A 72,089-nucleotide genomic window follows, 5' to 3' on the forward strand; every position below is an offset into this window, starting at 1 on the left:
CTGTGGGATGGGAATAATGTTTCCACCGGGACCATTGCTTCACAACCGTACGCCATCGAGAACGACGAGTGACCGGTTGTGGTTCTGGGGGTCGTCCGGTAGGCCCACAATACCCTTGGCAATTCTTCGAGCCGCTATTTTTACAGGCCAGCAGCTTCTTTTTCAAGGTGACCTTTAGGATTTTATTGACTGCTTCCGCCTGGCCGTTTGTCTGAGGCCGGGCTACCGCGGAGAAGCTTTTTACCACTCCGTGTTGGTTGCAAAAGTCAGTAAATTCCTCGCAATCAAATTGCTTTCCATTGTCTGAGACTATCTTGTGAGGCAAGCCGTATCGACACACTATGTTTTTGATAACAAAGTCCAATGCCTTCTTAGCAGTTATTGTCTTCATAGGCTCAGCCTCTGTCCACTTGGTGAAGTAGTCCACTGCTACTATTGCATACTTTACCCCTCCTTTTCCCGTAGGTAGAGACCCGATGAGATCTATGCCCCAGACCGCGAAGGGCCAGGGGCTGGTCATCAGAGTGATCTCATTTGGAGGAGCTCTCGGTATGTTCGCGTACCTTTGGCACGAGTCACACTTTTGGACATAGTCTATACAATCTTTTTTCATTGTTGGCCAGAAGTATCCCTGCCTCAATATTTTCTTTGAGAGGCTGGGTCCTCCCGTATGATCTCCACAGAACCCTTCATGGACCTCCAGCATGATTTGTCTAGCTTCAGGGTCCGATACACACCTTAAATAAGGCATGCTGAGTCCTCTCCGGTAGAGAATTTGATCCATCATTACATAACGATGAGCCTGATACTGAATCTTTCGAGACAGTGCCCTCTCTTGGGGCAACTCACCCGTGGTTATGTATTTTATGATGGGGACCATCCAGCTGGGTTCTTGCCCAACCGTTTGTGTGGTCTCTTTTATTTTGATGCTTGGCTCTGCCAAGCGTTCCACTGGTACTACCCCCAGCTCTTCGATTTCGCTGTCCGAGGCTAACTTAGCCAGACAGTCTGCGTGAGCGTTCTTTTCTCGGGGGATTCTTTCTATTTTATAGTCCGTAAACTCGTGGAGCAGTTCTCGGACTATTGTTACGTACGCGGCCATCCTTTCGCCGCGAGTTTGGTATTCTCCGGAAACTTGGTTTACGACCAGCTGAGAATCGCTGTAGACTTCCACCCTCTTGGCTCCTACAGCTTTAGCCAATTTTAGCCCTGCTATCAGGGCCTCATATTCGGCTTCATTATTCGAAGCTGTGAAGTTGAATCGGAGTGCTGCCTGGAGCCGCAACCCGCAGGTGATATCATAGCCACTCCGGCTCCCGAACCGTTTTCATTAGAATCTCCATCCACAAATACTCTCCAAGTGGGGATGGGTGGCTCCGTGTATTGGCCGTTGCCTCGGCTTCATTACATTCGGTGATGAAGTCCGCCAAGGCTTGGCCTTTTATGGAAATCCGGGCACGTAATGTAAGTCGAACCGACTCGGCTCCATTGCCCACTTGAGGAGTCTTCCGGATGCTTCGGGCTTGGAGAACTTGCCGGAGTGGATGATTGGTCAAAATTCTGATCGGATGGGCTTGGAAGTATGGTCTCAACTTCCGTGATGCCATCAGGAGGCAGAATACTAACTTTTCAATAACCGGGTACCTTGTCTCGGCCCTTACCATGCGTTTACTAACATAGTACACGGGGTGTTGAATTTTTTCTTCCTCCCGGACTAGTGCAGCACTGACCGCATGCTCGGAGACGGCCAAGTAAAGGAACAAGTCTTCTCCAAGGACGGGTTTTGATAGGATAGGAGGTTTGGCCATGTGGTCTTTTAACCTTTTGAATGCCTCCTCGCATTCATCTGTCCATTCGAACTTTTGGCATTTCTTCAGTATGTTGAAGAAGGGTATGCACTTGTCCGTGGACCGTGAGATAAAGCGGCTCAGTGCGGCTACCTTTCCGGTCAAACTTTGCACGTCCTTATGTTTCTTGGGGGATGGCATGTCCAGAGAGCTTGGATTTTCTCCGGTTCGCCTCGATCCCCCTTTGGCTGACTATGAAGCCCAGGAATTTTCCCGACTTGACCCCGAAGGTGCATTTTTTCGGGTTGAGTTTCATGCCGTATCTCCGGACGACTTCGAAATATTCCTCTAAGTCGCTTGCATGGCTGTTGCATGCTTTGGATTTAACGAGCATGTCGTCTACATATACTTCCATGTTTCGTCCCAGGAGGCTTTTAAACATCCGGTTAACCATTCTTTGATAGGTTGCTCCGGCGTTTTTCAGTCCGAAAGGCATGACTAGGTAACAGTATACCCCCTTATCGGTCCTGAAGCTAGTGCACTCCTAGTCTGCCGTATGCATTTTTATTTGGTTGTACCCAGCATAGGCATCCATGAAAGACAAGAAATTAAATCCGGACGTGGCGTCCACCATCCGGTCGATCTGGGCGGCGGAAAGCGATCCTTTGGGCGTGCTTTGTTTAGATCTGTGAAATCTATACAAACCCGCCAAGTCCCGTTTGGCTTGGGCACCAGGACCGGATTGGCCAGCCATTCCGGATAGTATACGTCGCGGATCATGCTATTGGACAAAAGTTTATCCACCTCTTTCTCTAAGGCCTCGGCTTTCACCGAGTCGAGCGGGCGTCTCTTTTGCTGTACAGGGGGCATGTCCGGGTTGACATTGAGTACATGGGTGATGACATGAGGGCTGATGCCGGTCATGTCTTCTTGGTGCCATGCAAAAATGTCGATGGCGCCCTTCAGTGTTTTTATTATTTTATCTTTTTCCTCCGGATCTAGGCTTCTCCCTATCCGGAGTACTTTGGTGGAGTCGTCATCGCACACTGGTATTTCTTCGACGTCCTCCATTGGTTCTACGACCCTTTCGGATCCTATGCGAGGATCCAGCTCGTCTTCTTCAGCCTTCTCTATTTCAGGGGGCCCCCGGACCATGAGTACTGGCAAGTGGGTGGCAACATTGTAACATTGCCTGGCCTCTCCTTGATTTCCTCTCACCGTTCCGACTCCGGCTTCCTGGGTAGGGAATTTTAGGCATAGGTGTCGGATTGAAGTGATTGCACCAAAGTCGACGAGGGCCGGTCGGCCTAAGATTGCGTTGTAGGCTGTTGGACAGTCTACCACCACGAAGGTGCAATACTTGAATGTGCTTTGGGGGGTATCCGGGCACAGGGTAACTGGGAGCCTGACTTTTCCCATCGGGATTAGCGTTGTCCCGTTAAACCCTGTGAGCTGCGATCCACTAGGAGAGAGGTCCCGGTCAGTCAACCCTATCGCAGTGAAGGCTTCTTTGAAGAGCAAGTTCACGGAACTTCCATTGTCAATCAGGACCCTAGCCACCACTTTATTTGCGATGGGGGTCTCTATGACCAGCGGGTCGTGATGAGGAAAACGCACCGTCTTGGCGTCTTCTTCCGTGAACGTTATGGGTTGGTCCATTAGTCGAGGCCTTTGAGCTGGGAGTTGAGTGACCTCCCACACCTCACTGTGTCTTGCGGCCTCGGCATATCTCTTTCGCTCCTTTCGAGTGTTTCCTCCGATATGGGGACCTCCGGAGATCATGGCTACCCGTCCATTAGGCCGGGGCGGTAGTCCGGGTATATGCTGGGTGTCACTGCGGAGCAGCGGAGGCAATACTCCCGCCGTACCCCCGGTGTTCCCGAAGGCATACCCCCGCCACCTGCCCCCGGTTAAGGTGGGGCAACCTATTTTTGATCCACTCATGAGGTGGCCCAAACGGATCGGATTCTCAATCTCAGCTTTGAGATTTTTACACTCATTGGTGCTGTGGCCAATGTCGTTGTGGTACTCGCACCTTTTACTCGGATCTCTCCGGAGCCGTCTCGTACAATGGCTGGGGTCTCCGGTAGTGCGTATTCTGCCTTGTGGCAAAATATACACGTTCCTGAGAGTCCGTGAGCTCTGTGTACTGGGTGTATTGGGGTGTGTACCCCTTCTTTTGGCGCTTCTCTCCCGTTCGGGTGCTGCCCTTGGAAGACCGTTTGCTTCTCGACCCCTGGGTAGGGCCTGTTAAGCTAGCAGTCGGGGCAGCCTGTGAAGGAGCCCGTCCATTCACCCCGGACGGGTTGCCGTAATGGGAAGATGCCGGGGGCAAAGCTTGGCCCTGGCTGTATCCGGGAGTGGCAGAAAACTGTATGCCACTTATCGGAGGGGTCGCGGTCGGGATAGTACCCGAGGGCGATACTCCTGGCATGTATCCTGCTATCCCGGTGGGATAATAGCCTCCGTAAGCCACGATCTGGGCTTCTTCGAGGTTAATATATTTTTGGACTCGCTTCTGGAAGTCCTGAAGGCTAGCAGCGCCTTCTTGCTGTAATTCGTTCCAGAAGGGAGTCCCGGTGCGGATTCCTGCTTGGAGAAGCGCAAGCTGTTGTCCGTCGTCGACCTTCTTGGTCTTCGAGGCTTCCTCTCGGAACCTCTTGATGTAATTCTTTAAGGTCTCGGTGGGCAGTTGCTTGATGTTGGTCAAGGCACTAACCTCCAAGTTGACCTTCCTGGCGGCGACAAATTGTCTCCGGAAGTTGGTTTGGAGTTTGTTCCAACATCCCACCGATCCTGGTTCCAATTTCTTGAACCATTCCTCTGCCGATCCGCTCAGAGTGAGGGGGAAGCATAGGCATTTGGCGTCATTGCTGACCCGCATGACTGTCATGACTCGGTTGAATCGTGACAAGTGATCACTGGGGTCGGAGTTCCCAGTATATGCCGCCATCTCGGGCATCTTGAAGTTTTTAGGGAGCTCCGCCTCCAGGATATGTTTGGCACAAGGCTCCCGATCCTCACTGTCCGAGTCGGAGTCATCTCCCTTCTGCCTCCGGGAGACTCGGGCAATATCTTTTCGAAGTATGGCAAGCTCTGCCATAATCCCTTCGTTTACAATACCCGAGGAGACTACGGGTCTGTATCTTTTTTGGTCAAGGTGATCCCGGAGGTCACCTTGATTCCCATTGATTTGATTTCTCAGATCAATGGGTGGACATCTCTGTCCTCCTCTTCCTCTGCCCCCTGGTTCCTGGTGCACGGAAACGCTTTTCCGTTCCCCTCGATCCTGAGGGCCAAGACTCCCTCTTTGGGGCTTGCCCCTCTGCGGACCTTTCCCTTTAGGGAAATCCGAGCGGACCTTTCGCGGATCCTGCGCCCTTTTCTTTCGACCAGGGGCAGAAGTAGGGTTTTTTGTTTGGTTTTCCTCAGCAGGGTGCCTTATAGGGCTAGGTTCCCTAGGCCTTTGCTGCTGGGAATTAGGCGAAGACGTCGCTGGCTCCCCATCGAGTCCAGCGACCATCGCCTTGGGATGCACGTGAATACCAGCTGCCTCCATGGCTTTCTGCATGGCTAGCATCACTTCATGCATTTTTTGATTTTGCACTTTCTGAGCTTCGATCTCAGCTTCATGATCGATAGCTTTTTGTCTGAGGAGCACCAGCTCTTGGTAGCTTCCATCATCATAAGCATACTCGTCGAGGTGTTCCTCGTGGTTTTCATCGGGAACTATTCCTTCTTCTTCTTCCTCGGACTCCTCTGCTGCCCTTGAGGCTACATCTTCCTCATTGGGATCTTGAGCGTCTTCTAGAGGGCGAGGATGACGTGTAGCTCTTGTCTCCACCATTATCGTGAAGTTAAATGCTTGTTGTGAAGCAGCTTTCCTCAGCTCTCAATGAAAGCACCAAAATGTTGACCGAGGTTTTCGGCAACTATTAAAATATAATTATAATAATGAGCTGTAAGAAAATGAGATGAAGACTTTTTACGTGGTTGGGGCGTTAATGAGCCTTAGTCCACGAGCCACTGCTATTAATGGATGTATTTAATACAGATTCTACACTTGAGAGAATGTTTTTCTCTTAAATACAGAGAATGTTCTTGGTGAGTTTTTTCTCTTCTTGCTCTTTTGCAACCAAGATTCTCCGACCCCATTAAATGAGCTTTGAGGGGGTATTTATACTGTTTTGGTGGGGTAATCCCTAGAATTGTTCTTACACATGTGTCTGTAAGTATCCATAAAGTTGGGCATTTCCGATGAATATACCATGGGTGATGCATGGTCAAATCCCTAGGTGCTGTAGGGTTTTTATGGAGAATGTCCTTTTTGTCTTATGATTGACGTGACTCTTCGCAGAGTAGCCGTCGCTAGACTTAAATGATCATTACTGTAGCGCCGTCGTTCTCGGGGGTTGTGCCGTCAGACTTTATTGCGTGTTACAGTCCCAACACGCTTCCTCCCATGCAGCATTAAATGCGACTTGATCTCTCGGGAGAGACCTGACACATCCCGGAGGGCCTTTACGCTATACTAGCTTCCAAGAGTAACTTGTACTCCGGATGTCTCCTCCGGGACCCATGCTAATAGCGCTTCCTGGTGGCATAAAAAGACTTGGCAGATCTTTCCAAGTTATCTGATCCACGTGTCCCCTCTTGACTGGTCCACGTATTTTGGGCAAATTTTGGAGCAACAATACCAAAAATACCAAACTAATAAATTAATATTAAAATTAAGCAAAATAAATAAAACAAACAAAACATAACAAAATAAATCTAAAGATTCTAAACTAACACAAATCTAAAAGATTAATGATAAAAAAATAATAAAAAAATGTAAATATATGTCTATTGTCAAAAGAATAATTTAAAAAAAAAAAATAGAAAACAAACATTTTGATGTTCTCTATTTTTTGTTTTAACTTAATTTTTAGAAATTCGTATTTAAAATATACGTGGTCAAACACAGTTTTCAAAAAAACAATTTTTCGTTTTGAAATTGTGAAAATAATTTTTAAGTTATAAAAACAAATACCCCTATGACACCTACTTATTAATTTTAACATATTTAGCACATTTTTCATGTTATGTATTTGAGATTGATATAAACACTCAAAATAAAATATGAAAAAAATAATATTATACTTAGTAACATAATGCTTCTTTTAAAAATAAAAAATGCCCATTTAAATAAATATAATTCGGTTTTCGAAATGCAAAGGAAAGAGATTTCTCCATGTGAATCTCAAATCTCTTTCGAAGTTAATCAATCCTGAATTGAGATTCTTTCAAAATAAATAAATATAATTATCTATCTATCGTAATTTTCTTTTTTTGATAAAAGCATTTTTATATTATATTTTAGAATTATATAACTCATATTCGATCACATGACTCGACACACACCTCCTAATACACGCTATAATCACTTGAACAAGTTGTTACATTCTTGTATAATTCCTTTTATACATATTTTTGAGCATTGTTATTGGGCACCAATAGTGTCCAGTACTTTTTATAAGTAGTGCCTTACGATTAGCTAGCGATATTATTTAAAAATTATTTTCTTAAGTTATATTGAAACCAATACATAATTATACCAATAACAATGTAAAAACCAATAATACTTTTTAGCCATTCTTTTTTTTTTTTTCTATCATTTTATAGGTTTATATGACAACCTCCAAGAGTAACACGAACCAAAACTGACATATTTTTTTTTCCTTTCTATAGGTAGGCTTTTTTTTTTTTTTTTTTTCTTTTTAAACATGAAAAGTGAAGTGCAAATAATAAGGGAAACTATGAAAATATTAGAATTTGGGTTAATTTTTACAAAAATACTGTTACACGGAAATCTTTTCAAAAATACTATGTTTTTATAAAACACCAATAAAACACATAGCAGAACAACTTAAAACAACAGTAGAACAACTAAAAAATACTAGTAGAACACCAGTGAAAATTTAACATAATATATGCAGTATGAAATTTATAAAAAAAATACAGTAAAAAAGTAAATAAAAAACCAACAAAAGTTAATATACCATGTAAATTTTCCAATAATATAATGGGTTTTTTTTCAATTTTATACTTAAAATTAATTTTATTTATAAAAATACCTTCAACAAAATTATTTATACAAATACTGACGTGCCACATCAGCATAAATACCGAAATTTAAAAAAAATACCTAAAATGAAAAAAAAATTGAAAAATCCGCTTCCAGAAATTTCAGTATTTTGCAAGTTTTAAAAAAAGTAACCTTTTGGTTTCTTTTGATGTAAATAATATATCAATTCGTTACTTTATATTAAAAAAAATTATTTCAAGATAATTTTTTTCTCATACACATTTGATTGTTTATTTTGATCAATCAATTTTAAAATTAATATATATAAAAATATATAATAATAATTTTTATAATGTAACTAATTCTATTATGTTTAAGATACTATTCGGTAACTTTATAAAGTTTCATATTAATATATTAAAATTTCTTTATCAAATAAATTTGTTATTAGTATACTATATTGTAACTTTTAAATACAACATAACAAAAGAATTTATAGTAATTTATGATGTTACGTGATATGTTAAAGTTTATTAAGTTTAAGACTTTTTTTACTTTCTTTACAAAATATAAAAAAGAAAAAAAATTTACTTTTAATACTGGTAGTTCTTTTCTGGAGACAGTGAAAAATATATATTTTTCATATATTATAAAATTTATTTTATTATTTATATATTTTTTTAAGATAATTTTATCTTAAACATAGTTATTTATTTTATGGTTAATGTTTAATTTTAGAATTTTATTTTTTAGATTTTTAAGTTAAATTATGTTAATTAAATGGAATGGTTTTGTTGTTTAAGATACTTTAATGTTACTTTTAATATTGAAAATTTATTTTTGTGGCGACAAAAAATATATATTTTTCACATGTTAAAATGTTCATTTTGAAAAATAAATTACAATAACGTAACTTTTGAGTTTAAATAATAAATAGTGTTACTGAAAAACCTCTTTAATTTTTTTTTAAAAAAATAAAGAATGAAAGACTATAATATGCCATGTTTATTGAAAAAAGAATCCACTAACCCATTTTTGATATATCAGCAAGGAGAGAGAGAGAGAGAAAATGTAACAAAAAAGTAAGAGAAATTGGGAAAAATCTCATGTTTTAATCTCGGTACGTGTATTAAAATAATACAAAAAGTTTTAACGGTATTTGAAACAATAAAATAGTTGGAGATAATTTCATAAATAATTTTGAATTGACGTTGGCATGTGTAATTAATCCTAATATAATTGGATAATATCCCCAATATTAGGCAAAACTTAATCAATAAAAGTAAGTGGGCAATCATTACATATTAGGCCGCCAAAACTATTTCGGCTACCTTCCCCGTTCCACTGAAAATATTAGCTGTACTTGGCTCACGGCTTGCATCAGAATTATATGATACAAAACCAATTTTGCTTCCTTAATTATTTATAATTATATCACCCAATTAAGTCCTCCTAATCTCTCAATATCTAACACATCTAATTATTTGTAGAGTAAATAAGTTTTGTCTTTCCCAACTATCACTAAAAAAAAAATTTACAGACAATTTTTTTTTCTCTCAAAAAAAAAAAAAATATACATATAATTTTTAATCATAACAAAAAATTATTTATGATTAAAACATAGTTACTAGATACAAATTGTTACTAATGTAAATTTTATTGTGACTAAAAAACATATGTAGTTATAACAAATTGTGATTTTTGTGATTAATACTTTTAGATACGAACCTTTCAATTACAATATAGGAATGATAATTTATAATTAGTTACAATTTTTTTTTTTTATTTTTAGTCACAAATTTTATCGTCGCTAACAATAAAATTTTTTATAGTGTATAATTCTTTTAGAGTTTTGTTCTTTATTTATTTTTTTTTGCAAAATTTTCTATAAAAATTATTACAAATATGTATATATAATGACATAAATACACATTTTATACATACACATTTATATATACACATACATAAAACATATATGTATATACTAAAAAATAAATAAATACAAACTATACATGAAACTGTATTTGGTTCTTGATCATGAAGACATGAATCACAAAAGAATTTAAGAAAGTAAATTGGGCGAAAGGGTATCCAACTATCTAATATCCTACTAAATCATTGTTTTGAAACCCATACAAATTATTTCATGAACTGGCGGCAGTAAGAAAATTAAGGTACTATTTGGTAACACTTTCGTTTTTTAATTTTTTAATCACAAAATGAAAGTAAAATTTTTGTTTTTAAAAAAATTATTTTTGAAAAACAAAAATGCGTTCTGTAACTACTTTTGTTTTTCAATTTTAAAAACAGAAAACAAAAATGTGTTCTGTAAAGTTCATTTTTATTCTTATTTTTTGATTTTATTTAAGTCGGGTCTAGGTCCGGAGTCGGATTCGGGTTCAAGTCAAAAGCCGGGTTTAGTGCTAGGGCCATAGGGAGGGGATTTGGGTCCGGGTCTGGTTGTAATCTAAAAGATTGATTAAGAAAAAAAACTGTTTAAAAAAATATTGAAAGTGATTTTTTTTGTTTTTAAAATTTTGATTTCTAATTATAAAATTGAAAAGTAAAAACAATTTTATAGAACATGTTTTTGAAAAATATTTCACTTTTCTACTTTTAAAAACAGAAAACTGATTAAAAAAGTGTTACCAAACGCCACCTAAATAAATTAATAACTAAATGAGTTGGCAAGAGTAAGCTACAGATTCACTGAGGTTTAAATAGTGAAAATTTTACATGGAATGTATCATCTGCGAATGAGCTGCAAGTACAGAACTCACCAATGCAGGTACAGAACTCATGAGTGGTTTTCAGCCCCTTTCAGCTGGACGAGGACTGAGGAAGACCAAGCCCCCGGAGAAGGTGGACGATGATTGAGGAAGACCAAGCCCCTTTAGGTTTTCTAGCGAGGGTTTTCTGGTATGAAAAGAGGATTTCGGGTTATGTGGGTTTGGAGAAGACAAAGCGGCTGAAAAATAAAAAGAAATAAAAATGTCCTCATTAAAACTAATACCGAGGACATGTCCACAGTACAAAAACTTAACCCCAAAAAAATCGCAAAATTTTCTCGTTGGTGCGAAAATACTAATAACGATGACATGTCTTCAATATAAGTGTCCTTGTTACAGACCCAGTTTTTTGTAGTATACCCTCATATACACACATATGTACACATACATACATCTATATACATACATACATACATACATACATACATACATATACACCTACATATGTATATATACACATACATACATATATATACACACATATACATACATACATACATATACGTACAGTACGTACATATATACACCATGCATATACACATACATATATATACATATATACACACATACAAATATAAATACAAACATATATGCATATATATATTTAACACACATATATAAAAATATAACTATTATTATTTTTAACAAATAAAGATTACAAAATACTAGGGCTGTACATCGGTCGGTTTGGGCGGTTTATCCTACATATTTTCTAACCCAATCTAAAGTTCGGGTTGCTAAAATTTAAGTGCAACCCGCCCAATTTAAAAAAAAAAATTCTATAAACCGACTAACGGTTTGGGCGGTTTGGTCGGGTTAACCCGCCCAAACCGGCCAAATTTTTTTTTTTTTTTTTTAGTTTTAAAGTCAAAATTAACAAAAATTTTAAAAATAAATTAAAAATATCACATTCCACCAAAGTACAATACCATATATATGACTTTAAAACTAATAATTAAGTATATAACTTTATATTATTATATATTTAATCATTTATATTATATATAATAAAAACTAAAAAGTTTAAAAAAAAAAATAAAAGTGCAAAATCGGGTTGGTCGGGTTGGTCGGTTTAATTGGGCGGGTTGGACCTATTTTCAACCCGCCCAATTTGTTGGCGGTTTGTAATTTTTTCGAGTTATTTCGGTTTGTAATTTTTATCGGTTTTTTCGGTTCGGTTTGGGCGGGTTATTCGGTTTAGGCGGTTTACAAATTTTTTTGTACAGCCCTACAAAATACCTTTAAAATTGAAGGGGATATAAGCGGTGGTGGTTGGATCGGAGGTGGTGATACTGGCGGAGGCGGCAAAATCACGAGATGAAAAGAGAAGAGAGATTGAGATTGGGTGAGTGAGAATGAGAGAGTGAGATTGAGAGAGAGGGGGAGTGATCAGAGAGAGAGAGAGAGAAGAGAAAAGAGAAAAAGAGAGAAATTTAGAAAATAAAGAAAATAGGGAAGAAGGGACTTTGGCCTCTGTATTATTGGAGGTGGTGGTGCATGGTGGTGGTACGTGCATTTTTGCGAAGATTTTTCCCGATGCAAAAGTGCACTGGTAAAACTCTTCCCATCTACCATTATTACCATGCGAGAATTTTTTTCCCTTTTTTGGTAACTTTTGTCGGCGCATAATTGCCCCAATAAAAGTGGAAAAGCGCCCTTAATAATTATAAAAACCAAATTTGGCATGCGTCGAACATTTTTTTCCACTTTATTTAAGAATTTTTACCAGCATATTAATGCGTCGAAAGAAGTCTATGAATTGAGAAAAACTGCTCGCGCCTTTTGGTAGTTTATCTTTTTGGGTTTCACCAGTGCAATTCACCAAATATGCATCGATATTAAGTTATTTTTGCCAACGCATTATTGCACCGACAAAAGTAGTGGTTGAGTTAAATTAGCGATCCAACAATCCCTTTATGTCAACAACTTTTGCCGGTAGTGTGTGTACATTATCTCCATGTAGACAATACCCTATGTACACATTGACAATTATCTTGCAGAAAAAGATCGTGGTTTAGATCTCATCTCTTGGTGATTTCAAGCCCAACCTGAACTAGACCACATGCTCTCTATTTGAGGCCAAATTTGAATAAGACCCAATTTTTCCCAAAATTAATATAGCTTTATGTAACGTTTTTTTTTAAATGTTATGGTTTTTTGTAATCAAAAGGTAAAATTCTTGTAGTGTTGGCAGTTAAGTGTCAAAAATAAATAAAAAGGCTAAATACTAACCGAACGCGAGTTTTAGGGAATTTTTGTAAAAAATTGGAATTTGGAGGTTAATTTTTAGCGAAATAATAATATTGAGAGTGTTATGTCGCAATTTACTCTTATATGTTTACAAAATAGCAAGGCTTTGGGTTTTCTAACCTTTTACAGTTTCGGTTAACTTGAGTTAAGTTAAGTTTAAATATAAAGTAATATTCAAAAATAAATATCTTTACAAATTATAATTTTAGAGATGTCTCTAGAATATCACGTAAATAGCCTTTGGTGATATGTGACTTGGAACGTGAGTGTAGCTACCCAGTGTCACGTCCATGAGAGCCTATAGTAGGTGGAGAAACAGCAGGGTCAACCTTTGGTCCTGGTGGCGGAGGGTCGGCCTTATTGCTGGTGATAGAGGGTCGACCCTGTTGCTAGTGATGGAGGGTCGGCTTCGTGGATCATCACGAAAGGTCGGCTCGTGTCTTGTCCATGGTCATGCAGGGTCAGCTATGCTCGTGGTGGTGTACGGTCTACCCCACTAGTGGTGATTAGAGATGGAAATTGGTCGGTTAATGTACGGGGAATGCAATCCCCGCCCCCATCCCCGTTACCTATTTATACCCCCATCCCCGCCCCATCCCCGTCTAATAACCAACGGATTCGGGGTAGGGGAATACCCATCGGTTATGGAGAACCCATCGGGTATCCATTAAGGTAAAATGAAAAAACAAATTAATTTAAAATAATTGAAAAAAAATAAGTTAAACTAATATTCTCACAAATATTTATTATGCATTCATAATTCATAGAAGATAAAAAATAAACCTACTTAAAAAAAGCATAACCTAATAGAAAATAAAAACTAAATATGTGTCAAAGTTTGAAAAAAAAAACAAAAAAAATTATATATATCTATATCGGGATCGGATATGGTGCGGATAGTATTATCCCCGCCCCCGCCCCATCCCCGCTTCGGGTATTGAAATTGCCCCCCACCACCGCCCCATTAACCACTAAGATGAGGAATCCCCACCCCATTAGGGGTGGGTCCCCGCGGTTACCCATCCCCGCGGTATAAATTTCCATCTCTAGTGGTGATGCTCCCCAGAGTGTCTTCACGATGCCCATGGATAGTTTAATGACTTTCCTACTATCTTGAACAAAATCCATGCATATTCATGTTGGATTTTTAAGGAATAACAACCTCCAACTTATAATCCCTCCATTATATTCAATTTTTATAAATTAGAAAAGTAACCTCAACAAATATTATTAAAAATAATTATAAGAATAGAAATAACAATTTTATAAATTAGTAATTATCTATCATTCCATCATTTCATCCTTTCTAAGGACAACATAAAATGATTATTACTACTCTCTCTTATATTTTCCATCTTTCATTAATTCTCAATCTATCTTCCTCTTCATGCATCCCACCAAATATAGCCTTAATATCATCTTTAGCATATGCTATTGTATTTTTGTTTAGTTTTTTGACACAATGTATTTCTTTTCCCTACTAAGTGGGCTTTACTCATAGAAATTTCATGGGATTTTTTCAATAATATACATTATTATCAAACTATTTACAAAAATAACCTTACACAAATAATTACTTAATACTAACGTTCCACATCAATAAATAAGTACCGTGTATATATATATATATATATATATATTCAAACTTCTCTAATTTGAAAATAAAAAAAATATGTGCACTCCTTGCACTTTATTTATTTAAATTTACTTTTTTTTTTTAAATTAAAACATGTGTCTTTTTCTTTAAAAAAAATATATTTATTTCTTTCATAGTTTCTTTTTTTTTTTTTTAAAAAAAGAAATTCTAATTACACCCTAATTATTTTAGCTCAAAAATACAATTGCAACCCACTCCTTAAAATGATCATTTTAATATGTGGGAAGCATATATTTTTTTTTCATTAAAAAAAATAAAATAAAAACATCCTTTTAGTTTCTAATTTTTATTTAGTTAACGAGTGTATTTTTTTAAGCTTAATATCCAAAGAGTAACTAAATGACTTAAACAAAATTTATTATACCAACTATTCCAAAAGTTATTAGAAAATATTTTATTATTTTAGATCTAAAAGCTACAATGTAATATTTTAAACCAGTCTATTTTATAGAGTAACTTTGATAAATTATTAAAAGATAGCTTATAGGGAACTTACCCCATAGCTCATTAATTTAACAATTAATTTAGCAATTACTTGCTTATGACGCTGATGATATATAACCAATGCGTAACTTTTATAAAAAAAATATATATTCACTTTTCTGCGTAAAAAGGCAACCTTTTAGTTACTGTTGAGATTATGAGATTCATAGGCTAAGCCTAAACGAAAATATAAAATAAAAAGAGAGTGAGAAAAAGAAGAAAAAAGAAAATTTCAAATACTACATCTGAAAAAAAAAAAATGTTATTAAATATGTATATAAGACAAAGAAATAGCTTAGTAGATTAAGTAAGGTATATTTGATATTAAGATAGAAAAAAGGGTATGATATGTAAAAATCCCTTTTACTCACAAAAACAAAGTTATTTTTGTAAATAATTTCTAAATTTAGGTGCCTCATGAAAATTTTCCAAATTTCATTTAAGTTTTGTTCATTTTTAGGTTTCCACTTTTATTGCTTATTTAGGTGCCGTTTGGTAATACTTTTATTTTTTAATTTTTTAATCAGAAAATGAAAGTAAAATTTTTGTTTTTAAAAAATAAAAATGCGTTCTGTAACCACTTTTGTTTTTCAATTTTAAAAACAGAAAATAAAAGTGTGTTCTGTAAAGTTTATTTTCATTTTTATTTTTTGATTTTATTTACGTCGGGTCTAAGTCCGGGGTCGGATTCAGGTTCAAGTCAGAGGCTGAGTTCAGCGCCAAGGCCATTTGGGGGGGGGGGGGGATGGGGGGTTTGGATCCGAGTTTGATCGAAGTCTAAAATATTGATTAAGAAAAAAAACTATTTAAAAAAATATTGAAAGTATTTTTTTTTATTATTCTTAAAATTTTGATTCTCAATTAAAAAATTAAAAAGTAAAAACAGTTTTATAGATGTTTTTGAAAAATATTTTTACATTTACAATTTTAAAAACACAAAACTGATATAAAAAAGTGTTAACAAACGGCACGTTAGTTTTCTTAAAAAAAAAAAATATTGTTATGATTTGTGTATATATGTCCCATATTGCCACATCCACAAGGCAGAAGTATTGTTATTGTAATTTTTCTTTTAAATTTTTCATGCCCATAAAGCCTTTTAATGTCGGTACCTGTACAATAAATAGTCTTCTTCTATGTTCTAACAGCTACCAAAAGATAATATATTTTTTGGACACTAAATCCCATAACTAAAATCTCAACTTTCTTTTGTTTCAATTTGATTTGTGTAGCACGATTAGTTTGACTGATTGTTTTAATATATAATAATGAGATACGGAGATACACATAATATGACATATGCCAATTAAATTACTAGTAATAACTCATTTATTAAAAAATTTATAAGGCACGTACACATGGACAGTATTTTATTATTATTATTAGATTAAAATATATTATTCGATTGGATTCATTGTTCAACACTGTTAGAAGGTGGTGGTCATAAATATGCGGTTTCACATTTTTCTTCCTAGAAAAGTTTCTAATATCCTTTTCCCAATATCAAAAAATAAAATAAAAATACTATTAGAAGGTAACACCTTGTCAATACTAAATACTTTAGGGTTTTCTCATAAATTTATATATATATATATATATATATATATTTATAGGATTTTTCTAACTTTTGCTCTCACCTATGAAAGCATTTTTTTTTTAGTTTTGATTAGTTCAATAGTAAAAATGTATGGGATTAAAATGAGTTGTCAAACATGCAATTAAATTTTTTAATATTTCTTTTAACAAATTAAAGTTGACTTTATCAAAAAAAAAAAAAAAAAAAAAAACTCTCTTATTAAAGTAAAAAATAAAGTTGATAATTTTCATGGATCTTCTTTAACATCAAGATTAATAATTTCATGGATCTCCTTTATAAATAAAATTATTTCATAAACCAAAATTTAAAAAAAGATTTAAACTTAATTTAAGATCATTTTTAAGTATCAATACTTTCAAAGAAGATCCCAAAATACATTATTCTAGAATCAATTCACTATATATAAGAAAAAAGAATGAAAGAGATTATTCTAAGACCAGAAGTAGTTAGTACTTAACAGCAAAAATTAAGAATTTTTGTTTGTAAATAAATAATTAAACTTCTTCATCGATCTTTAAAAGATAAGTGTATTAACTTTTATTTATTATTATTAATTTAAAAATAGTTAGAAATGTGAGATGATTGTTCCGGTTAAAGAAGATTGCTAGAGGTGGGTGGTTTTTTTTTTTTTTTTAAATAATAAATAAAAAAAAATTATTCATCTTGGAGGAGATACCCTATTATAACCAAATTAATTACTATTATTAGATTGAAAATCAAAAGCTACAAAAATGCTCTTACTTTTGAAAACAAAAGTAATGCTTTCACCTAAGGAGTACCCTATACATATATATATCTTTATATATTAAAAGTGTCTATCTAACGATATTTCTTGGTTTAACAGAATATACTTAAAAGTAAAAGAATATTCTGTTAAATTTAACGATTAGTTTGATCTCACGTTAACAAATAAACCCAAAAAATTAAACAATCTTTTAAATATTAATAATCTCTTTTTAAATTAAAAAAATTATCTTAGCCACATATCTCTCTAACAAACCTATTTTGGGAAAATATTAATAATTTTTTTTTTTATTTTTAAAAAAGAAAAATCTTTATATATTAAAGTTAACCTCACGTTATCTAATGTTTTCTCTGGATAAGCATAGGAAGCAGAAATACTACTTCTATCTTTGTGTGATTGCAGATATACTACTTCTGTCATTGACCCACTTTTTAGTTTTATAAATGGAGATGTTCATATAATATTAACACTTTACAGAATATTTATAGATATAAACTTACATTACAATGCTATGTTAAAAAAAGAACTAAATAGAATAATCTACTACTCCAATAATAAATTTATTTACAATTTTATAATTACACTAATATTATTTTTAATACATTATTAAATAATATTTCAAATATAAATATTTAATTTTTTCAAACAAAAAATTTGTAATCTTTAAAAATAAAATACATTCACAATCTTAAAAAGACTAAAATCTTAAATGAAACTAGCAATACGTGGCTCGGCACGTATATTCACCTAGTATATAAATATATATATTAATTATGACTCTTATAAAACTTTACTCCGAAACTGTTTTTTTTTTTTTTGTGCAAAAATTCTTTCTTAAAATACATTTTTTTTAGAAGAAAATCTATCTTTAGTTACTTTATGTTCATTAATTTAAATAAATTGTTGATATAACTAACGTGGTATCACAAGTACTAAGATAAAGAACTATACTTAATAGATATTTAATAATGAATTACAAGAATATATCTTTATATATTAAAAGTGCCTATCTAACGACATTTCTTGGTTTAACAGAATATACTTAAAAATAAAAGAATATTCTGTTAAATTTAACGATTAGGTTTGATCTCCCGTTAACAAATAAACCCAATAATTAAACCCAAAAAATCAAACAATCTTTTAAATATTAATATTTTCTTTTTAAATTAAAAAAATCATCTTAGCCACATATCTCTCTAACAAACTTATTTTAAAAAAGAATATTAATAATTTTTTTATTTATTTTTTAAAAAATAAAAATATAGATAAAATGTCTAGAAAAGATAAAATAGCTTAAAAAAATAAAAAGAAGATGAAATTGGCTGTAATTAGTATTTACCTTATATGTTTGTGCTTATTTTTAGTTTTATTTTTAATTTTACCACCAAGAGGAGAAGGTTGAAAAATATTAGAATATGAAAATATTATTGGTGCTTATTAGTAATTTGCAAAGAATGTGAAAATCTATAAATATATAGTTGTGTAGCTATTATTAGATATGAAATGAAATAATAGAACTTTTTTCAGTTAGAAGATTAATGTACATTTTACTATTAATAACTTACATTATTATAACACAACTATGTTTTACTTACTAAATATACTGACACATATTTTATTTTTATAAAACAAATCATTCAAATAATTATACTATTTTAATTATTAATTAAAATAAAAAAACTAAAATATTAAATAAAACTAACACTACGTGGCTTGGCACGTAACAATCACCTAGTATATATATATACATGCATTTTTAAAATTAATATTTATGTATTTAATATTAATAATTTAAATAACTTAAAATTGTCAAATAGATCACCGGTGACCTACGATTATATACGCAAATTGATTTTTAAAAAACTAATTAGGATTTTTATGCTCCGAACTTTAACATGTACCAAATAATGCTTTTTGAATTTTTTTAGCAGTTAAAAATTTCCCCCAAATTATTGAGATAGTTAAATTTAAGGACTTCTGTATAATTTCATTCAATTTTACTATTTTAGTGATTATTTATGTACTAAACCATGCTCCTTAGACTATGATATCTACCAAATCATGTTTCTCGAAACTTTGACATGTACTAAATCATGCTCTCTGAACTTTCATCCATGTTAGGCTTTATTTTACTAAAATTAGATAAAAATTCTTAAATTCAACAATTTCAATAATTCAAAGGGCCTTTTTAACGGCATTAAAAGTGCAGGAGATATAATTTAGTACATGTCAAAGTTCAGGGAGTAAAAATCTTAATTAGCCAAAAAAAAGCAAGGGAACATTTATAATTTATTTTAATTATTAAATTAAAATATATATAAAAAAAATATATGCTATTTAATTACACTAATAACATAGATTAATATGAACAACACCAATATATAACACTACAATTATTATTTTGGGGAATTTATAATTTTATGTACATTATAGTACTTAATTATGTGCATAAAAAATTATTTATTTTATCATACATTTTATTAACTATGAAAAATATATTCTTAATTTTGATGTACAAACTATATATGATAAAAATAAATAATAAACATACATGTTTAATTTATAAATTTGTATTTAAATTTTAATAAACACATTATATCAACAAATCATCACACACTTGGTAAAAAAAAAAATATCAGCACAAATATTATCATAACAAATATATCAGATTAATAATTAATAAACATTATCAATAATAATATAAACATAGTGTTTATACAAATGACCACATTTAATTACAATTTCGTTTATCTTTTTACACATTTTTCAATAAATAATAAGCATAAGTGTTATTTAAAGTGTTTATTCAAATAAATAAATAAATAAACTTAAGTGTTCTATTTTTAAAATTATTATGATATTTTTAATAAAATAATTATATTTATTATTATAATAAATATACTAGATTAATAATACTATTATAAACATTAATAATACTAATCAAATTATCTTTACTAAACATATATATATATGCATTATTTATAAAACATAAATAAAATTTATAAATATATTTGTATATTCTTTTTTAATTTTATATTAAATTTTAATAAATATATTATTTTAGTAATATATCAAAATATAAATATTAATTTTTATATTTACATATTTAACTTTATGCATTTTTTTTTGAAAAATTAATTGAAAGTAATCAACAAGTTAAAATTGTAAACATATATGTTTATTTATAAATATTCATAAAATTGCATAAAATTATACATTTACTTGTATATAAATAAAAATTGCCCTATTATTTTTCATAAAAAAAAATTGTTACTATTATTATTTTTTGTTAGTAGTGTTGAATGTAATCTTTCAAGTATCTTCCTCTCAATAACTCTATAAATAAACACTTATGGGTCTCTCCAAAATACACAATCCTTATCTTTAGAACAGAACAATAATTTCATATATATCTTTTACAAATCAAAACTCCATTTCTGTTGCTTTCTCCTCAATTACAATGGGTTCCATCTCATTACTAGCAAAACCTCACGCCGTTTGCATACCCTTCCCAGCTCAGGGACACATAAATCCTATGCTTAAACTAGCCAAACTCCTCCACTCCAGAGGGTTTCATATAACCTTCGTCAACACAGAGTTCAACCACAAACGCCTCCTCAAGTCTCGTGGTCCCAATTCTCTTGACGGTCTCCCTTCGTTTAGGTTCCAAACCATCCCCGACGGTCTCCCTCCGACCGACGTAGATGCCACCCAAGACATACCCTCTCTTTGTTACTCAACTCCTAGGAATAGCTTAGTACCTTTTAAAAACCTTCTTGCCAACTTGAACTCTTCTTCATCCGGAGTTCCTCCGGTCACCTGTGTCGTTTCCGATGGGGTAATGAGCTTTACTCTTGACGCAGCTCAAGAGCTTGGTATCCCAGAAGTTCTCTTCTGGACCACTAGTGCTTGTGGTTTTCTGGGTTACGTTCATTACAAGGAACTCGTCCAGAAGGGTCTTACTCCATTAAAAGGTACTTTAATTTATATTTATATATATTGTTGTTGAAAACTAATGATAAATCAATAGAGTAAACCAGGGTTGGCTCTGTTCCGTTGATGATCAACTCTGTTTTTTCATTTTTTTTCTTCTCAAAAAAGGCTACATCTTCATTCATTTATTGTTAGTGGTCCTATACAAATGATAGCACTGATGGAATGGTTTATTTCATATAACAACCGCTGGAAATATAACTCAATTGTTATTTAATTATTTTAATCATTATAATTTTTTTAAAAATTCTCAATAATTTATAATGAAATAAATTTTGAAAAGAAATATTTAATTTTGACATTTGTTTTTGACCGAAAAATTATAATAAGAGATTGGTCATGATTAAATATTGTCATAGCATAAATAAGTAGTAAATAAATAACTTTAAATAATTTTGTGAATTTGCAGATGAGAGTTATCTTACAAATGGTTATCTGAATACTCCAATAGATTGGATACCAGGTATGAAAAATATCCGATTAAGGGATATACCCACCTTCATGAGAACAACTGATCCAAACGATAACATGCTACAATTTGTGTTAACTGAAACCGAAAGAGCACATAAAGCTTCAGCAATAATCCTAAACACATTTTACGATCTAGAACGCGATGTATTGGACTCACTCAACACCATTCTGACACCACCCGTTTACTCCATTGGCTCCTTAAGCCTCTTAGCCAATCAAATACCTTCCACCATTCCCAACTCCGACGTTGGGTCAAACCTCTGGAAAGAAGATCCCACTTGCCTCGATTGGCTTGATTCTAAACAACCCAGCTCAGTCGTTTACGTTAACTTTGGGAGCATCACCGTTATGACACCGGCTCAACTTACCGAGTTCGCATGGGGACTAGCCAACAGCGAAAAAACGTTTCTTTGGGTCATACGTCCCGACCTTGTAGCCGGCGAAACGGCTGTTCTTTCGCCGGAATTTGTGGCGGCGACGGAGAACCGGAGTTTGTTAACGAGTTGGTGCCCTCAAGAAGATGTTCTTAACCACAAGTCGGTCGGAGGTTTCTTGACTCATAGTGGGTGGAACTCGACGCTGGAGAGTATCTGCGGCGGCATTCCGATGCTGTGCTGGCCATTCTTCGCTGAGCAACAGACTAATTGCAGGTACAGCTGTGAAGAATGGGGAATCGGTATGGAGATTGAGAGTGATGCCAAGAGAGATGAGATAGAGAGTTTGGTGATTGAGTTAATGGATGGTGTAAAGGGTGGTACCATGAAGAAGAAAGCTCTGTTGTTGAAAAACATGGCGCTTGAAGCAACCACTGCCGGTTCCGGGTCGGGTGCGGGATCATCTTTTGTGAATTTTGAGAAGGTTGTTCACCACCTGCTACAAACTCAATCTTTGACCGATTAACACAGATTGAATTTGCTTCCCTCCATCAACTTGGAATTACTGTAGTAATTATTGAGTCTTTCTTTGACTATAGTCTATATGCATACACACGTGTATCGTCCGCCCTTATCTTTGTGCAAGCAAATTAATGTTTTTATTTTTTATTATTTTAATTTAATTTGTTTATGTTAAATTATTAATTTATTATAATAATAATAAAATAAACGTGTTTGAATTGATCAATAAAAGTTTCATATTATATACTATTAATTAAACAAAAATATCAAGCACAACAATTCTCTCTCACTCTCTATGAGAAAATTTTACATCTCCAACACGGATAAAGTGTACAAATTTCTTGCACAGCAGCTTATTGTGTAGTACAGCATCAGAGTATCACTCGAGTCTCAGCATAGTCTGGTCCCACTTAGCCAAAAGATAATCTTGGACATGCGCACGATTCACCAACAAACCGGTAAATAAGGCCGAACAGTGACCTGCCAACGACAACGCCGCAACCGAGTCATCACCAGTAGAAGTCGCATCCAAGGCAAGAGTAACACAGGTAGTCCCGGTGTTGGAAGTTGCCCTTTCAAACAGACGCCATCAGAATGAAGTAGGCGCAGTCACACTAGCAGTCCGCGTATCAAAGCCCAAGTAAGACCCTGTTTCTAACCTTGTTGAGGGGAGCACTAGGAGAAGTAAATGAAGAAGAGCCCCCTTCTTCAGATAAGTCGCATGCAAGTCTCAACAAACTGCTCATATCTGTAAAACACAAAGAGGATTATTAGTAAAAGAGAAATGGCAACCAAATTGATAAAGCAATATGATAAGAAAGGTGAATAACAATCATCACCAAGTAAGTCACTCTCTACCTAACAAGCCTTTTCCTAGAAGGCCCAGACTCAGTATCTGCCACCATGGCGTCCTCATTCTCCCTCAGAGACTTCGAGGTTCGTCTTATGTGCTTGTGTTCACCCCAGTAGAAGGGATACTGAAAAAGTTGATTCCAAAATCATCCAAGGTATGGGTAGAAGCCAAAATGGCAATATCCTTCTTAAACCCAGGCAGTTTAGCTATCGCTAAAGCTCTCTCGTACATGGCCACAGTAGGCAAGGGTCTAACAAATAGTTTTGCCTGTTGGAAACTAGTGTATCTAGACCCAATGTCTTTCACAAGGAAATAACAGGTTTTGAAGTCACATTCTTTTTGTAGAGATTTATGTCCTAAAAGTAAGTAATTAAGGGATAATATATTAGAGAATATATAAAATACAATTACAAGATAAATGATATATTAATTATCAGAGTATAATTATTAAATATCTAAAAAATCCTTATTCATAATGAGAAGGTATAATCTTGTAAGGAGGTACAAGAGAATTAAGATTATAAGATATGAATAAAATAAGTCGGTAGTGTATTAAAGTATTGAGAATCCTTAATATAGAACTGCTAAGTACGGTTTACTATACACTAATGTATGTAATTTTGATTTGGATCAAATATGTAGATGGACATGTAGTAAAGGTATTGTGTATAATTAAATTATGCATAACTGGACCGATATGTAATAAACATATCTTTCATTAACTTTGCCGTTTATCATATCACAATATTAATAAATCAGCCTGAATCCTGAGTATACATGAACTCATGTTTGTGTTCATTGAGTTCTTTGATTCACTCGTTAAAGTTTCTTAGAGAAAATGATTGTTATAACTTTTATTTAGGGAGCGTAATAACATTAGTGGTTGGAAACATGTTATACAAGAGTAGAATCTAAGCTTTCCTCACTACTACAATGTTAGCCTTTAGAGGCAGTTTTTTCAACCCCATTTATAAAAAGGGAAGCTAAAGGGTGTGAAAATACCCGCTATGTTCGAAATTGACATTTAGACGCGGTTTTTTGATAAAAACGGTAGGTATAAAATTGCATTATACCATTTAGAGGCGGTTGGAAATTAATTATTATTTTATTTTTCTGAACTACCCTATGGCGTCGGTTCCTGTATAGGAACTGACGGCATAGGGTACACGATATCCTGACACGTGTACCCTATGCCGTCGGTTCCTATGAAGGAATCGATGCCATAGGGTCGACCTCTGTATATACCCTATGGCTTCGTCTTCCTCCTTCACTTCACTCAACACCCAGCAAAAACCAGAGAGAAAACACCAACCGAAACCCTCGCCGACCCACCTTCTCCCCACCCTATCTCCCCCATTTCTCAACCATTTGAGCCCATTTTTTTTTTAAAATCCTCCATTTTCGATACTTAATAACATACACCTAAAAAGTTTTGATTTTTTACCCTCTTTGAGTGTCATCCAAACCCAAATAGTAAAGTTTGGGTTTGAAATCCGGCCACCCATTTTTCTTGAGAAATTGTTGAATCTCAACCTCGTTTAAGGTATAAATATTGCTTCTATTCTTTTTGTATTATGTATATTGTTTTATTTTTTGTTTTTGTAAATTATTATTTAAGTTTTTTTATTTTATTAGTAATATTATTGTGTTTTATGTGTATAGTGCCGGGATTTTTTACGGTGGTCGTCGGATTGCGGTTATTAGGTAATAATTTATACCTCAATGTATAGTATATATATGTATTTGTATATTTTATTGAATATTTGTATATAATGTGTGTATATATTGTGTGTATATAGTGTGTGTATATTTTTTTATGGAAATAAATTTTGTAATTGTATTTTATATATTTTTTGTAATGTATATTTATTGTGAATAAAATGACATTGGAGGGATTTCATTAGTTTAGAAATAAAAATTTTAAAATTGAATTAGTGTGTGATATAATTTTATTTTTTTGAGATAATAGTGTGAGATATAATTGATTATATATATGTATGTATAATTTAGTAACTAAGTAACTTGTTACAATTTTTTATAACTAGTTATAAGTTATGAAATAATTAATTTTGTAATTTAGTTGTATTTCTTTATATTATAGGGGTTCGGCATAATTTTGTGTGTAGCGTATTTGGGCTTGCAATTATAGGTATATACTTTAACTAACTTTTTCTTATTATATAATTAATTATCAATGCATGTTAGTTGAGTTTGAATATCTTAAATATTCATCCGTAGTGAAGTAGGTTCTGCGAATACATGTACTGCGGTCGGATGGGTGGATTAATTTTGTATTGTTTATCTGTTTTGTTTGTTATTTTAGGCACTTGTAAAATTTTTGGGAACGTCCAATTACGGTAGTTATGCTTTCCGAAATTTCGGTAGAATTAGGATAAATCTTACTAAAACCATTCATAATATTTACATAATACAAATAACTAGTTAATTATAACATAGTGATAAGAAGTTAGGTCACATAAAAAATAATAATATTCACATTTATGTAAACTTTTTAATTTTACCAACATTCTAATCAACTAAACAACCTAATAACATGCACTAATCTAAAACAAAAATTTGAGTAATTTATAAATTAATATGAATAAATTGTGTGAGAAATTTAGTTAGTTACATTGTGTAATTAGTAACTAGCTATAATTAGTTACTAAATACATTAACAAAATAAACATATAAAATCCTTCTTTTTTATTTTTTTTTTCTTTCATTTGAGAGGTTCAATGTGGATTTTTATTTTTCAAAGAAAATAAAGAGCAAAAGTTAATTAAAAGGGGAAAATATTAGTTAATACCCTTATTGCTTTACCAAAAATTTTTTCCCTCAACTTTTTTTATTAAAAATATTTAACATTTTACCAACATTCTAATCAACAAAACAACCTAATAATATGAACTAATCTAAAACGAGAATTTGAGTAATTTATAAATTAATATGAATAAATTGTGAGAAACTTAGTTAGTTACATTGTGTAATTAGTAACTAGCTATAATTAGTTACTAAATACTGAATTTTTTTGGATAGGATTTTTGTTATGGATAAATCATGGATGCGTGAGGAGAGAGACACACTGCGATTTCAAGTAGGGTTCGATGCATTTTTAGAGTTTGCCTTAAAGAATTCTAAAAATCACGATCGTATTCATTGTCCGTGGGTAGATTGTTGTAATGTATCTAAAGGGAATATTACAATGATTAAGGACCATGTGTATTTACGAGGTTTCAATAGAAGTTATACTAATTGGTATTACCATGGCGAACATTTACCTAATGATCCATATCCATTAGGAAAGCGGGGGGTAGATGATATCGAGGGTAATGATTTCGATGATTATCCATTGGACTTGCTTAACGAAGCACATGAGGAATTTCTTAATGATCCTGAGAAATTCGATAATTTTCTTAGTGATGCTGATAAACCTCTGTTAGTGGAGTTTGAATATCTTCAATATTCATTCGTAGTGAAGTAGGTTCTGCGAATATATGTGCTGCGGTGGGATGGATGAACAAACTACTGTTATATATATGTTATTTGTCGTTATACAGCCATGTTCAAAAATTTTGGGGTCATTCAATTACAACCGTTATGCTGCCGCAATTTCAGTAGAATTTGAATAAAATTTGATATATATATATATATTATGTTTTGTTTTGTTTAGGGTCCACTCGCTCAACCGCCCTCAAGACGTGATGCGTCAAAGGGGAAAGCTCCGATGCTTTCTCCACAAGGCCGTGGTGCACGGGAAGATGACTTGTTCACGGAAGAGAAGATGGCGTTGATCCCTAATTCGCTAAAATGGATGATTCATGAATTCCTGAGGCTCAAACATAAACGTGATATAATCACAATTCCTGTCCCCCGAGGATTCATTGCACCGCGTACCCAGATCACGTTATCTGGAGAGGATTTGCAGCAGGTTGCTACGTGTGACTACATCGGCAACCAGGGAATGCTGTTTGGAATGATGTATACTCTTCTTTAATCTAATTAACCTTATATCAAATTATAGTTAAATTATTATAAGACACTAACAATTTTTTTGGCAGGCACATATGGGAGAGCATCAACGGTCTGAGAAAAAATTTCAAGTTTTACGACCTAGAGCTTCTCATAGTGCATGGGATCAACGATGAAGAAAAGAGTCAGTCTTTTGACGATGCGGCAAGACGATTGGCTAATTGTTTATCATTAATGAACAACAACCACCAAATGTTCTTTATTCCTTGGAATATCGGGTAAACTTTATTAAATTCTTTAGTGCTAATTGTTCATTTCTATATTATGTCTTCAAATTATTTTTATACTATCTTACTTATATTCCAATATAATTTTCTAGGATGCATTGGACGTTAGTGGTGGTTACGCCAATGAAAATTATCCATTTAAACCCTATAAGTGGCCGCCCAATTCCCGAAGTAATAGAACAAATGATCGGAAGGTAATAATTTAATGACTTCTTATGTAACGAATTTAAATTAACTAACGAATTGAAATGCTAATATAATTTTCCCAAACAGGGCATTCATGTATATAGGGAACGCACATGACTATCTTGGCCCGTGGCAAGGAATTAACCAAGCAAACTGTCCAAGACAACCTAAAAGCCAAGAATGCGGTTTTTATGTTTTGAAATATATCACTGACATCGTCGCACGTGCCAACCCCAGCCGTTACATACAAGATCAAAAAAGCTGTAAGTTTTAATTATTGATTATAGTATATAAATTCTATAATAACAAATATATAATATACATATACATAAACTAATATAACTTTTTAATTTTTTTAACAGTTTGGGGGTAAGAAGCAATACGATCCAAAAACAGAATTGTTACCACTACAGCGAAAGTGGATCGAACAATTGATGGCGGTGATTCACGGTGACGATTGAGGTTGAAAGGTCGAAGAATTTTTCTTCATTATGTAATTTTTATAGATTAACTTGTAGTTAGATTTATTAACTTATTAATATTTTTAACTAATTTTACATTAGTGTTTGTGTAATATTTAATTACTTTTATAAAATTAAATAATATTTAATTTAAAATGTAATTAATATATAATTAAATAAAATAAATATGTAATTTAAAATTTAAATAAATATGTAATTTAAATTAAATAAAATAATATATAAATTAATAAATATATAATTAAAATTATATAATTAAATTAAAAAAAAAATGAAAAAAACTGAAATTCGCGTACATATGGCGTCGGTTGCTACGCCACATATGTCGTCGGTTATTGGCTAGGAATCGACGCCATATGTACCCCTATGGCGTCGGTTCCCAGCTAATAACCGACGCCATAGGAGTACATATGGCGTCGGTTCATATAAACCCTTTAGCGTCGCCCTGATCAGCGTCGATAGCGAATTTTGCAAAAACTGACGCTGAAAGGGCTTAAAAACCGCCTCTAAAGGGGGGTTTTTGTAGTAGTGCCTAACAGATCGAATATTAGTTCCTTTATAGTGTTAATTCTAGGAGTGCTAACAGTTGGATCCAAATCTATAATAAGTTATAAATTAACTGTTCACATTGAATTAATAGTACATAAGGAATCTAGAGATAATTATAAGGGTAAAACAGTATTTTAACCAACTCTAATTATGAACTAATAATTAGAGGACGAACTACTTATATCGATTATATCAATGGACTACAAGTAAGAATTATGTAAATATAATTCTATATTGTCAAAGAGTGCAATTCTATATTTATAGTGAAGTAATAATGGAATTAATAAACTAAATTAGATTGATATTAATTTTGGATTTATTGGAGCTTTGAAATATATGTCCATACAGGGGAAAGGTTTTATTTGATAAATAGATTTCAAGTGAGAATAATTTTTTATAGGAAATAAATTTTTAAAGGCAAAATAGTAATTTGTGAAATTATTGTTTTGATTAATTATGACAATTATGAATTGTATAATTAATAGTATTTAACCATTTAGTTTCATTAAATAAAATTATATTAATTAGTTAAATATAATTATTACTAAATAATATTAAAGAGAGGAATATATTATTTAAGAGAAAATAATATTTATAATCCTTGTGAAATAAGAAATTGGGATTTTTTTTCAGTTTTAACCAAAAAAAGTAACAATATTACAAAAATACTTTCAGTTGGCCAAATAAACAAATATACATCCCAACTAAAAAAAATTACACAAATACCACTTACACACACCTTTAACCCAAGATCTATGCTTCATGGGCAACTATCACGCAACCATCGCGCAACCATCGTGCAACTACGCAGCAACCCAACGCAACCGAAACAAAAATTCAATCAGAAAGTGAACCACCATTAATTCTGGCGACTTCACCTGAGAAGACCAGAATCAATCAAAACAGAGGCTGTTTCGAATTCATAAAAAAAAGTGTAGAAAAACTACTATCAAAATAAATTCAACTGGAAATCCAGTTTAATTTGCATAAAACTAATGTCCTGACTTCAATTTTTAGATCCATGAAAGGCAGATCTCAAAAAGTTGAATTGGAGTTCCCAAACAATCCAACTCAAGTATAATCCAAAAAAAGAATACATCAATACTATAGTAAAATGTTTATCCTGGTGTATTTTTTTGTTTTCCAAATTTGTAATGGTGAATTTGTTCATATTAAATTATAAAAAGACATGTAGATAGAGTTATGTACGTGAAAACACTGTTCTAATTTTTAATGTTTCACAACAGTTGCATAAACATTTTGCTAACAGTTATTTCATCTGATTGAAAACTTCGTTTGATGCAACCTTCGGCCAACCACCCAGAAACTTTTGTCTGATTGAAACCTTCGTCTGATGGAACCTTTGGCCAACCACCTAGCAACCTCCATGCAACCGTTGTCTGATTGAAACTTTCGTCTGATGCAACCACCGCGCAAGCACGCAACAACCACTCTGCAACTATCGTCTGATTGTGTAAGTGATGATAGTGTAAGTGGTATTTTGGTATTTTTTTTTGATAAATCAGATATTCATTGCACCACAACATAAATTTTTACATCCTATAAGCACCTTACAAAAAAAGGCCTTAAATTTTCTATACCATCTTCTATACAAACTTTATAACATCTCAAACCATTCTCTATCTTTTTGTTTAATTTTTTTAGGCCATATAGACACAATTCTACTCTTAACAAACCACTTAACTTGCTTGCAAACCTCATCTACACCAGATTTTTTCCCCCCACTGATGCTCATTTCGGGTCTGCCATATCAGGTACACCAGGGCTGCTAAACCAGCAGCCAGCACCCTTTTCCTGAACCTAGTACATTTAGCCTTCCTCACCTTCTTCATGAGACTTTGAAGGGATGGCTCCCTTGTATTCCAGCTGAACCAACACAAGACCTGTGTAAGAGAAGCAGTAGCAAAAACACAGCAAAAGAATAGATGGTCTGTTGTCTCAACAGCTGCATTGCATAGTATGCAATTATCAGTTTCAATCACTCCATGTTTGTATAGCCTATCTTTGGTCTTGAGCCTATTCATCATAGCTAACCATAGCACAAAACTATGTTTCGGTGTATTCAATCTAGACCACACTTCATTACACCAAGATACCTTTTCGAACTCTTGAGCAAACCATGCTTGACCCACCCCGATCTGATATTCATGTGCTGAGAAGTCACTTTGTTGAGCAGAATTTCTGATTTTGTCTTTAAGCTCAACCATTTTCCTCCAATACCAACTTGCATTCAAAGGTACTTTATAATCCCACCACGATTCCTGTTTGATATACACACTATGAATCCATTTCACCCACAAATTGTCCTTCTTTTTCTCTATTGCCCACACATGCTTCACCATAGCTGCTGCATTCCAGTGAGGAATGTACATCTGCCCCAAACCCCCTGTTTTCTTTGGGCAGCACACCTTTTCCCAAGCTACAGCCCCAGCTCCGTTCATCAAGCTTTTCCCTGTCCATAAGAAGCTCCTACATATTGCTTCAAGCTCCTTAATGATTTGCTTAAGGAGGAACATAATCTGACACCAATAGATGTGTATGGAGAGAAGACCCGATTTAATCAGCACTAATCTCCCTGCAAAGGACAGGTGCCTCGAGCTCCAAATCCTAATTCTTGTTACCATTTTCTGAACCAGACTGCTACAGTTAGAAGCCGATATCTTCCTAGCACAGATGGGCACTCCAAGATACTTGAAAGGCTCATTTTGCTTTGTAAACCCTGACATGTCAAGCACCCTTCTAATTTCATTTTCATCCATACCACTACAATACACTGCAGATTTGGCATTATTAGGTACCAAACCCGAAGTGATAGAGAAAAGCTTGAGAGCTTGCATCATTAAGTAGATACTTTTGAAATCCCCTCTGCAAAACATTAAGACATCATCCGCAAAACTTAAATGATTCAACTCCATATCAGTACATCTCTCATGGAAACAAAATCGTCTTTCTTCCCAACCTTCCTCATCAATCTACTAAAATACTCCATGCCCACAACAAAAAGCAATGGAGACATTGGATCTCCCTGCCTAAGCCCTCTATTAGTTGCAAAGAAACCATGCATGGATCCATTGAACATAAGAGAGAACATAGGCGTTCGAACACAAATCATAACTAGTTCAGTAAACTTCCTAGGGAACTGTAAAGAATCCAACATTTCCTCTAGAAAGTCCCAATCCAATGTGTCATAGGCCTTTTGCAAATCAAGTTTAATCAAACATTTAGGCTTAGCTCCTTTTCTTCCATAGTTCCTAATTAGGTCTTGACAGATCATGATGTTATGTGCTATATATCTACCCTTAATGAACCCTCCTTGATTTAGAGAAACTAAATCCGGAAGGATGTTCTTGAGCCTAGAACATATTAGTTTTGTAGCGATTTTATACAGCACATTACAACATGATATAGGTCTAAATTCACTCACCAAATTAGGGCTTTTGATCTTTGGGATGAGCGTGATCACTGTAGAGTTTATCTCCTTCAGAAGCTTTCCTGAATGCGGAAACGATCTAATGGCTTCACACACCTCCTTCCCAATCACTTCCCAATTGTCTTGGAAGAAGAAACTCCCAAACCCATCTGGTCCCGGACTTTTGTTTCCAGGGATGCTAAAAACAGCTTGCTTGATGTCTTCATTGGAATACTAAGCTAATATGGCTTCAGCTTGAGCTCTAGAAACAGTAGGCCCCTCTGCTATAACAGACATTTGCACTTTCCTCCTGTTTTGCATTTTGGTCCCGAGAAGCTGCTTGTAGTATTGCAGAAACGCCTCAGTGACTTCTTCCAAATTATCCACTCTATCCCCACTTGCATTCACAATAGATGTGATTTTTTTTACTCTCCTTTCTCTTAGGCTAGAGTGATAGAATTTCGTATTCTCATATCCTTCCTTAATCCAATTCACTTTGGATTTTTGCTGAAGGAAAGAAATATATGCTTTATATGAACTGCCTGGTATTCCTCACGAGCTTCCATTTCCTTTTGCTGAGCACCCCGATCCCTTGGGTTCCTCTGAATCTCTTCTTGACATTCTTCCAAGTGAGCCTTGGACTGCAATTCTTGATTATGTATATCTGAGAAGCCTTGTTGGTTTAAATGTTTCAACATACCCTTCAAAGCCTTCATTTTGGACACCACCTTGAACATACTTGACCCCTGAACATCAATCTTTCAAGTATCTTCCATCTTTTGCTGAAAAGAGGGATGACTTGACCGCATCCAAAAATATTTAAAGGGTTTCCTACCATTTAGAATAGTAGGTAACATAGTCAATATCGCCGGAGTGTGATCAAATAATCCTTCATTGAGGAACAAAGCTTCAGCATTCTCATATGTATCCAACCACCTCTGATTAGCCATTATTCGGTCTATCTTGGAAACGACTCGCTCTTCTCCTTGCTGCTTATTATTCCAAGTGAAGAAACTACCACTTTGCTTAACATCCTCCAATTGGCATTCCCCAACACAATCTTTAAACTTAGAATGACTATAATGTTCTCTCTTCCCAATCCTCTCTCCTTTTTCTAGGATGTCATTAAAATCCCCTAGAACAATCCATGGTTCCTATCTCTTTAACTCTATTAGATCCTTCCATAATACATTCCTCCCCTCCTCATGTTTAAAACCATAGACAAAAGAAACATAGAAAAAATTCCTCTTGTCTATTGAAGTAACCCGAAGATGAACCAGTTGGCTAGAGCAAAAAAAAAAAAATATCTACATTGTAACTTCCAGGATTGCATGAGTATTAAATGTTGACTTTACTTTATGGAGATATTTTTGTAAATAAAATGTCAATTTATATTTTCTATGTAATAATTCCTAAGAAATTAATGAGAATCAATCAATTATTATTTATTGGTAGAATAAATAATAAATCTTATTTGTGGCAAAATTGAGAAATTAATTTTGGACCTTAAAATATGGCTCACATGTGTAGGCATATTCTACACGTGTAGGGTGACATATAAAGGCCCATGATTAATTTGGTTTAATTATTTATTGTGTAAAATAATTTTAATTGAATTAAGTTAATTATCTTTTTTTTTGGTAAATTAGTGTAATTTATTACTCTAAATATCTCTTTTACATCCTAATAGCGCATCTTCAAAATGAAGACCTATATATATTTTCCATCTATATATACAATAATTCTTTTATATAATAAATATTGAATTAAGTGAATTATATTTTAATTATTAATTAAATATATTATTTGATAATTGTTTAATTAAAAGGATAATTATTAAAATAAAAGATCTATTAATATTTTGATATTCGTTATTAGATATTTATATTTGAATTTAAATCAAATTAGATATTAATCTTTTATTTTAAATAAATGATTAAAGACTTTATTTATAGCACTATATATAGAGATATATAGTATCATAAACAACAACAGTTTAACAAGTCAAAAATAGAGAAATTATTATTGGTTTTTCTCAACCATATTCTCTCTCTCTCTCTCTCTCTCTCTCTCTCTCTCTCTCTCTCTCTCTCTCTCTCTCTCTCTCTCACGTGACACTCTCTCTCTTTCTCTCTCTCTCTCTCTCTTGTCTCACACGCCACTGTTTAACGCTTAAATGTTACTTCCACTAGCGGTTGTTGCAATATAAATCAGGCAGTCGATTTCACAAGGAGGTGATTAAGAATAAAAATGTTAGTAAAAATATAAATACAAAAGGTTAATAAAAAATAACAAGTAAGTAACCAAGTAAGGTTAATAAAAAGAGATAAATGCTTCAAGAGTCATCCATATGCTTATTTAGGTATTTTGTACCTTTGATTCACAAAGTTGACACAAATGATGTATCATTAAAGTTTATTATATTTTGAGTATACAAGTTCTTAAAAATAAAAGAAATAAATTAATCTCATGTAGAGCCTAGAAATGATATTATACATCAAGCAATAATGTTATAAAATACTAAACATAAAACCAAATCAATATTATTTTTACTAATTAGGAACACATAGAAAGAGTATGACTAATTCTATATATTATTAGTAAAAATAAAGACAAAGAGATAGAGATGGTGGTGATAGTGATAGAAATAAACATTAATATTACTTTTATTAATTTTTAGACACATAGGAAGAGTATGACAAAACCTACACATCATTTAACAATAAGTAAATAAAGATGAACATAAAAGATAGAAATGAGCAATACTACCATTACTATCATCACTAAATAAAAATATATAAAAAAAATTTGACTAAGTCTATATGTATATTTAGTATCTAATAACATATATGGCAGTATAGATGGATGAAGAAAATAAAAATAAAAGTAGAGAATGAACTTACACTACTCAAATAACTATTACAAAATAAAGTGAATCAAAAGATACAAAATAACTTCACTTTGCATATGTAATCATCCCTTATATTCTAAAAAAGATTAGGCCATTATGCTAATTATTCTCACAAAAATTATAGAAAGAAATATGAGAAGAAGAGTGAGAGAAAATTTTGCTATAGATTCTTTACTCTCTAAAAATTACACACTTCACTATTAAAATGAGCTCCTATTTATAGATCCATAAACGGACTAATAATAAATAAAAGAAAGTTTAAGATTATAAAATAAATATTAATATTAAATTTGACATTTAAAATCAAAAATAAAATTAATATCATTTTTGTTATCATTGTTAGTTTGTCTTCTAATATTTGGATGATGATTGAGTCTTGAAGAGGAAAATAAGGTTAATGATGACCTAGATTTATCATCATTATATTACATGCATTGGAAGGGAAAAAATTGATGATGGGCTTCATGGGCTAGGCTTGGCCTTTTTGAATTGGGTTGCTTTAGACTTTAACAAAAATACCTTTTTTCTTTTCTTTTCTTTTCAACTTTGCTTCTTTCACTTCTTTCAATAAAAATACACTTCAATTCCTACAAAAAAAAAATTATAAATTGAGTCAAAATCAAATATTTTCATTTATAAAATATATTACAATAATTTGATAAAAATATCAACTAAAACTTAACTTGTTTTATCATTTAAAATAAATAAAAAATGTATTTTTAACCACTAATCACCCACATCTCTCAAGGTGTGTGGGAGATCAAAATCCTAATCTCATTACAATGTCTTATGAGAATATCTAAATCTATTCATTTTATTATATTTAATAGCCTACTCTATTTATGAGTGTTGAGGCAAGATCAAGGTGTGGATTCTTCAGTCAAGTTCTTAGATTGGATGTTCGATTGTTATACGAAAAGAAACAAGGATACCTTGATAGGCATCAAGAGGTAATTGAATTTCTTTCAGTAGTTTGATTTAATCTATTTACATTATGTTGAGATCCTTAAGCTTATGGTTCATATTATATAAAAATTCTTTTATCAAAATTCTGCTTCTGTTTTTATAACTCTTATATGGACTATAAAAACTAACACTTTCAACACCTTTTCTATGCTTTTTAGAAACTTAACACCTCTATGGGTGTGCTGAAAGCCATATAGTAGCCTGACTGCTAATGAGTATGGTTAGGCCTCAAATCAAAAAGATAATGTACTTCGTGACCTATAGGTCATTTCGATCTCATCAATTTATACAGGACGAAAATCTCTGTAAGGACTCGCATGGCCAATGGTAGGAGTGTTCATCAAACCGCCCAAGATGCACAAACCGCTCGCACCACACTCCATAAAAGATGCAGTTTGAAATTTTTTGTAGTGCGGTTACGGTTTGCATTTTTTTCAAATTGTGCAGTGCGGTGCGGTTTGCAGTTTTGAATCTAATAATTGCGGTTCAAACTGCACTGCACTATATATTATAAAGTTACTAATTTTTATAATATAATTTTTATTTTTTTTCATATATGAATAAATATATATAATATATATGTCTATTACTTTATTTTGTAGAGATAATATAATATAATGACTTGATGATTATTATACATGTTATGATGTTAAAACTTTAATAAGATTTTTTTGTTTTGTATTGTTAAAGTTTTATTAGTTTGATTTTTAAATTTTTATTATAATGTTTGATAATTATGATAGTGTAAACTGCTGAAACTGCACCGCACCACACTATATTTTTGCGGTGTAGTTTTTACGGTTTTAAGATCTTGCGGTACGGTTACGGTTTGAAAAATTATTAAAACTACAAATGCAGTTTGGTTTGAAAAAATAGCTACAACCCACACCACCCAAACCGCGAACACCTCTAGCCATCGGGAGAATTGCCTAGGGCCAATGCCAAAGTAATCGACCACATCTTTAAAAAAAATTATGGAGAGGGAGAGCCCCACTGTAATTGATATGACGTCAAGACCAAGCACGTAATTCCTCTTGAAAATTATGAGCTAATTGATCCTTGGAGGGGAACACAATGTTACAGTCCTTGTCGTTCATGGTCATTCCTTCTAGGTGTTGGAATTGAAGATCAAAGATGGTACTAGGAGGGGCCACGAAAGAAATTTGAGGTGTTGAAGAACAACGTGTATGAGTCAATTTGAGACCCCTTGAAGTAATTTTTTTTGCTCTGAGATTAACTAGACTAGAGGTATCAATTGGGTCCTCTTCAGTATCTTCCCCGACGAAGTTGTTTCTCGCTTCATTTTCAGCAAATTTCTCAAATGCTTCGATAATTCCATCCATGATCTCTCCATCAAATGATCCAGCCTTAAGGTCATTGAGAACTTTCCTTCTGGTAGTTACCCTCGCCACATGAGGGTCACTAGATGTAACACCCTAACTACCGTAGGCGTATTACGTGATTTTTAAACATACTGTGCAGCTCGTTGCTAATCAACGAGGTTTATGGAAAACGTGATTAATTAAAATTTTTGCTTTTTAATTAAACTTGTAAAATATTTATACAAAAGACTCGGGATCCCGATTACAAAACTATTTATAAAAGTTTACTGATTATACAAAATACTTGTCGCCTAGCGACTAATTACAAAAATAGCCTCGCTGTCCCGATGATCGTACGCTCCAGGCCTAACCGCCCCGACATGTACAATCTTCATAGGCTCGTTCACGGTGCATCAGCCCTAGCCTTGCCTTTACCTAAAAATAAACATAGCACTGTGAGTCGACAGACTCAGTAAGAAAAGCATAATAATACTCATACATAAATCCCGGTCATGGTCAGACGCCCATACCCCTGACCATAACCCTAACTGCCGTGTCCAACACGATACTGAGTCCCCCTAACTGCCATGTCCAACACGGTACTAAGTTCTGAACGTTCATAGGGACGGTACTATTGACAAGTAACAGCCTAATCGGTCGAACCGGTCATGCTCCGGCTGCTGGTCATACTCCAGCCTGTACCGACGTGTTACAATATCAGCCTAATCGGTCGAACCGGTCATACTCCGGCTGCTGGTCATACTCCAGCCTGTACCGACGTGATACGTCAAATAGTACGGAACAACCAACCTAAGTATCAGCCTAATCGGTCGAACCGGTCATACTCCGGCTGCTGGTCATACTCAAGCCTGTACCGACGTGATACAGTGTCAGCCTAATCGGTCGAACCGGTCATACTCCGGCTGCTGGTCATACTCCAGCCTGTACCGACGTGACACAATTGGATGGTTCGAAGCCGACATACATATCTAATGTAATCTAACAAGCTTCCTACATGCACGCTAAACATGTAATCTACATATGCATACTGTTATACTAATCTTACCTGGATTCCGAATTCAGGTGTGCCGATCAACCTGACTGGAACTATCTGCGCGGCGGATTACAGGCTCCTAAACCATGAAAATCACAACACTATAAGTGATACGCTAAATCACTTCAAGGCGACTTAAACTAGGAACTAAAAGTTTCCCTATCGATAACAAGCATGGCAATACCCCAAATAACATAAAAACGAGGAAATCCAGGGTTCCTGAAAATTCCCCAACCGGTAGACCGGTTCTACAACCGGAATTCCAGTTTTGGGAATTCCTGAACCCTCATTCGGAATTCCGGTTACACAACCGGAATTCCGGTTCCTCGAGGGAATTTTTCAAAAATTCACAACTCAAACAAATCCAACCCAAATCACACAAGACCTTCCAGACCTGTTCTAAACATCCTATAGAACAATTCTAAGGCATCAAACTTACCTAGATTGCACAGAAGCAAAAAGTGCCATTAAAGCCCAAGCTTTGAGGTCCAAAACTCAAACTTGGTTAAAATCAACTAACATGCAATCAACCATGATTCAAACTCATAATCAAACATATAAAAACTGCAGAAATTAAAACCTAATTCATGCAACAACTACAGCAACAATTCACACAATTTCCCTTTGAAAAATCAAGCTTTTTAACAAGAACAACCATAACTCAAGCAACCTAACTATTATGCATTACTAATAGCTCAAATATCCTTAATTTAACATGCTTAAAACTCCGAAAATAACAACAAAATACAGCAGCAACAACTTCAATTAATCATGCATGCAATACTCCATTTTCATCAAAAATTCATCAAACTTAAAGAAGAAAAGCTTAGAAGCTAACCTAGCTTGAATTGAACCTCAAAGAAAGATGAAATCACAAGAAAAATCCCAAGTCCTTTGCTGCACTAAGAGGCCGAAAAAGAGAGAGGAAAAGAGAGAGAGTTTTCCAAATTTTTTTCTATTTTTCCTAACTTTGAAATTTTAAAGCTTTGTAAAGTAAAATGAAATAAAAAATAAGGGGTTCTAATTATTCTTTTCAGCCAACAAATAATTAAATAAAATATATAATTCAATTAAATAAAGCCCACTAAAGGACAAAATATCATTGGGGCAAAAAGACTATTTTGCCCCTCCACACTAAAATAACATAAATAACACTAAAGGGGTATTTTTGGGAAATTCTAAATTCCCGGCCATTCCCGAAATTCCTATGTCTAATAAACCGTCTCAAACTATTAACATACTAAGTTGTGATTTTACTGAGCCAAACACCGAGTTCCATGAGACTGGGCACCAAAAATGCAAAATTATGAAAACTACTAAATGACATAAAAGTGCATCTCTGAATTCAATAATAACAGTATAAATAATTTCATAATTAAACGTGATTAACTGCTAATTTCCAAATTAAACTAAGCGGTCTTTACAACTATTCCCCCCTTAAAAGGATTTCGTCCCCGAAATCTAACCTGAATAACTCTGGATATTAAGCTCTCATATCTGATTCTAGTTCCCAGGTGGCTTCCTCCACCTTGCTGTTTCTCCAGAGAACTTTGACCAATGCTATGGTCTTATTCCGAAGGACTTTATCCTTTTTTTCCAAGATCTGCACTGGCTGTTCTTCATATGACATATCTGGCTGCAGTTCAAGGCTCTCATAACTGAGTATATGAGAGGGATCTGAAACGTATTTTCTCAACATCGAGACATGGAATACGTTGTGAACTGCTGATAAAGCTGGAGGCAATGCTAACCGGTATGCCACTTGACCTATCTTCTCGAGAATCTCGAAAGGTCCTGTAAATCTAGGGCATAACTTGCCTCTTTTCCCGAAACGTTTGATCCCCTTCATCGGAGATACCCGTAAAAGCACATGGTCCCCTACTTGGAACTCAACATCTCTGCGTTTCGGATCGGCATAACTTTTCTGTCTACTCTGTGAGGCAAGCATTCTAGCTTTTATCTTCTCTATTGCCTCATGGGTCCGCTGCACTGACTCTGGACCTAAGTATTTTCTCTCCCCTGTCTCATCCCAGTGGATGAGAGATCTACATTTCCTACCGTATAACAGTTCATAAGGAACCATCCCTATCGTACTCTGATAACTGTTGTTGTAAGAAAATTCTATCAACGGTAGATATTTATTCCAAGAGCCTTCAAAATCCATAACACAGGCTCGTAACATGTCCTCCAATATCTGAATTGTCCTTTCGGCCTGACCATCTGTCTGAGGATGGAATGCTGTACTGAATTTCAATTTTGTACCCATTGCTCGTTGCAAACTCTGCCAAAATTTGGAGCTGAACTTCGGATCCCTATCCGAAACTATAGACTTCGGTACCCCGTGAAGTCTTACAATCTCTCTGACATACAATTCTGCCAACTAATCCACTGTAAACGTTGTTCTAACAGGTAGAAAATGAGCAGATTTCGTGAATCGATCCACCACTACCCAGATGGTATCAAACAAACCCGTGGTCCTAGGTAACCCGACCACAAAATCCATCGTGATATCTTCCCACTTCCATTCCGGTAGGGTTAGAGGCTGCAACAACCCTGCTGGTCTCTGATGTTCAGCCTTAATCTGCTGGCAAGTGAGGCATCTCGATACGAATTCTACCAAATTCTTCTTCATACCGCTCCACCAGAAGTACGATTTAAGATCTTGGTACATCTTAGTGGTGCCGGGATGCAGAGAATACGGGGTAGAATGAGCCTCCTCAAAGATCTCATTCCTGAGTTCCACACTATTCGGAACACAAACCCTAGCTTTATACAGAAGCATCCCGTTATCTGACACTGAAAAGTCCCTGGCTTGACCAGCCAAAACCTCATCTCTGATCTTCACTAACTCTGGATCAGACATCTGAGCGACTTTAATTCTTTCCAACAGATCCGATTGCAGCGTTAAGTTGTGAAGCTGACCTACCACAAACTCAATGTTGGATATAACCATATCCTCTGCTAGCTGAGGTGAGATCTGAACCATACTAGCTACTTGCCCGGGACCCTTTCTGCTCAGGGCATCGGCCACTACATTGGCCTGCCCAGGGTGATAAAGAATCTCACAGTCGTAATCTTTCACTAATTCCAACCAACGTCTCTGTCTCATGTTCAAATCTTTCTGAGTAAAGAAATACTTGAGACTTTTATGGTCGGTATAGATTTCACACCTTTCTCCGTAAAGGTAATGCCGCCAAATCTTCAATGCAAAAACCACCGCGGCCAATTCTAGATCATGAGTCGGGTATCGTTGTTCATAATCCTTTAACTGACGAGAGGCATAAACGATGACCCGATTGGCTTGCATCAACACACACCCCAGACCCTGTCTGGATGCATCACAATAAACTACAAACTTCTCATTGTCTGAAGGCAAAGCTAGCACTGGAGCAGTAATCAACCTTTGTTTCAGCCCCTGAAAACTAGCTTCGCACTTGTCCGACCAGACAAACCGCTGATTCTTCTTTGTAAGTTCGGTTAAGGGCATTGAAATTTTTGAGAACCCTTCCACGAACCTACGGTAATACCCAGCTAAACCCAAGAAGCTTCTGATCTCTGTCACTGTCTTCGGTCTCGGCCAATCCCTGACGGATTCTATCTTCCCGGGATCCACCTTGATCCCATCTTTGCTAACAATGTGCCCTAAGAAGGACACCTGAGATAGCCAGAATTCACATTTCTTGAACTTGGCATAAAGCTTGTGTTCCCGAAGCCGTTGCAGTACCATCTGAAGATGTAACTCATGCTCCTCTTCTGATTGAGAGTACACGAGGATGTCGTCGATAAACACAATCACACAGATATCGAGGAAATCCTTGAATACTCTATTCATCAAATCCATGAATGCTGCAGGAGCATTGGTTAGTCCAAATGACATAACCAGGAATTCATAATGTCCATACCCAGTGCGGAAAGCCGTCTTTGGAATGTCCTCCTCTCGGATTCTCAACCGATGATAACCCGAACGAAGATCAATCTTAGAAAAGACCGTCTTCCCTTGAAGTTGATCGAACAAATCATCGATCCTAGGTAATGGATATTTATTCTTCATTGTCAGCTTGTTCAATTCTCTGTAATCGATGCACATCCTCATAGTTCCATCTTTCTTCTTGACGAATAAAACCGGGGCTCCCCAGGGTGAGACACTAGGCCTAATAAACCCTATGTCAAGCAATTCTTGGAGCTGAATCTTTAATTCTTTAAGTTCAGCTAGAGCCATTCTATATGGAGCCTTGGAAACCGGTTCCACCCCTGGTGCCAAATTTATCATGAAGTTAATCTCCCGCTGAGGTGGTAACCCTGGAACTTCTTCGGGAAAAACATCTAAAAATTCCTGAACCACCTTGATGTCCTCTGGCCGAATGGTATCTGGCCGAGTGGTGTCCACCACCACGGCCAGAAACCCTAAGCATCCACCATGCAATAATTCTCTAGCTGACATGGTCGAAATCACCGGGATCTGAGATCCCCGAACTGAACCAACAAACACAAATGGTTCGTCACTTTCCGGTTGGAAGATCACCATCTTCCTTTTGCAATCAATACTAGCCGAATATTTAGATAGGAAATCCATTCCTAAAATAATATCGAACTCTACTAAACTCATCTCTATCAAGTCAGCACTTAACTCTCTACCATCTATTCTAATCGGCATAGACCTAATCCACCTGTTGGAGATAACCAACTCTCCGCCAGGTAATAGGGTTCCAAACCCTGATTCATATCTATCATATGGTCTATCCAATTTGCTAAAAATTCTGGCAGCCACACAAAAATATCCTTGACTTAAGCACTCACCCAGAGGATGCCTCTTACTAATGAGACACTCCGGGTAGGAATAACGGGTCTCAACACTACCCTGACGATCGCCTTGATTCTGGTTCCCTCGGAACCTCTTGTTCTGCCCCGAGCCACCGGATGCAGTGGATGATTTCCTCCTCTAGTCCATGGCCGAACCACTACCTCCCCTGCTAAAACCTGATGCAGGAGGGGTAGGAGCCCCGCCACTTACTGGAGTCCTAACTGACCCCAACATACATCCAACTGCGCCCTCAGCTCGCAGTGCTTTCTCCACCATCTCAGCATAGGTGATCATCAAGTCATGTTTAACCTTTGCATTTAACCCATCCAGGTATTTCTCTTTCTTGCTGAAGTCGGTTGGCACTATTCCCGAGGCTAACCTCGCCAAACGGTCGAACTGAGTAGTATACTCGGTCACGCTCATATGCTCTCGCTGGGTCAGGTGGGTGAACTCTTTCCTCTTGGCACTTCTGACCGCCTCGTTATAATACTTGGCGTTGAAGAGTTCCTGGAACCTTTCCCAGGTCATGGTAGTAACGTCATGGATCTGAGACACCATGTCCCACCAGGCCAGAGCGTCTTCCTGGAACTGGAAAGTGGCACACACCACTCTGTCATTACCGGTGACACCCATAAAATTCAGAATTTTGGTGATCACCGTCAGCCACTATTCGGCCTTCATCACATCTGGGCCTCCCAGAAAGACCGCAGGTGCTTGCTTCCGAAACCTCTCATACAAAGGTTCCATTCTGTTGGCCGCCACAACTATTTCGACCTGAGCAGCAGGGGCGGGTGCCACTGGAACTTCTGACACCGGCACTGCAGGAGCACCCTGCTGCCTGAATCCCTAAATCTCATTACCTTGCTCCTCTATTCTGGCTTGCATTTCAGCAAACCTAACTTCTCAATTCTGGGCTTCCTGATTGACTCGGGCAGCCTGTGGCGAGTTAACATCACCCCGACCACGAGCCCTGCCCCTGGGACCTCTACCTCGGCCCGTAACACTTGGGAAAACAAACTGAGCTCCTCGACCTTGATCTGACCCGACTGAGATGCCCTAACTCCTAATATTTCGTCTAACGTCCATCTAGTCTGAACAGCCTCGAAACCCCGAGTTGGCACTTCAGGTCACGATCATCGAGAGCTTACTAATGCCGCTTAATTTGGAAATTAAAAACGAAACATGCGCCTATTCTACTATCAGGCTACTAACATGCTTCCTATCAGGCTTTTCTTATTTCATAAAAATTAAATAAACTACTAAAGCAATAAAAGCTTACTGAACCGTAGAACGAGCTAACTGCTGATGATGATTGTACATGTCGTGACGATCTTCGGAAGACAACCTGGCGGCTCTGATACCAAATTGTAACACCCTAACTACCGTAGGCGTATTACGTGATTTTTAAACATACTGTGCAGCTCGTTGCTAATCAACGAGGTTTATGGAAAACGTGATTAATTAAAATTTTTGCTTTTTAATTAAACTTGTAAAATATTTATACAAAAGACTCGGGATCCCGATTACAAAACCATTTATAAAAGTTAACTGATTATAAAAAATACTTGTCGCCTAGCGACTAATTACAAAAATAGCCTCGCTGTCCCGATGATCATACGCTCTAGGCCTAACCGCCCCGACATGTACAATCTTCATAGGCTCATTCACGGCCCATCAGCCCTAGCCTTACCTTTACCTACACATAAACATAGCACTGTGAGTCGACAGACTCAGTAAGAAAAGCATAATAATACTCATACATAAATCCCGGTCATGGTCAGACGCCCATACCCCTGACCATAACCCTAACTGCCGTGTCCAACACGGTACTAAGTTCTGAACGTTCATAGGGACGGTACTATTGACAAGTAACAGCCTAATCGGTCGAACCGGTCATCCTCCGGCAGCTGGTCATACTCCAGCCTGTACCGACGTGTTACAGTATCAGCCTAATCGGTCGAACCGGTCATACTTCGGCTGCTGGTCATACTCCAGCCTGTACCGACGTGATACGTCAAATAGTACGGAACCACCAACCTAAGTATCAGCCTAATTGGTCGAACCGGTCATACTCCGGCTGCTGGTCATACTCAAGCCTGTACCGACGTGATACAGTGTCAGCCTAATCGGTCAAACCGGTCATACTCCGGCTGCTGGTCATACTCCAGCCTATACCGACGTGACACAGTTGGATGGTTCGAAGCCAACATACATATCTAATGTAATCTAGCAGGCTTCCTACATGCACGCTAAACATGTAATCTACATATGCATACTGTTATACTAATCTTACCTGGATTCTGAATTCACGTGTGCCGGTCAACCTGACTGGAACTATCTGCGAGGCGGATTACAGGCTCCTAAACCATGAAAATCACAACACTATAAGTGATACGCTAAATCACTTCCCGGGGACTTAAACTAGGAACTAAAAGTTTCCCTGTCGATAACAAGCATGGCAATACCCCAAATAACATAAAAATGAGGAAATCTAGGGTTCTTGAAAATTCCCCAACCGGTAGACTGGTTCTGCAACCGGAATTCCAGTTTTGGGAATTCCTGAACCCTCATCCGGAATTCCGGTTGCACAACCGAAATTCCGGTTCCTCGCAGGAATTTTTCAAATATTCACAACTCAAACAAATCCAACCCAAATCACACAAGACCTTCCAGACCTGTTCTAAACATCCTATAGAACAATTCTAAGGCATCAAACTCAGCCAGATTGCACAGAAACAAAAAGTGCCATTAAAGCCCAAGCTTTGAGTTCCAAAACTCAAACTTGGTTAAAATCAACTAACATGCAATCAACCATGATTCAAACTCATAATCAAACATATAAAAACTGCAGAAACTAAAACCTAATTCATGCAACAACTACAGCAACAATTCACACAATTTCCCTTTGAAAACTCAAGCTTTTTAACAAGAACAACCATAACTCAAGCAACCTAACTATTATGCATTACTAACAGCTCAAATATCCTTAATTTAAGATGCTTAAAACTCTGAAAATAACAACAAAATACAGCAGCAACAACTTCAATTAATCATGCATGCAATACTCCATTTTCATCAAAAATTCATCAAACTTAAAGAAGAAAAGCTTAGAAGCTAACCTAGCTTGAATTGAACCTCAAAGAAAGATGAAATCACAAGAAAAATCCCAAGTCCTTTGCTGCACCAAGAGGCCGAAAAAGAGAGAGGAAAAGAGAGAGAGAGTTTTCCAAATTTTTTTCTATTTTTCCTAACTTTGAAATTTTAAAGCTTTGTAAAGTAAAATGAAATAAAAAATAAGGGGTTCTAATTATTCTTTTCAGCCAAAAAATAATTAAATAAAACATATAATTCAATTAAATAAAGCCCACTAAAGGACAAAATATCATTGGGGCAAAAAGACCATTTTGTCCCTCCACACTAAAATAACATAAATAACACTAAAGGGGTATTTTTCGGAAATTCTAAATTCCCGGCCTTTCCCGACATTCCAATGTCTAATAAACCGTCCCAAACTATTAACATACTAAGTTGTGATTTTACTGAGCCAAACACCGAGTTCCATGATACCGGGCACCGGAAATGCAAAATTATGAAAACTACTAAATGACATAAAAGTGCATCTCTGAATTCAATAATAACAGTATAAATAATTTCATAATTAAATGTGATTAACTGCTAATTTCCAAATTAAACTAAGCGGTCTTTACACTAGAGGTCTTGACTTGAGTTGTTTTCTTAGTTCAAGCCATGATGGGTATATCTGGCGATGAAGCAACAGTGGCAATCGTCTCGGCAAGGGCACACTCCCGAGATAACTCAATGGGCACCCCCTCTGGTATGATATTCTCACTAGAGGGAGGGATGTATGCCCACTCTCTGGGTAGATAAGAGTGTATCCCTCATCTTAGCTTCCAAATGTGTCTATTGTAAGCTTCATCGCTTATCATCTCCTGATAAAGATGAGAGGGGGTCGTGGTCTTATTGCTATAATCCTTGTACCCATACAAGGTAGGCGGAGACGACTTGAGAAAATCTTCAAATGAAAGTTGAAGAAGGTCTTCATTTACTCGGTGGTCACCTCCCTAATAGTCTCCATAATGTATCTGCAAAAAGGAAAGTAATGCTATTAAGTTATCCATGAAGGACTCACCTACTAGTAAAAAAAAAAAAAAGAAGAGAGAAAGAAGGGATACATGCATGAAATTCATGCTCACAAGAAATAAAGTGTATCAAGGCAACAATTGCTCATATAGCTAAAGTAAAATACAATGAAGACAATCATACATGGTCAACTTTTGGGTGCTATTCTCAATAGAGATCTTAAAAATTTTAACTAAGTGTATATCAAGCTTGCAATACATGAAAAGTGTATACAAATGCAAAATGACATTAAAAAAGCAATCACAATCAACCCCCACAACCATGGATTGGGGTAATTTAGCTAGCAACAACCCCACTCGGGGTAAAGCAAAGTATCACCCTCAAAATATATATATCTTTGGGTATACCCGAACGTACTTAACTCAGAGAGGGTTTACTTTGGGGTGATTCACCCGACCTCCATGTGGTGGTCTCGAGGTGGTGTACCCAGACCTTCACATGGTGGTCTCGAGACAGTTCACCCCAACCACAAACCATCATCCTCTCAGCGTGCAAACAAATGGTCAACTCAGGGTGCTTGGTCAAGTCGAGGTAGACCACACCCCAACTCCCAACATGGGGTACCCCGAGACCACACCTCAAAACCCCACTCAGGGTATTCTCAAAACCGCACTCGGAATATTCTCAAACCCCATCTCAGAGTACTATTTAACACCCCATTTCAAGGTGTGGCTAAGGCCCCCATCTCAGGGAGAATCACATCCAAACTTGAGGTAGAGTTCAACCCTGGTACCCCATCTCGGGGTGTACCCCAATGTTACGAATTTTATGTTTATTACGCAAGTATACGCAATCAAGTAGTATCTCACGCAAGTGAGATCGAACCACAGGGAATTGGATTAAGTACTACTAAACTATACTTATGATTCTATTTGGTAAAATAATAAGTTTGCAATTTGAAAGTAAATAACTCAGAAAATCAAAGAGAAAATAAACGAAGATTAATCAAGATGAGAGGTTAGGGAGGTGAATCCTGTTGATAAGCTACCAATGTTAATACCTAATTGCTATCCTTATCTCAATGTGAATGACAGATTATAAATTAACCTAACTCTTTTCAGATCTTTTAGGTTTTAAATAATATGTTCTTTAATTAACTTCTTAATTAAATTAACACAAAATCAGCATTAAGCAATAATCTATTCGTCACAGAGGCTATGTAAATACTTTCGCTTCACAACAAAACCTAGACTATCCAAATTTTTGCATTCTCAATTCTCACTTTTCAGATTTCGAATTGAGATCATTAAACATGTAAAAGGTGATCAAGCTTGCACATGGAATTAAACACAAATATAGATAGTATTCACACATAAGATGAAGGAATGGCAATTATTTATTAACTAGGCATAAACTTAAACAACATTCATCATCCTCCCTTATTGGGAAATTTAGTTCAACATAACTCTAAAAACATCCATGATTAATTCAGAAACAAAAAACAAACATAAAGAAGAAATTAAGGGTAAAAGAAAGAAACTAGAAGGTGATATCGCTCCGGGTCTTCAAGATAGCTTCCTCTCCACTTGCATCCACTATTTAGGTCTATTTCTGCTTGCTTTGACCTTCAGTGTCGTATTCCTTATATAGGGATGAGAAGTGTGCCTCCAATTTGAGAAAAAAATCAAAATTAGGTCAAATCTGCGATTTTCGTACCAAGTCGCGACTAGCATTTAAGCTGGTCGCGACTACAGGCAAAACTCAAAAAATCGAGTTTCTGCCAATTCTCGAAGTCGCGACCAGAGTCGCGACCAAGAAAAAGGGTCGCGACCTGGCTCTCTGGAGGTCGCGACTACTGACACGTCTGGAGTCGAATTTTCCAATTTTTTCCAAGTTTGTCCCAGTTTTTCGCCATTTGACTGAATTTGAACTTTTACACCCCGGGAACCTGAAATAATGAAAATTAAGTGTAAAACTGCTCCAAAAAACACCAATAGACGAGATAATGCTAACTTTAAAGACCTGAAACATAGGCTAAATATAGCCTAACAAAATCCCCCAAACTAGATTCTTACTCACCCCCGAGTAAGATAAAAAAAACTAATTACACTATCAGATAATTACTACGATGCTGACTCATGTTCTGTTTTCTTCCTTGCATAAACTAGAATTTCGATCCTACTAACTCTAACAATTAACTCGGATGCTCAATTAATAACACTATGTACAACTGGAAAAAATTTATTCAAATGTGAAACATTGTTATAAAAGTGTTACTCTTTCCAACAGTTCCACAGCCTGATAACTCATAAGCTTGCATGCTTACCTTTCTCCACTAATGTTGACAGTATTCTTTGGAATCATTAGGTCTTTTCAAGGCTTAGGTAGTATGGCTCAGATATTCAGGCATAGGCAAAAGACAATTTTTGGCTCGAGATATCATAAGCACACAAACAGAACCCACAAGCTTTTTACTTTTCTTTTTCAATACCCCATAGTGTTCCCACATTTACCAAGATTGAGAGAAGATATATATACTATTTTCCAACCTCACTGAAATCATATATTTTTTTTTGAACACATATTTTTACTTTTTCATTGTGTTTTTTTTTTCATATTTTTTTTTCAGTGACATTGATTTACACAATTTTTTTTTTCTTCTCAATCTTAAAAGTTTTCCTCCCTCTCACTATTTCCTCACACTAATGTTTCTCCTCCCCCAAACTAATCATGTAGCTTATGATATCATTGGATAACATGGTGAAGAAATATTAATAGTGTGGTTACAAAATTTTTCAAATCAATGGGTGAAAAACATAACAGGTTTAGGCTCAAAAGGTTAACTCGGGATACACATTATTATGGTAGGCTTGAAAGGCTCAAACTATCCAACAAATGCCTAAGTCATATTCCAATTGAACACTATCAAGGATTTCGTCTCAAAAGAATAAACATGCAAGTTCTAAGCTATCCTGTCAATCTTACCACAAACCATAGTAAAACAACCATAACAATTTTCACAGATTGAGTATTTACAGATAAACACATGTTTCTAAGCATCCAAACTAATCCAAAGAGTTAACGGAATCAAGCACACAGTTATTTTACAGTTTCAGATCACATCACACTAATCAGCAGTATACAACTATCATCAAGCTTATTGCCACTCCTAAACTAAAAAAAAAAAAAAAAAAACTAAAACAGAAAATTAAAATGAAGAAATTAAAATTTTTAAGTCTCTCCCCCCAAACTAAATATGACATTGTCCCCAATGTGTACAATAATATGCAGAGATAAGAAACTTACCTGAGACCCTTTCAGAAAGGGTTGGGTGGTGGCGGCTGGTCATAGGGGTAGAACCGAGGAGGTTGCGCCAAATAATTCGGGTCATCAATCCCGATGTTCATTCTGTTGATGAGAGAGTTAAATTGTTGAACTTGTCCCTCATCATAGACACTCCTCTGCACCATGTATTTTTGCATGTGGTTGTTCTGCTGAATTATGTAATTCAGGTGTGCATGAGTGTATTGTGTTGTGGGATCGATAGGCCCAGGCAATTGTAGGGGCTGCTCCTCTTCTTCTTCAACACTAGGCTCTCGTTGTCGCCTACGCCCTTGCGATGCATCAGGTGGAGGTTGGCCATAGGGATGTGGCTCTTTCAGCCTGTTGACAAAGGCGATGTCCATCTTGCAAAGTGGCAACACCGTGTTGTCATACTCCAATTGGGGAAATTCATATGCCCCGCAGAGTTCTGTGATAACTCCCGCCAGACCAAAACCACCTCCCGTGGCTCCCTGTCCGATCTGATCAATACTATGCCTGATGACTTGTCCAATGTTTATGTTGTACCCCTTCATTATGGCGTACACATATTTCAAGCAATACATTTGGACATCGGAGAAGTGCTTATTAGGCACTAACCGAGCACTTACAAAGTACAGCCATGTTTTCGCCACCGGGTTCAGTTCACACCAGTATAGGATGTTTGGCGACCCCTCTGTGCCATCATTGTCGTGGAACCTCAACCCAGGAAATCCCACTGTCTCCGCCACATCCACCATATCAAACTGCTCCTCCTCCTCAATAATTCGGAGGCGTTGTTCTTCCCTAGTGTTATCTTGGACAGAGAACATCACATTAAATGCATCAGTAGTAGCGGGCACTTTCTTTCCCCGCACATTCACTTCCCCATTCCGGCAGTCGGGCCAATTCGCAAGAAATTCACAAGCCATAGTAACATTAGCCCGACCCCGAGCATCCACAAAACTTCCCCACTTCATTCTTTCTATTTGAGCTCGAATTGTTTCAAACCGAGGTTGACGCCTCAAAGGATTCTCGGGGAATTCAATACCCCGATCATCAATATAAGCCCTATTCTTAAGTCTCATGAAGCGATTTTGGGCCTCAATGTTTCCAAAGCGCGTCCTATCAAAACCCGTTGGTGGTGGGTTTGAAGACGAACCCTCCTCCACATTCCTAGTCCTTTTAGGTGCCATTTTTTCTTCTCTTTTTTTTCGAATTTTTTTTTTACTTTTTTTTCTAACTAAAAAAAAATTGGGCAGCACCTCCCCTTAATTTTCTATATCCCAAAAAAATGAAAACTCACCAATTAATTCACACACTTACATTCACAATCCCAAATCACACTATAAACCTAAAAATTCTTATATCAATCAATAATTCTAACAAAAATCACAAACAATGCTCAATATCTTCATGCAATTTTTCAAATTTAATAGAAAATAATACTTACAAACCTGAAGACGTATTACTCCACCTCCATTGTTGAATATCTTTGAATGCTTGAGGTTGAAGATGAAGTACCAATGTATTTTCGGATTTGGGGTGAAATTGATGAGTATTTGGGTTGTTTTTGATGGAAAATGTAGATTGATGAAAGAAATTAGGTTCTAGGATGGATTGGGATTAAGAAATTGGATTGGAGATGAAAGAATTTGAAGTTTGGTGAAGAAATCTTTGAATTTTTGAGAGGAAAATGGGTAGAGTCGGCTGAGAGGGTTTTAGAAATTTGAATTTTGATGTAGGGTTGAATGAGGGGGAAAAGTTTGATTTTATAGAAAATTTCGTGAGCAAGTCGCGACCTGGCCTAGGGCTAGTCGCGACTAGCTTACGATCGAATTCAGGCCTTCTCTGGAAAATAGGGAAGTCGCGACTGGGGTCGCGACTTGGAAAATATGTCGCGACTTGGCCATAGGCAAGTCGCAACCACTAGAACCAAAAATTTCGTGGGTCTCTGTAAAAGTCCAGGTCGCGACTTGGAAAATAGGTCGCGACCCGGGAACCATCAGGTCGCGACCACTGGGCTCCAGTCCGAAAAAAAACTTTTTTTTTCACGTTTTTCACGATTCAACTAAAAAGAATAATATCTGGTACTAATCTAAAAGTTTAAAATACTAAAACTACTGAAGCATAGACTAAAAAACATAATCAAAAAAGTCTGAAAAATTAAAGAAAACACTTGGGTTGCCTCCCAAGAGCGCTGTCTTTATCGTCATATAGCCAGACGCTGAGCTTTGTACTTCAAAGTGGCGCCAGAATCATGGCGGACTTGGCTTGGTCAAATTGACATCCCAAGTAGAGCTTTAAACGCTGTCCATTAACTTTGAAAGTTGCTGGACCATCACCTTTTAACTCCACCGCTCCATAAGGAAACACCTTGACCACTGTGAATGGTCCTGACCACCGTGACTTCAACTTTCCAGGAAACAGTTTCAACCTTGAATTAAAGAGTAATACTTGCTGCCCAGGTTGAAACTCCTTCCTTACTAGACCTTGGTCATGCCACTTCTTAGTTCTTTCCTTGTAGATTTTTGCGTTCTCATAGGCTTCATTTCGAAACTCCTCTAGCTCGTTCAACTGTAGCAGTCTTTTCTCCCCTGCAGCTTTTAGTTCCATGTTAAGAGTCTTCATGGCCCAAAAAGCTTTATGCTCTAACTCCACCGGTAGATGACAAGCCTTTCCAAACACCAACCGATATGGAGACATGCCAATCGGTGTTTTAAAAGCAGTTCTGTATGCCCACAATGCATCATCTAATTTTCTTGACCAATCTTTCCTTGATCTTTGCACTGTTTTCTCTAGAATCATCTTGATCTCACGATTAGAAATTTCAGCTTGGCCATTACTTTGGGGATGGTATGGCAAAGCAGTTCGATGTCAGACACCATATCTTGAAAGGAGTGCTTCAAACTGTTTATTGCAGAAGTGACTCCCTTCATCGCTTACTATTGCTCGAGGAGTACCAAACCGAAAGATGTTCTTTTGTAGAAAGCGTAGAACTGTCTTACCATCATTCTGTGGTGTAGCTGCAGCTTCGACCCATTTAGACACATAGTCGACAGCCAATAGAATATACTGATTGCTAAAGGATGAAGGAAAAGGACCCATGAAGTCTATCCCCCACACATCAAACAATTCTACTTCTAAAATCCCTGTTAAAGGCATCTCGTTTCTTCTTGAGATATTACCTGTCCGTTGACAACGATCACATGCCTTCACAAAGGTAGTAGCATCCTTGAATAGCGTTGGCCAAAAGAATCCACTTTGTAACACCTTAGCAGCCGTTCTGGTTCCACTGAAATGTCCTCCGCATGGTAAAGCATGGCAATGATTTAGGATAGAATACATCTCCTCTTCATGCACACATCTCCTAATTATCTGATCGGCGCAGTGCTTGTAGAGGAATGACTCTTCCCAATAATAATGTTTCACCTCAGAGAAGAACTTCTTCAATTGTTGACGCGACAGCTGGGGAGGGGTTATTTTTGCAGCCAAGAAATTAACATAGTCAGCGTACCATGGTACCATCAGGTTTTCCCTCACACTAAAGAGTTGTTCATCAGGAAATTGCTCATTTATTTGTACCTCCTTTGTATTCTGACTTTCTTCCAGCTCTAATCTTGACAAGTGGTCTGCTACCAGGTTTTCGGTGCCCTTCTTATCTTTTATCGCTAAGTCAAACTCTTGAAGTAGAAGTACCCACCGAATCAGTCTCGGTTTCGCATCCTTCTTGGTCATAAGGTATTTGATCGCTGAATGATTTGTGTAGACAATTACCTTATTCCCAATCAGGTATGGTCGGAATTTGTCACAAGCAAACACAATTGCCAGCATTTCTTTTTCTGTAGTGGCGTAATTTAATTGAGCATCATTCAGAGTTCTACTAGCATAGTAGATTGTGTGAAACACCCTGTCAACTCTTTCACCCAAGACCGCTCCAATTGCATAATCACTTGCGTTGCACATCAACTCAAAAGGCAACTCCCAATTTGGTGAAGTGACTATCGGTGCTGAAATCAATCTTTCCTTTAGAACTTTGAAAGCCTTTAAGCAATCTTCTCCAAACTCAAATGGAACACCATTGACAAGTAAGCTGGACAAAGGTTTTGAGATCTTGGAGAAGTCCTTTATAAATCTGCGGTAGAAGCCAGCATGTCCTAGGAAACTCCTCACTCCTTTTATAGAAACTGAAGGTGGCAAATTTTCTATTGTTGAAACTTTAGCCTTATCCACCTCAATTCCTGCCTTTGAAATTTTGTGTCCAAGAACAATTCCTTCTGTTACCATAAATTGGCACTTCTCCCAGTTTAGCACCAAGTTAGACTTCTCGCACCTAGTTAGTAATTTTTCCAAATTTTCCAAACAATGATCGAAGGAGGAACCAAAAACCGAGAAATCATCCATAAAGATTTCAATACAAGATTCAATCAAATCTGAAAAGATAGCCATCATACACCTTTGAAAAGTAGCAGGGGCATTACACAAACTGAATGGCATTCTTCTGAAAGCAAAGGTACCGTAGGGACATGTGAAAGTAGTCCTCTCCTGATTTTCAGGTGCTATAGCTATCTGGTGGTATCCAGAGTAGCCATCAAGAAAGCAGTAATATTCTTGCCCCGCCAATTTGTCTAGCATTTGATCAATGAAGGGCAAGGGGAAGTGATCTTTTTGTGTTGCTTTGTTGAGTTTCCTGTAATCGATGCAAATCCTCCAACCAGTGACTGTTCTTGTAGGAATCAACTCATTCTTTTCATTCTTGATCACAGTCATTCCACCTTTCTTTGGAACCACTTGCACCGGGCTAACCCACTTACTATCTGAAATGGGATAAGCAACTCCAGCATCCAACCACTTGACTACTTCTTTTTTGACAACTTCTTTCATGGGTGGATTGAGTCTTCGTTGAGCGTCGATCGTCGGTTTGGCATTGTCTTCCATGAGAATTCAGTGCATCACCGTTGAAGCACTGATTCCTTTGACATCACCTAGTGTCCAAGAGATGGCCTTATTGTGAGCTCAGAGTACCCTCAGAAGTCTATCAGTTTCCACATCAGAAAGAGAAGCTGAAACAATAACTGGCAGCTTTTTACCTTGACCCAAAAACTCATACCTCAAGTGACTAGGAAGCACCTTCAATTCAAGTTCTGGAGGCTTTTCAGTAGATGGCATCAGCTCTTTTGGAACCGCTCCCAATTCCTCATAATACCTTCTGTTCAAGGGCCCATAGGAATCAAGCCACTTCACATAACCCATGACCTCTTGTCACTCTTGCTCCGTCAATTCATCTTCAGTTAAACTTAGTTCAAGAGGATCATCTAGCAGCTTTTTCTCACCCACAATTTCCTCAATCAATCAATGAAGAAACAGTAATCACTTGCCTTTGGGTATGTCATAGCCTTTAACACATTAAAGACCACTTCTTCTCCTTGGACTCTCAGCTTTAATTCACCCTTCTGAACATCGATCAAGGCTTGGCCAGTTGCCAAGAATGGTCTCCCAAGAATGATTGGGACATTGTTATCTTATCCATATCCAGAACAATGAAATGAGCTGGAAAGATGAACTTGTCAACTGTAAAGCCCGCTTAGTTTAATTTGAAAATTAGCAGTTAATTATGATTAATTATGAAAATTATTTATAGCTATTTAAATAATTTATTATACTGTTATTTATGGAATTCAGAAATGCATTGCTATGTCATTCAGTAGTTTTCATATTTTGCATTTCCGGTGCCCGGTATTTTGAAACTCGGTGTTTGGCTCAGTAGAAATCACAACTTAGTATGTTAGTAGTTTTGGACGGTTTATTAGACATTGGGAATGTCGGGAATGGCCGGGAATTTAAAATTTCCCAAAAATACCCCTTTAGTGTGTTTTAAGTGGTTTTAGTGTGGAGGGGCAAAATGGTCTTTTTGCCCCATTAGTGTTTTGTCTTTTGTGACTTATTATTTGAAAATAAATGTTTATTTATATGTTATTTGGCTGAAATAGATTAATGTTTAAAGATTTCTTTTTATTCATTTTTCATTCAAACTTAGAAAATAGAAAAATTTGCAAAAAGGCTCTCTCTTTTCCTCTCTTCCTCTCTCGGCTGGTAGGGTGATTCTAAGGCTGGAATTTCTGAATTTTCAAGCTAATTTCTTTCATTCTAAGTGTTCTTCAACCTTGGTAAAATTTCTAACTCTTTTCCTTTTGTTTTTTTTTTTAGAAAATGTGTGAAAAGATGATGATGCATGCATGAGTTATAGTTGTTGTTGCTGCTATGAATTTGTCCTTAATTTCAGAGGTGTAAAGCTTGTTAGATTAGGGTTATTTAAATTGTTTTGGAAGCATGTTAGTTAGGTTGAGTAAAGCTTTGATTTTTCTATGTAAATTATGTGATTTTTGAAAGAAATGGTTATGTTTTGTTGCTGGAATGTTGTTGATGTTTGTTATTGTTTTCTGAAGTTATTCTATGCTTGATTAAGTAGAATTAAGCTGGTTTGAATGCATGTTGTTTAGATTTGCTCAAGTTTGAGTTTAGAACTCAAAGCTTGAGCTCCAATGGTGATTTTTGTTTCTGTGCATTCTGGGTAGGTTTGATGCCTTAGAAATGTTCTAGGGAAGGTATAGAACAGGTCTGGAAGGTTTGAATCAATTTGGGGTTGATTTGTGCAAGTTATGAAATTTTGGGTTTTGCTGCCTGCGAGGAACCGGAATTCCGGTTGTGCATCCGGAATTTCGGATGAGGGTTCTGAATTTTCCAGAACCGGAATTCTGTTTGGGCAACCGGTCTACCGGTTGGGGAAAATTCAGAGACCCTAGTTTTCCTCGTTTTTATGTTTTAGGGGGTATTGCCATGCTTTTTATCGATAGGGAAACTTTTAGTTCCTAGTTTAAGTCCCCGGGAACTGATTTAGCGTGTCACTTATAGTGTTGTGATTTTTATGGTTTAGGAGCCTGTAATCGGCCGCTCAGCTAAAGTTCCAACAAGTTGACGACACCCGAATTCGGAATCCGAGTAAGATTAGTATAACGGTATGCATATGTAGAATACATGTTTAGCGTGCATGTAGGAAGCCCGTTAGATTACATTAGTTATGTATGTTGGCTTCGAACCATCCAACCTGTCACGTCGGTGACAGTGGAGTATGACCAAGAATGAGTATAACCGGTTCGACCGATCAGCCGACACTTGGTTGGTGGTTCCGTACTATTGACGTATCCCGTCGGTACAGCCGGAGTATGACCAAGAAGCCGGAGTATGACCGGTTCGACCGATCGGGAGGATATAGTAACACGTCGGTACAGTTTGGAGTATGACCGGCGGCGGAGTATGACCGGTTCGACCGATCAGGCTGTTACGTGTCAATAGTACCGTCCCTATGAACGTTCAGAACTCAGTACCATGTTGGACATGGCAGTAGTGGCTCAGTACCATGTTGGACATGGCAGTAGCGGGACTCAGTATCATGTTGGACACGGTAGTTAGGGTTATGATCAGGGGTATGGGCATCTGATCATGACTGGGATTATGTATGAGTATTATTATGCTTTTCTTACTGTGTCTGTCGACTCACAGTTCTACGTTTATGTGTAGGTAAAGGCAAGGCTAAAGCTGATGGACCGTGAGCGAGCTTGTGAAGATTGTACATGTCGGGGCGGTTAGGTCTGGAGCGTACGATCATCGTGACAGCGAGGCTGATTTTGTAACTGGTCGCTAGGCGACATTATTTTGTATAAACAGTAGAAACTTTTTGTAAATGATTTTGTAATCGGGATCCCGAGTCTTTTGTAATATTATTTTATAAGTTTAATTAAAAAGCAAAAATTTTAATTAATCACGTTTTCCATAAACCTCGTTGATTAGCAACGAGCTGCACAGCATGTTTAAAAATCACGTAATACGCCTATGTTAGTTAGGGTGTTACAATTTGGTATCGTAGCCGCTGTGTTGTCTTCCGAAGATCGTCACGACATGTACAATCATCATCAGCAGTTAGCTCGTTTCACGGTTCAGTAAGCCTTTATTGCTTTAGTAGTTTATTTTATTCAGTTATGAAAAAGAAAAGCCTGTTAGGAATGCTGTTAGTAGCCTGATAGTAGAATAGGCGCATGTTTCGTTTTTAATTTCCAAATTAAGCGGCATTAGTAAGCTCTCGATGATCGTGACCTGATGTGCCAACTCGGGATTTCGAGGCGGTTCAGACTAGATGGACGCCAGACGAAATGTTAGGAGTCAGGGCATCTCAGACGGGTCAGATTAAGGTCGAGGAGCTCAGTTCCCCTCAAGTGTTTTGGGCGGAGGTAGAGGTCCCAGGGGCAGGGTTCGCGGTGGGGGTGATGTTAACTCGCCGCAGGCTGCCCAAGTCAATCAAGAAGCCCAGAATTGGGAAGTTAGGTTTGCTGAAATGCAAGCCCGGATTGAAGAGCAAGACCTCGAGATTCAGAGGTTGAGACAGCAGGGTGCTCCCGCAGTTCCAGTGCTCGTAGTTCCAGTGGCACCTGCCCTCGCCGCCTGTGCCGAGATAGTGGTGGCGGCCAATAGATTGGAACCTTTGTACGAGCGGTTCCGGAAGCAAGCACCTCCGGTTTTCCTGGGAGGTCCGGACGTGATGAAAGCCGAGCAGTGGCTGACGGTGATTACCAAGATCCTGAACTTCATGGGTGTCACCGGTAATGACAGAGTGGTGTGTGCCACTTTCCAGTTTCAAGTAGACGCTCTGGTCTGGTGGGACATGGTGTCTCAGATCCATGACGTCATCACTATGACCTGGGAAAGGTTTTAGGAACTCTTCAGCGCTAAATATTATAACGAGGCGGTCAGAAGCGCCAAGAGGAAAGAGTTCACCCACCTGACCCAGCGAGAGAATATGAGCATGACGGAATATATTACTCAGTTCAACCGGTTGGCGAGGTTAGCCTCGGGATTCGTGCCAACCGATTTCAGTAAGAAAGAAAAAAATATCTTGATGGACTTGATGTGAAGATCAAGTATGATCTTATGATCACTACCGACGACAAGACCACCTATGCTGTGATGGTGGAAGAGGCAATGCAAGCTGAGGGCGCAGTTAGATGTACGCTGGAATCAGTTAGGACTCCGGAATGTGGCGAGGCTCCTACCCCTCCTGCGTCAGGTTTCAGCAGGGGAGGTAGTGGTTCGGCCATGGACTAGAGGAGGAAATCATCCACTGCATCCGGTGGCTTGAGGAAGAACAAGAGGTTCCGAGGGAACCAGAATCAAGACGGTTGTCAGGGTAGTGTTGAGACCCGTTATTCCTAATGGAGTGTCTCATTAGTAAGAGGCATCCTCTGGGTGAGTGTTTAGGTCAAGGATGTCTTATGTGGCAGCCAAAGTCTTTAGAAAAATTGGAAAGACTGTAGGATAGATATGAATCAGGGTTTGGAACCCTATTACCTGGCGAAGAATTGGTTATCTCCAATAGGTGGATTAGGTCTATGCCGATCAGAAAAAATGGTAGAGAGTTAAGTGCTGACTTGATAGAGATGAGTCTAGTAGAGTTCGATATTATTTTAGGAATGGATTTCCTATCTAAATATTCGGCGAGCATTGATTGTAAAAGGAAGATGGTGATCTTCCAACCGGAAAGTGAAGAACTATTTGTGTTTATTGGTTCAGTTCAGGGATCTCGGATCCCGGTGATCTCGGCTATGTCAGCTAGAGAATTGTTGCACGGCGGTTGTTTAGGGTTTCTGGCCGTGGTGGTGGACACCACTCGGCCAGATACCATTCGGCCAAAGAACATCAAAGTGGTTCGAGAATTTTTGGATGTTTTTCCCGAAGAACTTCCAGGATTACCACCTCAGCGAGAGATTGACTTCGTGATAGACTTGGCACCAGGGGTGGAACCGGTTTCCAAAGCCCCGTATAGAATGGCTCCAGCTGAACTTAAGGAATTAAAGATTCAGCTCCAAGGGTTGCTTGACATAGGGTTTATTCGGCCCAGTGTGTCACCCTGGGGAGCCCCAGTTTTATTCGTCAAGAAGAAAGATGGATCTATGAGGATGTGCATCGACTACAGGGAATTGAACAAGCTGACGGTGAAGAATAAATATCCATTACCTAGGATCGATGATTTGTTCGATCAGCTTCAGGGAAAGACGGTCTTTTCTAAGATTGATCTCCGTTTGGGTTATCATCGGTTGAGAATCCGAGAGGAGGACATTCCGAAGATGGCTTTCCGCACTAGGTATGGACATTACGAATTTCTGGCTATGTCATTCGGACTAACCAATGCTCCTGCGACATTCATGGACTTGATGAATAGAGTATTCAAGGATTTCCTCGATATCTGTGTGATTGTGTTTATCGACGACATCCTCGTGTACTCTCAATCAGAAGAGGAGCATGAGTTACATCTTCAGATGGTACTGCAACGGCTTCGAGAACATAAGCTTTATGCCAAGTTCAAGAAATGTGAGTTCTGGCTATCTCAGGTGTCCTTCCTAGGGCACATTGTGAGCAAAGATGGGATCAAGGTGGATCCCGGGAAGATTGAATCCGTCAGGGATTGGCCGAGACCGAAGACAGTGACAGAGATCAGAAGCTTCTTGGGTTTAGCTCGGTACTACCGTAGGTTCGTGGAAGGGTTTTCAAAAATTTCAATGCCCCTAACCGAACTTACAAAGAAAAATCAGCGATTTATTTGGTCAGATAAGTGCGAAGCTAGTTTTCAAGAGCTAAAGCGGAGGTTGATTACCGCTCCAGTGCTAGCTTTACCTTCAGATAAGGAGAAGTTCGTAGTTTACTGTGACGCATCCAGACAGGGTTTGGGGTGTGTATTGATGCAAGCCGATCGGGTTATCGCTTATGCCTCCCGTCAATTATAGGATTATGAGCAGCGATACCCGACTCATGACCTAGAGTTGGCCGCGGTGGTTTTCGCATTGAAGATTTGGCGGCATTATCTTTATGGGGAAAAGTGTGAAATCTATACCGACCATAAAAGTCTCAAGTATTTCTTTACTCAGAAGGATTTGAACATGAGACAAAGGCGTTGGTTGGAATTAGTGAAAGATTACGACTGTGAGATCCTCTATCACCCTGGGAAGGCCAATGTAGTGGCCGATGCCCTGAGCAAAAAGGGTCCCGGGCAAGTAGCTAGTACGGTTCAGATCTCACCTCAGCTAGCAGAGGATATGGTTAGATCCATCATTGAGTTTGTGGTAGGTCAGCTTCACAACTTAACGCTGCAATCCGACCTGTTGGAAAGAATAAAAGTCGCTCAGATGACGGATCGAGAGTTAGTGAAGATCAGAGATGAGGTGTTGGCTGGTCAAGCCAAGGACTTTTCAGTGTCAGACAGCGGGATGCTTTTATATAAAGCCAGGGTTTGTGTTCCGAATAGTGTGGAACTTAGGAACGAAATCTTTGAGGAGGCTCATTCTACCCCGTATTCTCTGCATCCCGGCACCACTAAGATGTACCAAGATTTGAAACCGTACTTCTGGTGGAGCGGTATGAAGAAGAATTTGGTAGAATTCGTATCGAGATGCCTCACTTGTCAGCAGATTAAGGCTGAACATCGTAGACCACAGGTTGTTGCAGCCTCTAACCCTACCAGAATGGAAATGGGAGGATATCACGATGGATTTTGTGGTCGGGTTACCTAGGACCACGGGTTTATTTGATTCCATCTGGGTAGTGGTGGAGCGATTTACGAAATCTGCTCATTTTCTGCCGGTTAGGACAACATTTACAGTGGATCAGTTGGCAGAATTGTATGTTAGGGAGATCGTAAGACTTCACGGAGTACCGAAGTCTATAGTTTCGGACAGGGATCCGAAGTTCACCTCCAAATTTTGGAAAAGTTTGCAAAGAGCAATGGGTACAAAGCTGAAATTCAGTACAGCATTCCATCCTCAGACAGATGGTCAGTCCGAAAGGACAATTCAGATATTGGAGGACATGTTGAGAGCCTGTGTTATGGACTTTGAAGGCTCATGGAATAAATATCTACCGTTGATAGAATTTTCTTACAACAACAGTTACCAGAGTACGATAGGGATGGCTCCCTATGAACTGTTATACGGTAGGAAATGTAGATCTCCCATCCATTGGGATGAGACAGGGGAGAGGAAATACCTAGGTCCAGAGTCAGTGCAGCGGACCAATGAGGCAATAGAGAAGATAAAAGCTAGAATGCTTGCCTCACAGAGCAGACAGAAGAGTTACGCAGATCTGAAACGCGGAGATGTTGAGTTCCAAGTAGGGGACCATGTGTTTTTACGGGTATCTCCGATGAAGGGGATTAAACGTTTCGGGAAAAGAGGCAAGTTATGCCCTAGATTTACAGGACCTTTCGAGATTCTCGAGAAGATAGGTCAAGTGGCATATCGGTTAGCATTGCCTCCAAATTATCGACGGTTCACAACGTATTCCATGTCTCGATGTTGAGAAAATACGTTTCAGATCCCTCTCATATACTCAGTTATGAGAGCCTTGAGCTACAGCCAGACATGACTTATGAGGAACAGCCAGTGCAGATCTTGGATAGAAAGGATAAAGTCCTTCGGAATAAGACCATAGCATTGGTCAAGGTTCTCTGGAGAAACAGCAAGGTGGAGGAAGCCACCTGGGAGCTAGAGTAAGATATGAGAGCTCAATATCCAGAGTTATTCAGGTTAGATTTCGGGGACGAAATCCTTTTAAGGGGGGGATAGTTGTAAAGCCTGCTTAGTTTAATTTGGAAATTACCAGTTAATTATGAAAATTATTTATAGCTATTTAAATAATTTATTATACTGTTATTTATGGAATTCAGAAATGCATTGCTATGTCATTCAGTAGTTTTCATATTTTGCATTTCCGGTGCCCGGTATTTTGGAACTCGGTGTTTGGCTCGGTAGAAATCACAACTTAGTATGTTAGTAGTTTTGGACGGTTTATTAGACATTGGGAATGTCGGGAATGGCCGGGAATTTAGAATTTCCTAAAAATAACCCTTTAGTGTGTTTTAAGTGGTTTTAGTGTGGAGGGGCAAAATGGTCTTTTTGCCCCATTAGTGTTTTGTCTTTTGTGACTTATTATTTGAAAATAAATGTTTATTTATATGTTATTTGGCTGAAATAGATTAATGTTTAAAGATTTCTTTTTATTCATTTTTCATTCAAACTTAGAAAATGGAAAAATTTGCAAAAAGGCTCTCTCTTTTCCTCTCTTCCTCTCTCGGCTGGTAGGGTGATTCTAGGGCTGGAATTTCTGAATTTTCAAGCTAATTTCTTTCATTCTAAGTGTTCTTCAACCTTGGTAAAGTTTCTAACTCTTTTCCTTTTGTTTTTTTTTAGAAAATGTGTGAAAAGATGATGATGCATGCATGAGTTATAGTTGTTGTTGCTGCTGTGAATTTGTCCTTAATTTCAGAGGTGTAAAGCTTGTTAGATTAGGGTTATTTAAATTGTTTTGGAAGCATGTTAGTTAGGTTGAGTAAAGCTTTGATTTTTCTATGTAAATTATGTGATTTTTGAAAGAAATGGTTATGTTTTGTTGCTGGAATGTTGTTGATGTTTGTTATTGTTTTCTGAAGTTATTCTATGCTTGATTAAGTAGAATTAAGCTGATTTGAATGGATGTTGTTTAGATTTGCTCAAGTTTGAGTTTAGAACTCAAAGCTTGAGCTCCAATGGTGATTTTTATTTCTGTGCATTCTGGGTAGGTTTGATGCCTTAGAAATGTTCTAGGGAAGGTATAGAACAGGTCTGGAAGGTTTGAATCAATTTGGGGTTGATTTGTGCAAGTTATGAAATTTTGGGTTTTGCTGCCTGCGAGGAACCGGAATTCCGGTTGTGCATCCGGAATTCCGGATGAGGGTTCTGAATTTTCCAGAACTGGAATTCCGGTTGGGCAACCGGTCTACCGGTTGGGGAAAATTCAGAGACCCTAGTTTTCCTCGTTTTTATGTTTTAGGGGGTATTGCCATGCTTTTTATCGATAGCGAAACTTTTAGTTCCTAGTTTAAGTCCCCGGGAACTGATTTAGTGTGTCACTTATAGTGTTGTGATTTTTATGGTTTAGGAGCCTGTAATCCGCCGCTCACCTAAAGTTCCAGTCAGGTTGACCGGCACACCTGAATTCGGAATCCAGGTAAGATTAGTATAACAGTATGCATATGTAGAATACATGTTTAGCGTGCATGTAGGAAGCCTGTTAGATTACATTAGTTCTGTATGTTGGCTTCGAACCATCCAACCCTGTCACATCGGTACAGGCTGGAGTATGACTAGCAGCCGGAGTATGACCGGTTCGAACGATCAGGCTGACACTTGGTTGGTGGTTCTGTACTATTGACGTATCCCGTCGGTACAGGCTGGAGTATGACCGACGGCGGAGTATGACCGGTTCGACCGATCAGGAGGATATAGTAACACGTCGGTACAGGCTGGAGTATGACCAGCAGTCGGAGTATGACCGGTTCGACCGATCAGGCTGTTACGTGTCAATAGTACCGTCCCTATGAACGTTCAGAACTCAGTACCATGTTGGACATGGCAGTAGTGGCTCAGTACCATGTTGGACATGGCAGTAGCGGGACTCAGTATCGTGTTTGACACGGCAGTTAGGGTTATGATCAGGGGTATGGGAGTCTGATCATGACCGGGATTATGTATGAGTATTATTATGCTTTTCTTACTGAGTCTGTCGACTCACAGTTCTACGTTTATGTGTAGGTAAAGGCAAGGCTAAAGCTGATGGACCGTAAGCGAGCTTGTGAAGATTGTACATGTCGGGGCGGTTAGGCCTGGAGCGTACGATCATCGGGACAGCGAGGCTGATTTTGTAACTGGTCGCTAGGCGACATTATTTTGTATAAACAGTAGAAACCTTTTGTAAATGATTTTGTAATCGGGATCCCGAGTCTTTTGTAATATTATTTTATAAGTTTAATTAAAAAGCAAAAATTTTAATTAATCACGTTTTCCATAAACCTCGTTGATTAGCAACGAGCTGCACAGCATGTTTAAAAATCACGTAATACGCCTATGTTAGTTAGGGTGTTACATCAACTTTAACTAACACATCCTCAATGACTCCTCTAGGATGAGCTAGTGATCGATCTGCCAATTGGAGAGTTACTGTAGTTGGCTTTGCTTCACCCAGCTGCAATCTTTTAAACACTGACAGAGTCATCAAGTTAATGCTGGCTCCCAAGTCACATAGTGCATTTATTCCTTCAATTCTCCTGATAGTACAAGGAATAGTTAAACTCCCTGGATCTCTGAGTTTGGGAGGGAGTTTCTTCTGTAGAATGGCGCTGCACTCCTCAGTTAGGGCCACTGTCTCATAATCCTCCATCTTTCTCTTCTTTGACAGGATCTCCTTCATGAACTTCACATAACTTGGCATCTGCTCTAAAGCTTCAGCAAAGGGAATGTTAATATGAAGTCTTTTGAAGACTTCTAGGAATTTGGTGAACTACTTGTCTAGACTTGACTTTCTGAGCCTCTGAGGATAGGGTATTTTCACATGGTGATCAATGCTAATTGGTGGAGACTGCTGTGGTTGTGTTGGGTTGTTAGTAGCCTTCTCTGATGTTGGTGTTGGGGTTGGCATTGGTTGAGCTTTATTCTCCTTATCTCCATCAGCTGGTTGTGGCATTTCAGGACCATCATAATTTTTACCGCTTCTCAGGGTAATTGCTTTGTAGTTTTCTTTGGGGTTTACTTCAGTTGTGCTAGGCAAATTCCCTTGAGGACGGGTTGCTACCTGAGTTGCAAGTTGGCCCATCTGAGTTTGCAGGTCTTTGATTGAAGATCTAGTCTCAATCATGAATTGTAGCGCTAAATCTGTTTGCAAACTAGAACTTCCACCAAAGGCTTGTTGCTGATTAAACTGTTGGTTCTGTGTTTGGTTCTGATTTTGTTGCTGATAGAACCCACTGTTTCTTCGGTTACCCCCTGGTTGAACCCATAATTGTTGTTGTTATTCTACGAAAAATTCCCAATGGCTTTTGCTTCATCCATTGGCAAATCATCCATATCTGCTTGACCCTCTGAAAAGTGATGATTTCCTCCACATATCTCACAAACAACTTGGGCTTGTTTAGCTTGCCCTGCAATTAGATTTGTCAATGCCTCAACCTGAGCTGTCAACTTTGTGATGGCATCAACCTCTAACACACCAGCTACCTTCTTAGATTGACTCCTTTCAGTTGGCCACTGCTGATTTTTTAGAGCCATCTCCTCCAATATATCATAAGCCTCATTAGCACTCTTTCTCATAAAGGATCCACCAGCTGCTGCATCTATTAGAGTTCTAGTGTTACCAACCAACCCGTTGTAGAAATTGTGGACCAGCATCCACTTCTCTATACCGTGATGAGGGCACTTTGTGATCAGATCTTTAAACCTCTCCCAAGACTCATGGAGAGATTCATTATCTTGTTGGCAGAAATTGTTGATTTCTCCTCTCAGCTTTGCAGACTTGGCTGGAGGAAAGAATTTTGACAAGAATTTCGTTGCCAGATCATTCCAGGTGGCAATAGAGTTGGGTGGCAAGGAGTTTAACCAACTCTTGGCTCGTTCTCTGAGTGAGAATGGGAACAGTCTCAGTCGAATGGCATCATCACTAACTCCATTAACTTTAAAAGTTTCACAAAGTTCCATGAAGTTAGAGAGATGCATATTAGGATCTTCAGAAGGGAGGCCACCAAACTGAACTGAAGACTGCACCATTTGAAGTATGGCAGGTTTAATCTCAAAGTTGTTCGCATCCACTGTCGGTGGCCTGATACATGACTGCACTCCCGTCAGAGTAGGGAGAATGTAATCTCTCAAGCTACGGCCATTAGCTTGATCTTTCACGACGCCACCATTATTACCGTTATTACCTCCATTGTTTGTAGCGTTAGCAGCCATGATTTCTGAAGTTTCAGCAGTTGCTGAAACTCCTTCTTGCCTCTTGTTCTTTCGGTTCCTCCTACAAGTTTTCTCGATTTCAGGATCAACTGGTAATATGACAGCTTGTCCTTGACGGGGCATACACTTAGGATTTCTGAAATAGATCAAGAAAATTTTGCAAGAAAAATGTTAGAAAATCAGCAAGAGAAAATATACCAAAGTAGAAGTTAGTATAATTTTGTGTAATATTAATCTTTAAACAATTTCCCGGCAACGGCGCCAAAAACTTGTTACGAATTTTATGTTTATTATGCAAGTATACGCAATCAAGTAGTATCTCACGCAAGTGAGGTCGAACCACAGGGAATTGGATTAAGTACTACTAAACTATACTTATGATTCTATTTGGTAAAATAATAAGTTTGCAATTTGAAAGTAAATAACTCAGAAAATTAAAGAGAAAATAAACGAAGATTAATCAAGATGAGAGGTTAGGGAGGTGAATCCTGTTGATAAGCTACTAATGTTAATACCTAATTGCTATCCTTATCTCAATGTGAATGACAGATTATAAATTAACCTAACTCTTTTCAGATCTTTTAGGTTCTAAATAATATGTTCTCTAATTAACTTCTTAATTAAATCAACACAAAATCAGCATTAAGCAATAATCTATTCGTCACAGAGGCTATGTAAATACTTTCGTTTCACATCAAAACCTAGACTATCCAAATTTTTGCATTCTCAATTCTCACTTTTCAGATTTCGAATTGAGATCATTAAACATGTAAAAGGTGATCAAGCTTGCACATGGAATTAAACACAAATATAGATAGTATTCACACATAAGATGAAGGAATGGCAATTATTTATTAACTAGGCATAAACTTAAACAACATTCATCATCCTCCCTTATTGGGAAATTTAGTTCAACATAACTCTAAAAACATCCATGATTAATTCAGAAACAAAAAACAAACATAAAGAAGAAATTAAGGGTAAAAGAAAGAAACTAGAAGGTGATATCGCTCCGGGTCTTCAAGATAGCTTCCTCTCCACTTGCATCCACTATTTAGGTCTATTTCTGCTTGCTTTGACCTTCAGTGTCGTATTCCTTATATAGGGATGAGAAGTGTGCCTCCAATTTGAGAAAAAAATCAAAATTAGGTCAAATCTGCGATTTCCGTACCAAGTCGCGACTAGCATTTAAGCTGGTCGCGACTACAGGCAAAACTCGAAAAACCGAGTTTCTGCCAATTCTCAAAGTCGCGACCAGAGTCGCGACCAGGAAAAAGGGTCGCGACCTGGCTCTCTGGAGGTCGCGACTACTGACACGTCTGGAGCCGAATTTTCCAATTTTTTCCAAGTTTGTCCCAGTTTTTTGCCATTTGACTGAATTTGAACTTTTACACCCCGGGAACCTGAAATAATGAAAATCAAGCGTAAAACTGCTCCAAAAGACACCAATAGACGAGATAATGCTAACTTTAAAGACCCGAAACATAGGCTAAATATAACCTAACACCCAACTTAGAGGTTAGTCGTTAATGGACCGTACCTGAGCAACGTATGGGTACCAAATCTAAAGAATTTTTTCTAAGGTATACCCTATCTTCACAAACTCATTTTTCTCAATTTTATGAGAATCAAAGTAAGAAAAAAGGAGGTAAAATCAAACTTTTCCAATGTTCTTGGTGTTCTTCTAAACGCAAGAATACACCCAACAAAAAGTTTCAAAATTGGCCATTTCTTCACGAAATTTCATGAAATCAAAGTCAAAAATACATTATCCATCATCTATACTACAAAACTCATGCATCAAACATTCATTTTTCATCAAAAAAAAATTAAAAACAACAAAGATTAAAAGCCATTTTCTGTCAAGAATAAAAACCACCAAGGAAAAGTTCTAAAAATATCACCAAATCTCAATTTTCAAGCAAGAAATTTGTAAAGAGGAGTATAAAAAACTTACCCAATATTGAGATTGAACCACAAACCTTCCAAGAACCACCTAAAAGCTTCAAAATCTCTTCCAATGAAGAAGAGTGAGTCAAACCTGAAATAAAAAAAGGAGAAGAGAAGGAAAGGTGCAACTTTTTAAATTTGTGATTTTTGAGTATTTTTACTCTTCATTTGACTATTTTGCATAAGTAAAGTTTATTTTTACCACAAAGGGTCATTTATTTCCTTTTGCTATTAAATTCCCCAAACAAATAATTTTTTATTTCTTGTAAATATTTGAATTATTTCCTATTGTAAATTATTTATTTGTTCTTCCTTGTATTTGATTTTGCCTATAGGTATTATTGGGGTGATGTTAATAAAAGTTTAATGATTGGGAAAAGTATATATAATTTGGTTTAGGAAGGTAATCACTCATATAGAGGTGTTATTCTCGGTATCGCACCATTAAGTCATCAATATCAAGATTTAAGCATAGACTACATAAGAAAATTTCTACCATATAGTCATACCGCTAAAAACTTGGGAAGCAAATATTTACCAAAAATTTGACGATAGTGACGTGGCAAAAATGATGATGTGAAACGATGATACTGGGACTGAATTGATGAAGAATGCAAAGTCATGACCGTTAGAAGAGAAGTCTGGCAGTAGGTGACTACCCCTAGAGGTAAGGTAGACTAGCACCCTAACAAACGGGATAAATAATTACTACACACCTAAGGGAGTCAAATCGATCGATCTGGGGAATATATACTACTACCCCTACCTCAAATATAAGTGATCTACTCAAAAGGTGATGGGGTTGACCCCCACAACCCTCATGGTCCAAGTAATACATTCTACCTACATAAGATATGGTTGATATAGTGCATCTTTCATAACGTCAAGACTACACACAATATTGAAGATTAAGTAGAAGGGGTCTCGGGGGTAACACTCTAAGGTGGCGACTATCACCCCCTTCAGAGTGGGTCTCAGGGGTGTCACCCTAAAGTAGTGGCTATTATCCCCAGAGAAAGTTAAAATGGTCATACCGCACTTTGGGGGGGACCCTCGCAAGAAGCTCAACAGTAGTTACAAACCCATGAATATAGTGGAATATTATCAAAAGAATTAGACTTTAACCATCTCCGAAAACTAAGATGACAATTGAGATATTCTCAAAATGGTACATCTCTTGAAGCAAGAAGCACCGACGTTTCCCCATTTAAGGGGTTACCTATGACCTGAGAAGGGGATTCAAAAATTCATAACTTACAGAGGAGTAATTCTGCCATTTTTATTCTTTTTCTTGCATTGAAGAGCTTGTTTTCTTTTAATTTATTTCCAGATAATATTTAGTACAACTTTTTTTTAGCACTCTTCTTCATAATTGGTAAAGGGTAAGGGTAATACACCTAACTAAAGCGTCATATATATACATTTCATTTTAATAATTATAACAGATTATGGCTAATTACTCATAATATGCTACCTCATGGTACCATTATAACTCAGTATATGCTTAATAAGAATGTTTTTAAAATCATAAAATTAATATATATATATATATATATATATAGATTCTGTTTACATTGTATATTATAATTACTACAAAGATTTCATTGATATATAAGTTCTTAATATTAAACATGCAAAGCAGAAATAAATGGGTGCATACGTAGTTGTGGGTAAGTGGCCGGTTAACTATAGTTATGCATGAGGATGAGGATGATGAGCATAGCCAAAGGCTTTAATATGGTCATTAAGTGATCGTTTGTGCTTAAAATCAGAACCACAAATGCAAAGCCATCGCTTGCCACAGTTCTTCTCATGGGTTCTCCAGTCGCCTTTAACAGCCAAGTGCTTGCCACATTTTCGACAGGTGAAGGGCTTGATGCCATGCTTCCGTTTGTAGTGAGTTTGAAGTGTTCGAAAGTCCTTTAAGGGCTTCGCTCGTGGGTGCTCTTTGTTGTTCTTACATCCTTGTGCGCAACAATAGCATGGTATTCCTGCCATCACCCGAGGTTGACTTCCTTTAAGCGACTCTGGCCCTTTTCTGTATTCTGATCCATGCCCCCACATGTGCATCTGATCACGTACGTACCATTAATTATAATAATATTCCCCACTATTAATTAAAACCTACACACGTATCTTTACCTTCTCCTTTTCTTCCTACATATTATTTCCTCTTATAAAAATCAACCATGTATAAAACAAAATCTATGTATTTTTCTTTCATTGTTAAAATTAGTTAAAATTAAACGGTTAGACTTATTAATGTCAAATAATATTCATATATATATATGAATGATCAATATATAATAATAAGAATAATAATCATAAAAAATAATT

General features: G+C 36.8%; 5 protein-coding genes and 1 non-coding gene across 6 annotated transcripts in view; 3 read left to right on the plus strand and 3 right to left on the minus strand.

Annotated features, from left to right (window-relative positions):
• The first annotated feature begins 20,631 nt into the window (after positions 1-20,631).
• LOC133031737 (7-deoxyloganetin glucosyltransferase-like) lies at positions 20,632-22,911 on the plus strand. Its single transcript, XM_061105343.1, has 2 exons — positions 20,632-21,349; positions 21,778-22,911. The coding sequence occupies exons 1-2, from the start codon at positions 20,836-20,838 to the stop codon at positions 22,737-22,739; spliced, it is 1,476 nt and encodes a 491-aa protein (XP_060961326.1). The 5' UTR covers positions 20,632-20,835; the 3' UTR covers positions 22,740-22,911.
• A 3,311-nt stretch (positions 22,912-26,222) lies between these two features.
• LOC133031870 (uncharacterized) lies at positions 26,223-28,280 on the plus strand. The gene is made up of 2 exons (XM_061105618.1): positions 26,223-27,569; positions 27,650-28,280. Exons 1-2 carry the CDS (start codon positions 27,316-27,318, stop codon positions 27,840-27,842), a joined length of 447 nt encoding a protein of 148 aa, XP_060961601.1. The 5' UTR covers positions 26,223-27,315; the 3' UTR covers positions 27,843-28,280.
• A 2,499-nt stretch (positions 28,281-30,779) lies between these two features.
• Positions 30,780-31,919, minus strand: LOC133032336 (uncharacterized). The gene has a single exon (XM_061106250.1). It carries the CDS (start codon positions 31,917-31,919, stop codon positions 30,780-30,782), a length of 1,140 nt encoding a protein of 379 aa, XP_060962233.1.
• A 21,147-nt stretch (positions 31,920-53,066) lies between these two features.
• Positions 53,067-53,754, minus strand: LOC133032337 (uncharacterized). Its single transcript, XM_061106251.1, has 2 exons — positions 53,323-53,754; positions 53,067-53,081 (listed from the first exon to the last, which is right to left on the minus strand). Exons 1-2 carry the CDS (start codon positions 53,752-53,754, stop codon positions 53,067-53,069), a joined length of 447 nt encoding a protein of 148 aa, XP_060962234.1.
• Positions 53,755-67,254: 13,500 nt separating this feature from the next.
• LOC115703286 (small nucleolar RNA R71) lies at positions 67,255-67,361 on the plus strand. Its single transcript, XR_004009062.1, has one exon. It is a non-coding gene; the product is annotated as a small nucleolar RNA R71 (small nucleolar RNA).
• Positions 67,362-71,361: 4,000 nt separating this feature from the next.
• LOC115695382 (protein TRANSPARENT TESTA 1) overlaps positions 71,362-72,089 on the minus strand; it is a 1,954-nt gene continuing 1,226 nt past the window's right edge. Inside the window, exon 2 of the mRNA XM_030622450.2 lies at positions 71,362-71,822. Within this exon, the coding sequence (XP_030478310.1) occupies positions 71,445-71,822 (378 nt within the window). The 3' untranslated portion in view covers positions 71,362-71,444. The remainder of the gene's footprint in view (positions 71,823-72,089) is intronic.

The sequence above is a fragment of the Cannabis sativa genome, chromosome X (genome assembly GCF_029168945.1).
Source record: "Cannabis sativa cultivar Pink pepper isolate KNU-18-1 chromosome X, ASM2916894v1, whole genome shotgun sequence".
Lineage (NCBI taxonomy): Eukaryota > Viridiplantae > Streptophyta > Magnoliopsida > Rosales > Cannabaceae > Cannabis > Cannabis sativa.

Excerpts from the sequence above, each read along its gene's own strand:
- LOC133031737 (XM_061105343.1), top strand. The coding sequence starts at position 20,836 with ATGGGTTCCATCTCATTACTAGCAAAACCTCACGCCGTTTGCATACCC. Across the intron at positions 21,350-21,777 it reads GGGTCTTACTCCATTAAAAG|ATGAGAGTTATCTTACAAAT; the intron begins GTACTTTAATTT and ends GTGAATTTGCAG.
- LOC133031870 (XM_061105618.1), top strand. The coding sequence starts at position 27,316 with ATGCTTTCTCCACAAGGCCGTGGTGCACGGGAAGATGACTTGTTCACG. Across the intron at positions 27,570-27,649 it reads GGAATGCTGTTTGGAATGAT|GCACATATGGGAGAGCATCA; the intron begins GTATACTCTTCT and ends TTTTTTTGGCAG.
- LOC133032336 (XM_061106250.1), bottom strand. The coding sequence starts at position 31,919 with ATGCAAGCTCTCAAGCTTTTCTCTATCACTTCGGGTTTGGTACCTAAT.
- LOC133032337 (XM_061106251.1), bottom strand. The coding sequence starts at position 53,754 with ATGATTCTAGAGAAAACAGTGCAAAGATCAAGGAAAGATTGGTCAAGA.